Consider the following 72,089-nt stretch of genomic DNA (forward strand, 5'->3'; position numbering starts at 1 on the left):
GCATAGCCTCAGGCAACACTCCCAGATGCTCCCGCACACCCGGCCGCATTTCCTACAGCTGCTGCGTCGTAGACGACTCCAGAGGCACATCATCACACACCAGCTCAGCATTTGCCTGGTCCACTACAGTCCTCTGGCTGCTGGCGCCATCAGCACTCTCTGTCTCTGCCATCTCCTCCAGCGATTGTGACGTGTCCTCTCCACTGTGCCTTGGGACCGTGGAAAGTAAGGAAAATCAGAGGGACCGTGCTGGGCATGTCGACAGGCCCGTTAAGGTAACGGGACAGGTACCTAAGGCGTTTAAGCCATACTTGCCTTCATTAGCCGAGGAATAGAATGTAGGAGCAGGGAGGTCATGTTCCAAGTGCAGAAAATGCTGCCGAGGCCACAGCTATAGTTCTGCATGCAGTTGTGAAATGCGCTTCACGGGAGGGATGTGATTGGAGTGCAGAGAGTGCAGAGGACGCTGACCACGATGCGTGCTGGCCTGGAGAGTTGGAGTTATGAGGAGACAGAGCATAGACTGGGAATATTTGCCCTGGAGCAGTGGAGATTGAGGGGTGACATTATTGAGCTTTATAACATAAACAGAGACAATGGGTTATAAAACAACAGAGAATGCAAGAGTTCAAAGATGATCGAGACCGCATCACTTTATTGAGATTAGTTAATAAATGACATTCTCTATTACGAAACTTAGAAATTTGTTTCACATGAACTGGAAATCACTCTAACTGGAGGAATCTGAAACTAATCAAATGTTTTATTCCAATACCATCCATTTTATACAATGCAATTCCCTTGGATCTGCCCACAAATTCATGTTAAGTAGAGTTTTGTGATGGCTGGGGAAGGCCCCATTCCCACATGAATGTAACCCGATATGCCTACAAATGTGGTCTATGTCAAAAGTGATAGATTCAAATGCCAAATGAAACCCCAGTAAAGCTGGAAGTGTATGAAAAAGGCTTTATTCAATTTGTTCATACTTTACAATGGCCTGGCCTTGTGAAAGGCTGAAGCTTTGCATTGAAAAACGTTGGGGGTTAGCTCCGGAAAAACTCTGTAATCTTTTTCTGCTTAGTGTGCTGCCTTCAGACATGTACAGTACAGTCCACCATGTCATCAAGGCATCTAAACATGTTTTTGGTATTTTCGTGCTGCGGTGTGAAGTCCTGAAGCATTTCTACAGCCTTTGAGCATCAGCTGGGGAAATGGACAGGCGAGCATGTGGGTAATATATGCAGAAACCTGTTGTGAAAAGCATGAGGCAGTAATTTCAAATAACTTTTCAGAGGTAAAGAGAAAGATTTTACATTTTCTAGTGCCTTTCATGACTTCAGGATCCAAATGTGCCTCTATGGTCAATGAAGTACTTTACTTATTGGAAACACAGCAACCAATCTGCACACGCAAGCCCCCACAAACAGTAATAAGATCCTGACCAGTTAATGTTTTATTTACAGTAGACACCAAACCAGGGAGATATCCCCTGCTTTTCATTAAAATAGCACTATGGGTTAATTTACGGTGACCCAAGATTGTAGACAGGCTCCTCTCATGATTAAAATCTCATTTGAAAGACAGCACCTCTGACATTGGAGCACTCCCTCACTACTACACTGGTGTTTTGGCCTAGATTTTATGTTCGAGTCTCATGGAATTGGGCTAGAACCCATAACCTTCTAATCATAAGAGAGAGTTACCACTAAGTCATGGCTAATATCTCAATCAGAGCATGTTTTGCTGTATAGATTTACCCTTTTTGTTTGCTCCTATCTTTTCCAGAAGATTCTGACTTGATTAGTCCTACTGAAAACAGCTGTCCCCTGCTACCTCACTTGTTGGGAATATGAGCTTGCTAGTGATCATGCGCCTGCTATTAGACTCCTGAGGGAATCAATGATAAGTTGAATGGGTATGTTAGCCTGGTGCTTCTTGAATGGTACTAGGACCCCAGCTGTCATGAGCTCAGATCCCACCATGGCAAGTTGAGAAATTGAATAAAATCAGGTAATTTGTGGGATAGTACTGGAAAATAGCCATGGATGGTGCCAAATTACCATATAAAATCCAGCTGGTTCATTAATATCTTCTGGAAATGGAATCTGCCTCTATACTTGGTCTGGCCTACTTGTAACTCTAGCTATCACTCTATGTGGGGACTCTTAATGGCTTTGTGACATTTAAGGATGGGCAATAAATGTGACCTTACTGGTGTCATCTGCTTCCCATGCAACAACATTTAAAAAAATAAATTCCAATATTATCTTCATCCCACTTCCACAAACATGCACTTTATGGCAAGAAACCCCTGTATACATTAACCAAGTATGGCTGATCTTCCCTCCATAGCTCAACAAGGCCGAGACCAGTAATATTCCCCTCCCTCACACTGAGTGCAGTTAACTCAGCAGAACACAAAATCAATCCGGGATCTTTTCGTCTTAACCATTCAGTGCCAAAGCAGTAAGTATAATGAGACCAGGGGCATCCAAAAGCATAACCTAATCACCCTGACTGTTCAGCTCATGAAATGTAGGAAACTCAATTGTGTTTGTCTTTCTCACTGGCAATTTGCAATTCTTTTTTTATTCTTTCTCCTGATCTGGGCGTTGTTGGCAAGGCCAACATTTATTGTTCATCCCTAGTTACCTTTCAGAAGTGGTGGTCTCCCTCCTTCTTGAACCACTGCAGTATCGCAGGTGAAAGTTTTCCCACAGTTCTGTTAGATAGGGAATGCTAGGATTTTGCCCCCACCGACTGTGATGGAATGGCAATATGTGTCCGAGTCAGGATGGTGTTTGACTTGGAGATAATGGTTTTCCCACAGGTCTGCGGTCTTTGTCTTTTTGTGAAAATCGTGGGATTGGGAAGTGTTGCCATTTAATCCTGCGAGTTTAGTGAGCAATCTTCAGGTAGTATGCACTGCAGCCATATTGTGCTGGTGGCAGAGGAAATAGATGCTTAACCTGGTGGGTGGATTGTGTCATGAAAGTGTAATAACTCTCATAATATTGATGTGATTTATTGTAAAGTAGGTTAATTGTGGTGTTTGGATAGTGTGTGTTTGTGTGTGTTTGTGTGTGATTTAATTGAATTGGAGACAGCTCGTCTGGAAGCTTTGATTCATCAAATGGAAGCTAGGTTTGAAATGCTAAATAAGTAAACATGGCTGAAGTTTTAGAATGTGAGGTGAGGAGAATTTGCATTTTTAGATAAATCAGGGTAGTTTGAATTTCAAAGAGATGGCAGGATGTTGCACATAGCCACAGAGGCTAGGCCAAGCAGTGTGTTTATTTTTCCCAAAGGTCACTGATAATATTAGCACCATAAAAAGATTTACATTATGAGGAAAGTAAAGTACAAAAGACGTATGAGATCAATGGAGTTTGCATTAAAAGGGAGAAACATGTATAAAGGAGATTGAAGCTATGTGTCAAGGAAGGTATTGTAAGGTCTACCAGAAGTGTGAAAGCCTCCACTATTTGTGCGTTAAGCTGCTGCCTACAGAAACCGAAGCTGGGAAAAGCCACTTTGAATTCTACTGTCCAGGGTATTGTGTTAACTTGTCTGCATCTGTTTAAATCTATTTTTTTACTGTTGCCTTAACAGGGATGTAACTGGAAGCCAGATTAATTAGGGGCTTTAGGAATTATTATAGTAGTAATTTGTAGACCTATATATGTGCTTGAAATCTTTTCTTTTGTAAATAAATGTTTAATTTAGTTTTCTAAAAAAAATCTTTAAAGTCTTGGTTGACTCATTATGACTGAATTCAGGACTCGTATCTCGAACTAAATACAAATTGCGAAACTGTTCTGATAGCGAGATCAAGTTTCCCTCATGGATTTGATCCAGCACACATCATCTGCCGTGTCATAATAGTTGGCAATCAGGCAGCATGATTATTATCAGTACTGCAGTGCAAGCGTCAGGCGATATTGTGTCCTCCAATCTCGGGAGTGGAGCTTGAACCCACAACCTTCTGGCTTACTGGCATCAGGCCTATTGACTTAACCATAGCTAAAATTGAAAGTTTACTTGAGATAACGTTACAGGCAGAACTTGACTGCTGGATCCACACATTAGGAATTTGGGTCCATCCATTTGGAACAGAAAATCCTCATTATAAGCTTCAGATGTTCAAAACTCTTAAGGCAAGTGCAAATTCCTAAATTTACCCCTTGAATGTCATCCTGAGTACTTCATGAATGCAAAACACTTCAGCATTCCTCTGTGAGAGTGGGGGAGTTAGACCGATTTAAGAAGCAGAACCTCAAAAGTAATAATTTCTGGATTATTACCTGAACCACGTGCAAATTGGCATAGGAGAAATAAGATTAGAGAAATGAATGCATAGCTCAAAGGCTGATGTGGGAGAAGTGGGTTCCGGTTCATGGGGCACTGGCATCAGTATTAGTGAAAGTGGGATCTGTACCATTCAGACAGTCTACACCTGAACTGTGCTGGGGCTGGTGTCCTCGCAAGCCACAAAACTAGCGAAGTAGAGAGAGTTTTAAACTGAATATAAGGGGGAAGGGGTCAAATTTGTAAAGATGTTGTAAACCAAAGAGTTGAGACAAGGCAAGAGAAAACAGGCTGTAATAAAAACAAAAAAACTACTGCGGATGCTGGAAATCCAAAACAAAAACAGAATTACCTGGAAAAACTCAGCAGGTCTGGCAGCATCGGTGGAGAAGAAAAGAGTCGACGTTTCGAGTCCACATGACCCTTCAACAGAAATGAGTATAGTTAGGAGAGGGGTGAAATATAAGCTGGTTTAAGGTGGGGGGCGGGGGGAGAGAAGTTGAGGGTGGGGTGGTTGTAGGGACAAGCAAGCAGTGATAGGAGCAGATAATCAAAAGATGTCACAGACAAAAAGATCAAAGAGGTGTTGAAGGTGGTGATATTATCTAAGAAAAGTGCTAATTAAGAATGGATGGCAGGACACTCAAGGTACAGCTCTAGTGGGGGTGGGGTAGAATGACTGACAAGGTATTAGTTGTAGATTTAAAAATAATGGAAATAGGTGGGAAAAGAAAAATCTATATAAATTATTGAAAAAAATAAAAGGGAGGGGAAAGAAACGGGGTGGGGATGGGGGGAGGGAGTTGAAGATCTAAAGTTGTTGAATGAAAACAGGCTGTGATAGGAAGGGCAAGAGAGTACATTTCTAAGAGTAAATCAGCAGATAAGGCTAGATGCTAAAAAAACTAAATGCTCTGTATCTAAACACACGTAGCATTCAAAACAAAACAGATGAGCTGATAGCGCAAATAGAAATAAATAAGTATGATCTGATAGCCGTTACAGAGAAATGGCTACAGGATGACATAGTTTGGGACCTGAATATTGACGGGTACATGACATTTAGGAAGGTCAGGAAGTTAGCAAAAGGTGGAGGGGTGGCTCTGTTAATTAATCATGGCATTAGCACATTAGAGAGGGGTGATCAAAGTTCAGGAAACCAGGATATAGAAGCGGTTTGGGTTGAGGTGAGGAATGCTGAAGGCAATAAGTCACTTGTAGGAGTGGCGCACAGGTCCCCTAATTGTAACCACACGGTAGGACAGAGTATAAAAGAAGAGGTAATGGGAGCTTGCCAGAAAGGTTCAGCAAAAATCAGGGAGGAAATAAATACAATAACTATCACTAGAGAAAACTAGGGTAACTAATGGGGCTAAAGCCCAATAAGTGCCCTGGACCTGATGGGTTGCATCCTAGGATATTAAAGGAAGTGGCTACAGAGATAGTGGATACACTGGTAGTAATCGTCCAAGAATCCTTAGATTCTGGAAAAGTCCCAGAGGATTGGAGAACGGCCAATGTAACACCCTTATTCAAAAAGGGAGGAAGACAAAAAAACAGGTAACTATAGGCCAGTTAGCTTAACATCTGTCATTGGGAAAATGTTGGAGTTTATTATAAAGGATGTATTAGCAGAGCATTTAGGAATACATAATCTAATCAAGCAGAGTCAGCATGGCTTCATGAAGGGGAAATCATGCCTAACAAATTTATTAGAACTCTTTGAGGAAGTAACAAGCAGGAGAGATAAAGGGGAACCAGTAGATGTAATATATTTGGATTCCAAAATCATTCAATAAGGTACCATGCATACGGATATTTAATAAGGTAAGAGCCCATGGTGTTGGGGATAGTATATTAGTACGGATCGAGGATTGACTAACTAATAGAAGACAGAGAGTTGGGATAAGCGAGGGCATTTTGGGATGGCAACCTGCAAATAGTGGAGTGCCACAGGGATCAGTGCTGGGGCCTCAATTATTTACAATATATATCAATGACTTAGATGAGGGAAGTGAATGTACTACTGTCAAATTTGCAAATGACACAAAAATAGGTGGGAAGGCAAGTGGTGAGGATGACACAAAGAGTCTACAGAGGGATATAGTCAGCTTAAGTGAGTGGGCAAAAACTTGGTAGATGGAATATAATGTGGGAAAATGTGAGGTTATGTACTTTGGCAGGAAGAATAGAGGAGCTGAATGTTATTTAAATGGAGAAAGACTGTGGAAAGCTGCAGCACAGAAGGATTTGGGGGTCCTTGTGCATGAATCACAAAAAGCTAACATACAAGTTCAACAGGTATAAGGAAGGCAAATGGAATGTTGGCCTTTATTTCAAAGGGAATGGAGTATAAAAATAGGGAAGTCTTGCTAAAGCTACACAAGGCACTAATTAGACCACACCTAGAATACTGCGAACAGTTTTGGTCCCCTTATCTAAAGAAAGATATACTGGCATTGGAGGGAGTCCAGAGAAGGTTCACTAGGTTGATCCTGGGTATGGAGGGAATTTCTTATGAGGAGAGGTTGAGCAGGTTGGGCCTGTACACATTGGAGTTTAGAAGAATGAGAGGGGGCCTTACTGAAACATATAGGGCAGAATTTTCCTGTTGGCGTATGGGGGCAGGCCCCGCACATCTGCGCGTAAAATGACGCGTGATGATTCAAAGCAAATCATAAAGACCTCATCTCTGGCCAACACAAAAGTGCTAGTGATAAACCCGTGGTGTGCCTAAGGTGCCTTATGCTTACGTTTCCAGGTGTTACGTCTTGGTGCTGCCCCCTCGCTAGGAGTTTGCATCTGAGATAGCCTGCTAACTCTGCTGTCCTGTTGGACTCAATGACCTTGACGGTCGTCCTCTGGCCAGTGGAGTCTGTGCTGACCTCCCCTGGGAGGGATCTGCCAGCTCCACAGTTGACATCTCCCCAGTCATTGCAGCCTCATGGATGCTACGGTCACTGGGGGAGGGGTGGAGGAGCTGCCGCCCTCATCTGGAGCGCCCTGAGAGGTGCCCGCAGAGACAACAGGCAGCTACTGCGCCAATGTGAGGTCGCTTCGGACCTCCCTGCTCACTGTGGATGGATGGGCACCGAGCTGGGAAGCTTGGTGCCCACACCATCTCCCACACTGGCACTGACCAGCTGAGTCAATGCCAATGTGAGGGCTTGCTGGTCAGGGTGCATCCCCAGGAAGCCCTGATGGGTCTCCTGGAGGAGCGTCTCCACGAGACTCGCCACTCTCTCCATGGACGCATGGCGTTCGGACATGTGGCTCATTGAATCGGCGATCATCCGCGTAGACTCCTCCACCATGGAGACCAAGCCAACAGTTGAAAGTTTATCGGGGGGTAGTCAGGAATGTGGGGTTGAGGTTACATTCAGATCAGTGGCCTACTCCTGCTCCTAATTCGTATGTTTGTATAATGGAGTTAGCTAAAAATGATGATCATAAAATAACATTGAAATACTCAAAAGTCCTAGGTATTGTCAAGCAAGACAATGTGCACTGAAAGTCATTCTCAGTGTAACTCCTTCCTTAAGACACATGAAGCAAAATCAGTACAGGAACCACTGATTCTGTTCCAAAGAAATGGAAAACTTCTCCTTTATTTATGGGGCACTAAACTCCCAGAGAATACATGACCTTGGTCTGATAATTTATTTATCTAGAGTTACAAAGTTCATTGTTGGAACATTATATCACTCTTCAGTTTAACTGCCTCCGACACTTTCACCACTTACTCCAGTGGATTACTAGCCCATCTTTTGAATTGGAATGAAGTTTACCTGAAGATACCTTGAAAAACAGCTGATTTCCAATTTCAACTATTTTAACTCTTCTATCGTTTTGTCCCTTTCAAGTCTTGTTTTGACTGGGATTTTAAAACAAAAAGCACAATGTACAAAATGAGGACTATTATATATTTATGCTGCCTGGTTTTTGCTATAGTTGCAGGTGAGTCTCGATTTGTTATATTCTTCAGTAACATGTTTGCAAATTTGAGTTCAAGTTGTCCCGAAACCTGCCATAGATTTTCCTCCCCATTGTGCCTGGGATGCACCCAGTACCCAAACACGGGGTAGAGGGAACGGGACAGTTATAGATTGTGTCAATTCTCCTCTCATTAGGCAGGAGCTTCAAAATGCGTATGGTCCAGTAATGCCCTGGAGATGCATGCAGTGAGAATGAAGGGAGGTTCCCCTTCCACCTGAAAGGACTGGGTCTCAGGGTCTTCTAGCTATTGAGAAGATGAACAAGATAAAGTTGATACCCCAAATGTCATCACGCGCTGTTTTACACTTGAGCACCCACACTCTGACCTAAAAATTCTGTCCGTAAGCTGTCCTAAGCTGTTGTCTTTTGAAAGGACACCAGTGATCCTCCTTTGAGGACTGGCATCAAATCCCCGGATTTATATAATTAAAGCTGTTTCAGGCAGATGGGCTGCTCACCCATTCAGAGGGCCACCTGAATATCATATCAGGTGGTCAATGGACAACAACGGGGAGGCTGAAAGATAGAAAGAAGTCTGTATGCCTTTTTAAAAGTCTTCTCAATTTCTCCTGGCATCTTCAAAGATTGTGTATACACACTTCCAAGGCTTTTTGTTCTTACATTCCCCTTAAAGTTGTGCGTTGTAGTTTATATTGCCTCTCCTTGTCAGAGATTGAATAGTTTTTAAGGAAGTGCAGAGCCAGGGAAATGGGGAATGGGGTGGAGGATTAGAACACAGGTAAGGTGTATGATAGCATGAAGAGACGAAGGCCGTTTCATGGTGAAAATGGCAAAAGAAGCCCAAGTCTGGAAGTCCCATACCTGAACACGGAAGCTACCATTTACACATGGGGCAGGAATGGGCCAAGGTCTGGATTTGCGCATGCTCATAGAAATCAGCAGCTCCCTCCGTTCACGTCTGATTTTGGTGTGAGAGGTGTCTGAAGCCCGATGTGCACAGATTAGACCTGTTAGAAGCAGGGCTGAACCTTGTGGATTCGTTTGGATAGCCAGGATAACCATTTTGAGAGGTAACATACCCCTTTTGATATGGTCCCGGACTACCTTTTGGAGAGGTCAGGTGCCCTTTGGGCGAGGTCAGGTGCTTTATGGGATAATTTATTTATCTAGAGTTACAAAGTTCCCTTTTGGAACATTATATCACTCTTCAGTTTAACTGCCTCCGACACTTTCACTGCTTACTCCTGTGGATTACTAGCCAATCTTTTGAATTGGGATGAACTTTACCTGAAGGTACCTTGAAAAACAAATGACATTCGAACTTCAACTATTTTAACTCTTCTATCTTTTTGTCACTTGCAAGTCTTCTTTTGACTGGGATTTTAAAACAAAAAGCACAATGTACAAAATGAGGACTATTATATATTTATGCTGCCTGGTTTTTGCTATAGTTGCAGGTGAGTCTCGATATGTTATATTCTTCAGTAATATGTTTGCAAATTGAGTTCATGTTTCCCCGAAACTTGCCATAGATTTTCCTCCCCATTGTGCCTGGGATGCACCCAGTACCCAAACACAGGGTAGAGGGAACGGGACAGTTATAGATTGTGTCAATTCTCCTCTCATTAGGCAGGAGCCTCAAAATGCGTATGGTCCAGTAATGCCCTGGAGATGCATGCAGTGAGAATGAAGGGAGGTTCCCCTTCCACCTGAAAGGACTGGGTCTCAGGGTCTTCTAGCTATTGGGAAGATAAGCAAGATAACGTTGATACACCAAACTGTTTAGTGGATTCACCCTGGGAAACATTAGGCTCAGGCAGCATCATAATTAGTTTTCCTCTATCAGCGAGGTTAGGAATCTTGGTGTTTCAATTCTTCAGAGACAGAACCGTGAAATTCGTTAAACACTTCCACGCCCAACCCCGAAAAAGTAGGACCTTGGGCCTGAATTTCACACTCCCTTGTAAGTGGGTTTTTAGGCGGGTGGGGGGAGGAGCATGAAATTGAAGGAACGGGATCCTCTCCGGGTTCCCGCCCGCCCTGACCTCGCAGCGATTTTACACTGGGGCGGGCAAGGCCTCGGACAGGAAGCCCACCGTTGCCCCAATTGAGGCCATTAAGTGGCCAATTATTGGGCACTTAAGGGCTGTTTCCCAACCAGTCTCAATTTTGAGGCTGATGGGAGGATTTACCAGGCATGGGGGAAGCCTGATAAAGAACGGGCTTAGACTTAAGGTGGGAAGCGGGTTGGGGCATCTCCATCAGAAGCCCCTTTCTGACTGCGGGTGCTCCCCTTCCCCTTAAGGTCCAGTGGCCGCTGGACCTACCGCAAACCCCCGTACCAGCTTCTCCCCTGACACCCCAATCGCCCACTTTGCACCCCCTAGGCATTCCCTTCCCTCCTGGGACCCCTTAAACTTACCTTATCCTCTGGTCCTGGGACTTAGGCTCAGGCATATTGATGGACTTGCTCTTCAGTTCACTGTAGCTCATATCGCTGCAAGGACTGTACAGCTGCTGGCCAATCAGATTGAGTGAGGGGCTTTCAGTCAACTGAAGCTCATTCGAGTGTGAAATAGCTGCGGGGCACTCGGAGTCTGGAAGGGAGACCCGCCATCCAAAAAATTCAGGCCTTGGGGATTCTGATACACAATTATCCTGTGCCCGATGCTTCCAATACAGGCAACATGCAAAACACATTTTGAAGGCAAAATGGTCTTCAAAACGCCAAAAAACCAGCTGCTGCAAAGTTGAGTTTTTCAGCCAGAGTTTTTGGGACAGTTTGTGCCCAAAGGATTTCTGTGCTGTTAAAACACAGGCAAGTTAGAAGTATCAGAAAGCTTGAACATTCACATCTGGTGAGGAGAAGAAGACTTTGAAACAGCATGGAATTTGTTACAGCCAATTTTTACATCCAGGCAAAAAGAGTAGAAGGGCAGAAATTTTACCTCGTCACGTGGGTGCGGCGGGCGAGCCCGGGAGCGGCTGCAAAACCGACCGCCCCCCGCAATCGGGCCCCCATCACAATTCCACGCTGGCTGGCCAATTAACGGCCAGCCAGTGTGAAAGGCGCGCTCAGAGACTCAACGCTGCCGGGATGGTGAGGGGAGGGGGGCAAGCGCGGAAGTTTCAGCATGCGCGTGTGGGTGAGCTCAATGAAAGCACCCTGAAGGCACAGAGCTGAAGATTTATAACATTAAAAATAAAGTAGAAGGGAGCTGAAGATTTATAACATTAAAAATAAAGTTTTAAAAAATAAGGTAAACATGTCCCCCACATGAGCAGGGACATGTTATATAATGAGATTTGAACATTTTTATTTCATTTTTAATTAACATCGTAAACCACATCCTGCCCGAGGATGAGGTTGCCTCAAAAATCCAGAAGCCGCTTGGACTTTTCGCCCGCCCGACAACCGTCAGGTTGGACGGGTAGGGGAAACTCCGATGTTTAATAGGCCTTTTAATTTTCGGTGGGCACGCTGCCGACTCTCGTGTGCGCCTGCCGACCGAAATACCGCATGAGTATGCGATGACATCAGGACACTCACCCGATGTCATCGCGCACTATTTTACTCTCATTCGGGTCAGGTGCGTGCCCGCCCGACGACGGACAAATTCTGCCCTAAGAGTTTAAGTGCAGAAACTCCACATGAACAAATTCCTTTTCTATCTTTTCCAATGATAATTCTTTCTATTAAGTGAATTACCGCTCAATTAATCTAAAGTTTAAATGCATTGCCAAGGTCTGGATTTGCACTGTCTTGCTAAATTTGACATGTGAAGTGTGGTTTACAAGTGTTTTTGTCCTGGTTTCATCTTGACCGTAGTAGTATAGGTGTAGTAGTAACCAATACATCTTTCCCATTTCCCCAAACAAATGTTACCCTGGCATATTTACAGGGCTGATCTATATTATACAAGTCTCTGAGGAGGGCAACTTTCAAACATTGAAAATATTCAAGTATCAAGTATTGAAAAGTCAGGTACACAGTCCATTCTTTGGTGCCAGTGCAGGGCTTGGATCTTGGCGACACACTTAAGATGAGTTGAGGGGGAGAGACACAGGTTTACCCTTGCTGGGACTTGATGATTCTTGAAGGGAAGGAAATCAGCTGTTCACACGCTGAGCTGGCTGGCCTGAGAGGATGAGGAGGAGAGAGAACCTGGGACTGGGGCAAGGGTGGGTGGGTGGGTTGGGGTGAAATATCCTCAAACTGGTAATGGGTCAGAGTTTATTGGAGGGGTGAGCTGTGTGGGTGTGGAGTGAGATGAGATTCCAAAGCAAAATTCACCAGTCACTCCTTGCCCCACGAAAATAACATAGGGAAGGATTTTTAGGTCGGCCAGCCCGGGAGTGTCCAGGGAATCGACTGCCACCCGCGATCGGCCACTGGCTGCAATTTCATGTTCCCTGGTCAATTAGTGGGCAGCCAGCGTGAAGCACGCGCTGAAATGCCCAGGGCTGCCGGGGTGGGAGCGGGAGGAGGGCAAGTGCTGACGTGAGCGTGGGGCAGCTGCCTCAGGGAGCTGAAGAATTTATAACCAATAAATAAAGATTTTAAAATCCGGGAAAAAATGTCTACACATCAGAATCAGTCACCTGACACATACATGATGAAAATGATGTCCATACATTTTTATTTTATTTCTATTTAATAACGGAAACCTCATCCCACTCTTGGGTGAGGTTTCATCAAAAATGTCCGCCTGACAGATTTGCCTGTCCGATTGGACGGACCATGAAAAATCGGGGACAATTGGAACTTTAATGGGCTTAATTGCCCTCTTAATTGTTGGTGAGCGCGCTTCCGACATCGTGCGTGCCCGCTGACTGAAATATCACGCGAGCGCGTGATAACATCGGGACGCACACCCAACGTCATCACACGCTGTTTTACGCTTGAGCACCCGCACTCTGACCTAAAAATTCTGTCCGTAAGCTGTTGTCTTTTGAACGGACACCAGTGATCCTCCTTTGAGGACTGGCATCAAATCCCCGGATTTATATAATTAAAGCTGTTTCAAGCAGGTGGGCTGCTCACCCATTCAGAGGGCCACCTGACTATCATATCAGGTGGTCAATGGACAACAACGGGGAGGCTGAAAGATAGAAAGAAGTCTGTATGCCTTTTTAAAAGTCTTCTGACTTCAGCAGCGCTGAACCTTGTGGATTCGTTTGGCATGAGTTGGCATGGATCGGGCATGGAAGAGTGTGTGGGGGGGTGAGGGAGTGTGAGGGGTGAGGGCCATGTGAAGGAATGCAGCTATAAATATGAAGTTTTAAGAGAATCCAGCAATAAATTCAGAATTATAAGATTAAGAAGAGTGATTCTCCTATGAAGTAGGGATTAAAAATTAAAGGCAGAATTCATCTGCTGGACAAAGGTTCAGAAACTATAAACATGCATGGGCATAATTATATGCTCAAGGACACTAACATAGTATGACATAGGGTATGTTATATCCTCTAACACAAGACAGTTCCCCATAAAAACAGAAACTGGCCTCTACAGCATCTCAGCAAGGCATTGATAAATTGTTAGATCCCACAATCTAACAATAGATTATCTTAAGGATGACCCGAAATAACTTGTTAAATGAATCCTGGAAATTGAGTATAGTGACCACCACCCATGCTCCTCAGTATCCTGTTTGCTTGAAGGATGTTGACTAAAGCGAAGGATATTGACTAAAACAAAGCATGCTGCCCAGCATGTGTGCTCAACATGTTTCCTACTGGTTTAGCTCTTTCATGGTATAAATATTGGAACCACATGGCGTCTCTCACATGTAAAAGTATGGCTTCTGAAGTGTAGATATAATAGTTCTCCCCATAATTAACTCTGTAGCCTTCTACTCAGGGATTTAACTTAAATACTACTTTAAATATTGATGGATATCTTGAATATATCTCTGTAATATCATTAAGACCTAGATTCTCTCATACAAATAAAATTATACTTTCTTTTCCTAGAACTGTGAAAGTTAAAAAAACTATCTGGAGGATGGTAATATTCTTTGGTGGTTCCTTTCCTTCTGGCATAGTTAGATCAGTTCTTCAGACCCATTTAAGTGTCTGTGTGAGGCCTGTCATTCTCACCATTAAGTGAGAGTGATCATCCGAGGAGCACGCCTGACCCAGAATAGTCCCAAAAAGGGCCAAGGATTAAAATCCACTTCAGCTGGAGGACTGATTTATGCTTTTCTGTTTATAACCATAGGAATCAGTGAATCCAACTCAAGATGTCCCATAGTAACCAGTGAAAACACCTCAACAACTATCACAGAAACAAGCAAGACCATCTCAACACCTAACACAGAAACCAGTGAAACCACATCAACATCTGCCATAGAAATCAGCGAAACCACCTTAACACATACCACAGAAACCAGCGAAACAACCTTCACACCTATCACAGAATGCACCGAAAAAACCTCAATACATACCACAGAAAACAGTGAAATAATCTCAACACCTGCCACAGAAACCAGCGATACCACCTCAAGACATACTACAGAAGCCAGCGAAACCACCTCAGTACATGCCACAGAAACCAACGATACCAACTCAGCACCTACCACAGAAACCAGTGAAACCACCTCAACACCTACCACAGAAACCAGTGAAACCACCTCAACACCTACCACAGAAACCAGTGAAACCACCTCAACACCTAACACAGAAACCAGGGAACCCACCTCAACATCTAACACAGAAACCAGTGAAACCACAGCAACACCTACCATAGAAATCAGTGAAACCACCTTAACACCTACGACAGAAACCAGCAAAACCACCTCAACACATACCACAGAAACCAGTGAAACAACCTTCACACCTGTCACAGAATGCACCGAAAACACCTCAACACCTCCCACAGAAATCAACGAAAGCACCTCAACACCTCAAGTAGAAATCAGCGAAACCACCTCAACACCTAGCACAGAAACCAGTGAAACCACCTCAGCACCTACCACAGAAACCCGTGAAACCACATCAACACCTCCCATAGATACAAACAAAACCACCTTAACACCTACGACACAAACCAACGAAACCACCTCAACACCTACCACAGAAACCAGCGAAATAACCTCAACACCTCCCATCGAAACCAGCGAAACCACCTCAACACCTACCACAGAAACCAGCAAAACCACCTCAACACCTACCACAGAAGCCAGCGAAACCACCTCAGCACCTACCATAGGAACCAGCGAAACCACCTCAACACGGACCACAGAAACCAGCAAAACCACCTCAACACCTACCACAGAAACCAGCGAATCCGCCTCTGCACCTACCACAGGAACTAGCAAAACCACTTCAACACCGATCACAGAAACCAGCAAAACCACCTCAACACCTACCACAGGAACCAGCGAAACCACCTCAACACCTCCTACAGAAACCAGCAAAACCACCTCAACACCTACCACAGAAACCAGAAAAACCACCTCAACACCTGCCACAGAAACCAGTAAAACCACCTCAACACCTACCACAGAAACCAGCAAAACCACCTCAACACCTACCACAGAAACCAGCAAAACCAACTCAATAACTACCACAAAAGCCAGCAAAACTAGCTCAGCACCTACCATAGGAACCAGTGAAACCACATCAGCACCTAACACAGAAACCAGTGAAACCACATCAACATCTGCCATAGAAATCAGCGAAACCACCTCAACACCTACCACAGAAACCAGCGAAATAACCTCAACACCTCCCATCGAAACCAGCGAAACCACCTCAAATCCTTCCACAGAAACCAGCGAAAACATCTTGGCACCTACCACAGAAACCAGTGAGACCACCTCAACACCTACCACAGAAACCAGCGAAAACATCTTGGCACCTACCACAGAAACCAGTGAAACCACCTCAACACCTACCACAAAAACCAGTGAAACCACCTCAACACCTACCACAGAAACCAGTGAAACCACCTCAACACCTACCACAGAAACCAGTGAAACCACCTCAACACCTAACACAGAAACCAGTGAAACCACATCAACATCTGCCATAGAAATCAGCGAAACCACCTTAACACATACCACAGAAACCAGCGAAACAACCTTCACACCTATCACAGAATGCACCGAAAAAACCTCAACACATACCACAGAAAACAGTGAAATAACCTCAACACCTGCCACAGAAACCAGCGATACCACCTCAAGATATACTACAGAAGCCAGCGAAACCACCTCAGTACATGCCACAGAAACCAGCGATACCAACTCACTACCTACCACAGAAACCAGTGAAACCACCTCAACACCTACCACAGAAACCAGCAAAACCACCTCAACACATACCACAAAAACCAGCGAAACAACCTTCACACCTCTCACAGAATGCACCGAAAACACCTCAACACCTACCACAGAAACCAGCGAAATAACCTCAACACCTCCCATCAAAACCAGCGAAACCACCTCAACACCTACCACAGAAACGAGCAAAACCACCTCAACACCTACCACAGAAGCAGGCGAAACCACCTCAGCACCTACCATAGGAACCAGTGAAACCACCTCAACACGGACCACAGAAACCAGGGAACCCACCTCAACACCTACCACAGAAACCAGCAAAACCACCTCAATACCTGCCACAGAAATCAGCGAAAGCACCTCAACACCTCAAGTAGAAATCAGCGAAACCACCTCAACACCTGCCACAGGAAGCAGTGAAACCACCTCAACACCTACAACAGAAAACAGCGAAACAACCTACACACCTGTTACCGAATGCACCAAAAACACCTCAACACCTACCACAGAAAACAATGAAACCACATCAACACCTACCACAGAAACCAGCGAAATAACATCAACACCTCCCATCGAAACCAGTGAAACCACCTCAACACCTACCACAGAAACCAGTGAAACCACCTCAGCGCCCACCACAGAAACCAGTGAAACCACCTCAACACCTCAAGTAGAAATCAGTGAAACCACCTCAACACCTAGCACAGAAACCAGTGAAACCACCTCAGCACCTACCACAGAAACCCGTGAAACCACATCAACACCTCCCATAGATACAAGCAAAACCACCTTAACACCTACGACACAAACCAACGAAACCACCTCAACACCTACCACAGAAACCAGCGAAATAACCTCAACACCTCCCATCGAAACCAGCGAAACCACCTCAACACCTACCACAGAAACCAGCAAAACCACCTCAACACCTACCACAGAAGCCAGCGAAACCACCTCAGCACCTACCATAGGAACCAGCGAAACCACCTCAACACGGACCACAGAAACCAGGGAACCCACCTCAACACCTACCACAGAAACCAGCGAATCCGCCTCTGCACCTACCACAGGAACTAGCAAAACCACTTCAACACCGATCACAGAAACCAGCAAAACCACCTCAACACCTACCACAGGAACCAGCGAAGCCACCTCAACACCTCCTACAGAAACCAGCAAAACCACCTCAACACCTACCACAGAAACCAGAAAAACCACCTCAACACCTGCCACAGAAACCAGTAAAACCACCTCAACACCTACCACAGAAACCAGCAAAACCACCTCAACACCTACCACAGAAACCAGCAAAACCAACTCAATAACTACCACAAAAGCCAGCAAAACTAGCTCAGCACCTACCATAGGAACCAGTGAAACCACATCAGCACCTACCATAGAAACCAGGGAACCCACCACAACACCTATCACAGAAACAAACAAAACCATCTCAACACCTCCCACAGAAATCAGCGAAAGCACCTCAACACCTACCACAGGAATCAGTGAAACCTCCTTAATACCTACGACAGAAACCAGAAAAACCACCTCAACACCTACCACAAGAAGCAGTGAAACCACCTCAACACCTAACACAGAAACCAGTGAAACCACATCAACATCTGCCATAGAAATCAGCGAAACCACCTCAACACCTACCACAGAAACCAGCGAAATAACCTCAACACCTCCCATCGAAACCAGCGAAACCACCTCAAATCCTTCCACAGAAACCAGCGAAAACATCTTGGCACCTACCACAGAAACCAGTGAGACCACCTCAACACCTACCACAGAAACCAGCGAAAACATCTTGGCACCTACCACAGAAACCAGTGAAACCACCTCAACACCTACCACAAAAACCAGTGAAACCACCTCAACACCTACCACAGAAACCAGTGAAACCACCTCAACACCTACCACAGAAACCAGTGAAACCACCTCAACACCTAACACAGAAACCAGTGAAACCACATCAACATCTGCCATAGAAATCAGCGAAACCACCTTAACACATACCACAGAAACCAGCGAAACAACCTTCACACCTATCACAGAATGCACCGAAAAAACCTCAACACATACCACAGAAAACAGTGAAATAACCTCAACACCTGCCACAGAAACCAGCGATACCACCTCAAGATATACTACAGAAGCCAGCGAAACCACCTCAGTACATGCCACAGAAACCAGCGATACCAACTCACTACCTACCACAGAAACCAGTGAAACCACCTCAACACCTACCACAGAAACCAGCAAAACCACCTCAACACATACCACAAAAACCAGCGAAACAACCTTCACACCTCTCACAGAATGCACCGAAAACACCTCAACACCTACCACAGAAACCAGCGAAATAACCTCAACACCTCCCATCAAAACCAGCGAAACCACCTCAACACCTACCACAGAAACGAGCAAAACCACCTCAACACCTACCACAGAAGCAGGCGAAACCACCTCAGCACCTACCATAGGAACCAGTGAAACCACCTCAACACGGACCACAGAAACCAGGGAACCCACCTCAACACCTACCACAGAAACCAGCAAAACCACCTCAATACCTGCCACAGAAATCAGCGAAAGCACCTCAACACCTCAAGTAGAAATCAGCGAAACCACCTCAACACCTGCCACAGGAAGCAGTGAAACCACCTCAACACCTACAACAGAAAACAGCGAAACAACCTACACACCTGTTACCGAATGCACCAAAAACACCTCAACACCTACCACAGAAAACAATGAAACCACATCAACACCTACCACAGAAACCAGCGAAATAACATCAACACCTCCCATCGAAACCAGTGAAACCACCTCAACACCTACCACAGAAACCAGTGAAACCACCTCAGCGCCCACCACAGAAACCAGTGAAACCACCTCAACACCTCAAGTAGAAATCAGTGAAACCACCTCAACACCTAGCACAGAAACCAGTGAAACCACCTCAGCACCTACCACAGAAACCCGTGAAACCACATCAACACCTCCCATAGATACAAGCAAAACCACCTTAACACCTACGACACAAACCAACGAAACCACCTCAACACCTACCACAGAAACCAGCGAAATAACCTCAACACCTCCCATCGAAACCAGCGAAACCACCTCAGCACCTACCACAGAAACCACCGAAACCATCTCGGCACCTACTACAGAAACCAGTGAAACCACCTCAACACCTACCACAGAAACTAGCGGAAGCACCTCATCACCTACCACAGATATCAGCGAAAGCACCTCAACACCTCAAGTAGAAATCAGCGAAACCACCTCAACACCTAGCACAGAAACCAGTGAAACCACCTCAGCACCTACCACAGAAACCCGTGAAACCACATCAACACCTCCCATAGATACAAGCAAAACCACCTTAACACCTACGACACAAACCAACGAAACCACCTCAACACCTACCACAGAAACCAGCGAAATAACCTCAACACCTCCCATCGAAACCAGCAAAACCACCTCAGCACCTACCACAGAAACCACCGAAACCATCTCGGCACCTACTACAGAAACCAGTGAAACCACCTCAACACCTACCACAGAAACTAGCGGAAGCACCTCATCACCTACCACAGATATCAGCGAAAGCACCTCAACACCTCAAGTAGAAATCAGCGAAACCACCTCAACACCTGCCACAAACACCAGCGAAACCACCTCAGCACCTACCACAGGAAGCAGTGAAACAATCTCAACACATAACACAGAAGCCAGTGAAACCATATCAACACCTACCATAGATACCAGCGAAACCACCTTAACACCTATGACAGAAACCAGCAAAACCACCTCAACACCTACCACAGCAACAAATGAATCTACCTCAACACCTACCACAGAAACCAGCGAAAGCACCGCAATACCTCCAGTAGAAACCAGCAAAACCACCTCAACACCTACCACAGAAACCAGCAAAACGACCTCAGCACCTTCCACAGGAAGCAGTGAAACCATCTCAACACCTAACACAGAAACCAGTGAAACCACATCAACACCTACCATAGATATAAGCAAAACCACCTTAACACCTATGACAGAAACCAGCGAAACCACCTCAACACCTACCACAGAAATCAGCGAATCCGCCTCTGCACCTACCACAGGAACTAGCAAAACCACTTCAACACCGATCACAGAAACCAGCAAAACCACCTCAACACCTACCACAGGAACCAGCAAAACCACCTCAACACCTACCACAGGAACCAGCGAAACCACCTCAACACCTCCTACGGAAACCAGCAAAACCACCTCAACAACTACCACAAAAGCCTACACCTCCACCTCCCCTACCACAGTACCTACTACTGCAACCATTAAACAGATCAAGACAACTGCTGCCACAACTCGTCCTACAACTGTTGCACCTACCAGCAGAATTTCTACAACAACTGATGACAATGAACATGGTAACGGTATTAACTTAACTTTATTTTTGAACTGTTTGGCTCAATACAGAGTGCCCCAAAAACTTTGTTTTGCCCATGTTCTACTTTCACGTGTTTTAAATTTTTCTAATGAAGTTCAGTATTTTTAAGGGTTTGCAAAGAGTAACCTTAGACACGATACCTGATTATCACTGGAATAAGGATGGGTAACAGCACTGGTTACATCCGCCTGGTAAAAGAGGCCCAATCAGTTTTTGTGCTTCAACAGCATTTTAATGTGCATGGCAACTTGCCAATGATTAATGAACACCAACGCTCTGAGGAAGTGGTGTGGGAAATCCAAATGTAGTTCCATAAAATGGAACTGTATGCTTCAGAATAAAGTGGAAAGACAACTGAAATCGGTCAGTAGGTCTGATTTATCTTTGCTTCCTCAAAATTAATTGTAGAATTTGGTTTTCAAAAACATTTGAGCAGCTTCCAGAGTCCAGTCAGGGCAATTTCTTTGGTCATGATATCTTTTGTTCTACTCAGGAGCGCACACAGCAAATTCTCCAAATATCCAGCTCATTCTCCATTTGCAGTTTACCTCTATTATCCACATTATCCTCCATTATGCAGATTACCTCCATAAGCCATTCTTTCGTCAACAATGCAGTTTGTCTACCACTATCCAGTTTGTTCACCATTATCCAGATTGACCTCTATTATCTGTCTTGGTCTCCATTATCCATTTTACTTCCATTATCCAGTTTGTTTTATCATTATTAAGTTGTCCTCCATTATCAAGTTCCATTATCCATTTAGCCTTTCATTATCAGGTTTTGTTTCCATTATCAAGTTTAATAACCATTATCAATTTTGTCTTCCCGGGTCCAGTTTTACTACTGTCCATTTTTTCCAACAATGTCCACCTTGTCCTCCATTATCTAATCCTTCTTCCATTATCCATATCTAGCTCCATTATCAGTTTGACTGCCATTGACCATCCTGTCCTCCATTAAACAATTTTACCTCTCTTATCCAATTTTTTTTTGTTTATCCATTTTTGCTTCCATTATCCATTTGGTTCTCCATTATTCACTTTGACATCCATTTTTGTCTGAGCCTCCATTATCCATTTCATCTCCATTATGCAGTTATGTCTCCATATTCATTTTAAGCTCCATTACCAAGCGAGTCCTTATCCACAGTGAACTCCATTATCCAATTTTACCTCCATTTCCCAGTTTGAACTCCATTATGCAGATCAACCTCCATTGTCAATCTTTTCTGTCTTTATCCAATTTTGGACTTCATTGTGCAGTTTGGCCTAGATTTTCCAGTTTGTCCTCCATTATCCATCTTTCACTCCGTTATATAGTTTGACTCCAATATACAGTTTGTCCTCCATTAACAAGCTTGTCTTCCATTGTTCATTTTCCTCTCCAATATCTTTTGCTGCCTCCATTATCTAGTTTGACCTCAATTATCCACGTCTCCTCCATTTTCCAGTTTGACCTCAATAATTCAGTTTGACCTCCAATAGCCACACTTGTTCTCCAATGTCTATCCTGCCCTCCTTTAAAACTATATTGTACACCGTGTCCTCAGTTATACTGTTTGTCCTCCATTATGCAATTTAAACTTAATTATCCAGTTTGACCTCCTGCGGTTTCCCTTCCAGCATCGCGTTTGTCTGCCATTATCCATCTTGCCCTCTATTATCCAGTTTGACTCAATTTGACCTCTATTATCCAGTTTGACTCAATTTGACCTCTATTATCCAGCTTGTCCTCCATTATCTGATACCCTCCAGTGTCAAAAAGTCAGTCAAAGCCAATGTCCAAGTTCATATGTGAACAATGGCTAGTTGGTAGGGAATGATGACAGCGACCATTGAGCAAGGCCCCAATACAAATACGTTCCTACAGTAGAGGGAGACAGGGTTGGAAAATCAAAAACATTGAATGTTCTTATTTCATGAGCCTATTCAATAACCACGTATTATTTGAAATACTATTGTTATTTCTAGATCATCGTTGTAAGAATGGAGGGACTTGGGATGAAGATGACAAGGAATGTGACTGCCCTGATGACTACTACGGGGACCATTGTGAATATGTAATTGGTGAGTTTATTTTAAGACTAGTTTTACTTTTTGATGTTATTGTTTTGTGTGTTTACTCCACTTTTTTCGATACTTTTACCTAATTAAAAAGCTATCTGTATCAGTTATCACAGTATCCACTTGCGCCACCACCCCCCAACCCCAGAGCGAGAATATTCCAGATTTTAAATAACCTGGTGTAAAAAACAGCTTCCTGATTTTGCTTCTGAATTTTAAGATTTATAAAATTCATTTATAAGATGTGGGTGTCGCTGGCTAGGCCAGCATTTATTGCCCATCCCTAATTGCCCTTGTTCAGAGGGCTTTTAAGAGTCAACCACATTGCTGTGGGTCTGGAGTCACATGTAGGATGACAGATTTCCTTCCTTCAGACTTTTTATTCCAGACTTTCAATTGCATTCAAATTCCACCATCTGCCATGATTCCAACCTGAGTCCCCAGGGAATTCCCCTGTGTCTATGGAATACCAGTCCAGTGACAATGCCACGACACCAGCTGCTCCCCTCATGCTCCCTCATTCTGGATTGCCCACTAGAGGAGATAATTGTCTTTATTAATCCTCTGAAATCCTTTTGACATTAAAAAACATAAGATCACCCCTCACTATGGGTGTACATTTTCTTTTTATTCATTCAAGGCATGTGCGCTTCACTGGCTAGGCCAGCATTTATTTATTTATTTATTTTTTTTGTAAAAATATACTTTATTCATAAAAAATCTTCAATCACATTCAAAACCATTTCAAAAACAACATTACAAGGGTACAATCCAGGTTAAACTTTTACAAAATGTATCACCAGGTGCATCAGTACAAACAATATTACAATCATTTACAGCCTTTCATTTTGATCTGTACAGCCCGAGGGGCTCTAAACAGTTCCCAGTCTCTCGGTGCGCTGTGGTAAAAAGGTCTTAGACAGCGACCCTTCCCCGTTGCGCCTTTGCGGCAGCTGCCCCAAGCTTTAGTGCGTCCCTCAGCACGTAGTCCTGGACTTTGGATTGTGCCAGTCCGCAACAATCGGTCGGGGACAACTCTTTGTGCTGGAAGACCAACAAGTTTCGGGCAGACCAAAGCGCGTCTTTCACCGAGTTGATGATCCTCCAGCTGCAGTCGATGTTTGTCTCGGTGTGTGTCCCTGGGAACAGCCCGTAGAGCACAGAGTCCTGTGTCACAGAACTGCTCGGGATGAACCTCGACAGCAACCACTGCATCTCTCTCCAGACTTTCTTTGCAAAGGCACAATCCACAAGGAGGTGAACAACGGTCTCTTCCCCACCACAGCCACCTCGAGGGCAACGTGCAGAGGGGGTGAGACTCCTGGCGTGTAGGAAGGATCTGACGGGGAGGGCCTTTCTCACCACCAGCCAAGCTACGTCTTGGTGCTTGTTGGAAAGTTCTGGCGATGAGGCATTCTGCCAAATGACTTTGACAGTCTGCTCGGGGAACCATCCCACAGGGTCCACCCTCTCCTTTTCCCTCAGGGCCTCTAGGACGTTACGTGCTGACCACTGCCTGATGGACTTGTGGTCAAAGGTGTTTTTCTGCATAAATTTTTCCACCAGGGACAGGTGGTACGGCACGGTCCAACTACTTGGAGCGTTCCGCGGCAGCGTGGCCAGACCCATCCTTCGCAACACCGGGGACAGGTAGAACCTCAGCACGTAGTGACACTTGGTGTTTGCGTACTGAGGGTCTACGCACCGCTTGATGCAGCCACACACAAAGGTGGCCATCAGTATGAGGGCGATGTTGGGCACGTTTTTTCCCCCTTTATCTAGAGGCTTGTACATCGCGTCCCTGCGGACACGATCCATTTTCGACCTCCAGATAAAGCGGAAGATGGCTCGAGTGATCGCCATCGCGCAGGAGTGTGGAATGGGCCAGACCTGCGCCACGTACAGCAACAGCGAGAGTACCTCACACCTGATGACCAGGTTCTTACCCGCAATGGAGAGGGAGCGTCGCTCCCACATGCCCAGTTTCCTTTTCACCATAGCCACTCGCTCCTTCCAGTTTCTAACGCATGCCCCGGTCCCTCCGAACCATATCCCCAGCACCTTCAGGCCGTCAGCCCTGACAGTGAAGGGGACAAAGGATCGGTCAGCCCAGTTCCCAAAGAACATGGCCTCGCTCTTCCCACGATTTACCTTGGCTCCCGAGGCCAGTTCGAACTGGTCGCAGACGTGCATCAGTCTGCGCACCGACAGCAGATCCGAGCAGAAGACGGCGACGTCGTCCATGTACAGGGAGGCTTTTACCTGAGTGCCTCCACTGCCTGGGATCGTCACTCCTCTTATGCCCGGATCCTTCCTGATGGACTCGGCAAAGGGTTCTATGCAGCACACGAAAAGGACAGGCGAGAGAGGACAGCCCTGCCTGACTCCAGATTTAATCGGAAAGCTATCTGTTTCCCACCCATTGATTGAGACTGCGCTACTGATGTTAGTGTAGAGCAGTTGGATCCAATTTCGAATTCCCTCCCCAAAGCCCATTTTGGAGAGCACATCCCCCATGTAGGTGTGCGATATTCTGTCAAAGGCCTTCTCCTGATCCAAGCTGATGAGGCAGGTATCCACACCCCTGTCCTGTACATAGGCAATCGTATCCCTGAGCAGCGCCAGGCTGTCAGAGATCTTCCTGCCTGGCACAGAGCAGGTCTGGTCAGGGTGAATCACCAATTCCAGAGCGGATTTGACCCGGTTGGCGATGACCTTGGACAGAATCTTATAGTCCACATTCAACAGTGAAATGGGTCGCCAATTTCTAATTTCCTCCCTTTCCCCCTTGTGCTTGTAGATGAGGGTGATGATGCCTTTCCTCATGGATTCTGACATGCTGCCGGCCAGGAGCATACTCTCGTACACTTCTAGCAGGTCTGGGCCGATCAAGTCCCACAGAGCCGAATACAACTCCGCCGGCAGGCCGTCGCTTCCGGGGGTTTTACTCTTCTCGAAGGACTCGAGGGCCTTAGTCAGTTCGTCAGGAGTTAGCGGTTTGTCCAGGCTAGGCCAGCATTTATTGCCCATCCCTAGTTGCCCTTGAGAAGGTGGTGGTGAGTTGCCTTCTTGAACCGCTACAGTACATGTGGTGTAGGGACACCCACAGTGCAGTTAGGGTGGGAACTCCAGGATTTTGACCCAGCGACAGTGAAGGGACGGCGATATATTTCCAAGTCAGGATGGTGAATAACTTGGAGGGGAACTTCCAGGTTGATCCGTTGGTTGTGAAATCTCTTAGCTCTATCACTTGCTTCTTATGCTGTTTGGTATGCAAGTAGTTCTGTATTATAGCTTCACCATGTGCCACCTCATTTTTGGGTATGCCTGGTGCTGCTCCTGGCATGCCCTCCTGCACTCTTCATTCAACCAGGGTTGATCACCTGGATTATTAGTAATGGCAGAGCGGGGGAAACGCCAGGCAATTAAATTATACATTATGGTTCAATATGATCCTGCTGCTGTTGATTGCCCACAGCACCTCTTGGTTGCCCAGTCTTGAGCTGCTGGATCTCTTCAGAATCTATCCCATTTAGTATGGTGGTAATGCCACACATGATGGAGGGCATCCGCCATGTGAAGACAGGACTTCATCTCCACAAGGACTGCACGGTGGTCACTCCTATTGATACTGTCATGGACAGATGCATCTGAGGCAGGCAGGTTGGTGAGGATGAAGTCAAGGATGTTTTTCGCTCTTGTTGCTTCCCTTAGCACCTGCCGCAGACCCAGTCTAGCAGCTATGTCCTTTTGGACTCAGCCAGCTCTACCAGTAGCGGTGCTACACACCCATTCTTGGTGCTGGACATTGAGGTCCTCCACCCAGAGTACATTCTGTGCCCTTGCCATCCTCAATGCTTCCTCCAAATGGTGTTCAACATGGAGGAGTACTGATTCATCAGCTGAGGGAGGGCGGTACACGGTATTCAGCAGGAGGTTTCCTTGCCCATGTTTGAACTGATGCCATGAGACTTCATGGGGTCCGGAGTCAATGTTGAGGATTCCCAGGGCAACTCCCTCCTGACTATATACCACTGTGCCACCACCTCTGCTGGGTCTGTAGGTCTGTCTTGCCGGTAGGACAGGACATACCTAGGTATTGTGATGGTGGTGCCTGTGAAATTGTCTGGAAGGTATGATTCTGTAAGTATGACTATGTCAGGCTGTTGCTTGACTCGTCTGTGAGGCAGCCCTCCCAGTTTTGGCACAAGCCCCCAGATGTTAATAAGGAGGGCTTTGCAGGGTTGACAGGGCTGAGTTTGCCATTGATGGTTCCGGTGCGTTGGTTGATGCCGGGTAGTCCGTCCAGTTTCGTTCCTTTTTGTAACTTTGTAGCAGTTTGATACAACTGAGTGGCTTGCTAGGCCATTTCAGAGAGCAGTTAAGAGTCAACCACATTGCTGTGGGTCTCGGGTTACATGTCTTCCAGACCAGGTAAGGACAGCAGATTTCCTTCACTAAAGGGCATTGGTGAACCAGATGGGTTTTTACAACAACTGACAATGGTCATCATTAGATTTTATTGGATTCAAATTTCACCATCAGCCATGGTGGGATTCAAACCCGGGTTCGACAATGCCACTACGCCACCACCTCCCCTGTGTTAGCTCTTTGAACAATATAACCAATTGCCGTTCGTTGCCTGATAGCCCTACATTTTTTTTAAATGTTCAACTTTATGTCCAATACTCAAGTTACTATATAATCAATTTCAATCATCCTATTGGCCTGTGCAATCCAAACCATAACAACTCACTGCGTCAAAAAAAATTCTTATTATACACTGTGTCCTCAATTATACTGTTTGTCCTACATTATCCAATTCAACCTTAATTATCCAGTTTGACTTCCTGCGGTTTCCCTTCCAGCATCGCATTTGTCTTCCATTATCCATCTTGCCCTCTATTATCCAGTTTGACTCAATTTGACCTCCATTATTCAGCTTGTCCTCCATTATCTGATACCCTCCAGTGTCAAAAAGTCAGTCAAAGCCAATGTCCAAGTTCATATGTGAACAATGGCTAGTTGGTAGGGAATGATGACAGCGACCATTGAGCAAGGCCCCAATACAAATACGTTCCTACAGTAGAGGGAGACAGGAATTGGAAAATCAAAAACATTGAATGTTCTTATTTCATGAGCCTATTCAATAACCACGTATTATTTGAAATACTATTGTTATTTCTAGATCATCGTTGTAAGAATGGAGGGACTTGGGATGAAGATGACAAGGAATGTGACTGCCCGGATGACTACTACGGGGACCATTGTGAATTTGTAGTTGAAAACATTGAAATTGGTGAGTTTATTTTAAGACTAGTTTTACTTTCTGATGTTATCGTTTTGTGTGTTTACTCCACCTTTTTCGATACTTTTAACGAATGAAAAAGCCATCTGTATCAGTTTTCACAGTATCCACTTGACCACCCCCCCAACCCCCGAGCGAGAATATTCCAGATTTTTAATAACCTTGTGTGAAAAACAGCTTCCTGATTTTGCTTCTGAATTTTAAGATTTTTAAAATTCATTCATGGAATGTGGGTGTCGCTGGCTAGGCCAGCATTTATTGCCCATCCCTAATTGCCCTTGTTCAGAGGGCTTTTAAGAGTCAAGCACATTGCTGTGGGTCTGGAGTCACATGTAGGATGACAGATTTCCTTCCTTAAAGGAGATTGGTGAACCAGTTTGGTTTTTATGACAATCGTCAATGGTTTCATCGGCATCATCAGACTTTTTATTCCAGACTTTCAATTGCATTCAAATTCCACCATCTGCCATAATTCCAACCTGGGTCCCCACACAATTCCCCTGTGTCTATGGAATACCAGTCCAGTGACAATGCCACGACACCAGCTCCTCCCCTCATGCTCCCTCATTCTGGATTACCCACCAGAGGAGATGATTGTCTTTATTATCCTCTGAAATCCTTTTGACATTAAAAAACATAAAATCACCCCTCACTATGGGTGTACATTTTCTTTTTATTCATTCAAGGGATGTGGGCTTCCCTGGCTAGGCCAGCATTTATTGCACATCCCTAATTGCCCTTGAGAAGGTGGTGGTGAGTTGCCTTCTTGAACCGCTACAGTCCATGTGGTGTAGGGACACCCACAGTGCAGTTAGGGTGGGAAATCCAGGATTTTGACCCAGCGACAGTGAAGGAACAGCGATATATTTCCAAGTTAGGATGGTGAATAACTTGGAGGGGAACTTCCAGGTTGATCCGTTGCTTGTGAAATCGCTTAGCTCTATCACTTGCTGCTTATGCTGTTTGGCATGCAAGTAGTTCTGTATTATAGCTTCACCATGTTGCCACCTCATTTTTGGGTATGCCTGGTGCTGCTCCTGGCATGCCCTCCTGCACTCTTCATTCAACCAGGATTGATCACCTGGATTATTAGTAATGGCAGAGCGGGGGATACGCCAGGCAATTAAATTATACATTGTGGTTCAATATGATCCTGCTGCTGTTGATTGCCCACAGCACCTCTTGGTTGCCCAGTCTTGAGCTGCTGGATCTGTTCAAAATTTATCCCATTTATTATGGTGGTAATGCCACACAACATGATGGAGGGCATCCTCCATGTAAAGACAGGACTTCATCTCCACAAGGACTGCACAGTGGTCACTCCTACTGATACTGTCATGGACAGATGCATCTGAGGCAGGCAGGTTGGTGAGGATGAAGTCAAGGATGTTTTTCGCTCTTGTTGCTTCCCTTAGCACCTGCCGCAGACCCAGTCTAGCAGCTATGTCCTTTTGGACTCGGCCAGCTCTACCAGTAGCGGTGCTACACACCCATTCTTGGTGCTGGACATTGAGGTCCTCCACCCAGAGTACATTCTGTGCCCTTGCCACCCTCAATGCTTCCTCCAAATGGTGTTCAACATGGAGGAGTACTGATTCATCAGCTGTGGGAGGGCGGTACGTGGTAATCAGCAGGAGGTTTCCTTGCCCATGTTTGAACTGATGCCATGAGACTTCATGGGGTCCGGAGTCAACGTTGAGGATTCCCAGGGCAACTCCCTCCTGACTATATACCACTGTGCCACCACCTCTGCTGGGTCTGTAGGTCTGTCTTGCCGGTAGGACAGGACATACCCAGGAATGGTGATGGTGGTGCCTGTGACATTGTCTGGAAGGAATGATTCTGTGAGTATGAGTATGTCAGGCTGTTGCTTGACTCGTCTGTGAGGTTGCCCTCCCAGTTTTGGCACAAGCCCCCAGATGTTAGTATGGACGGCTTTGCAGGGTTGACAGGGTTGAGTTTGTCATTGTCGTTTCCGGTGCGTTGGTTGATGTCGGGTAGTCCGTCCAGTTTCATTCCTTTTTGTGACTTTGTAGCGGTTTGATGCAACTGAGTGGTTTGCTAGGCCATTTCAGAGAACAGTTAAGAGTCAACCACATTGCTGGGGGTATCGGGTTACAAGTCGTCCAGACCAAGTAAGGACAGCAGATTTCCTTCACTAAAGGGCATTAGTGAACCAGATGGATTTTGACAACAACTGACAATGGTCATCATTAGATTTTATTGGATTCAAATTTCACCATCAGCCATGGTGGGGTTCAAACCCGGGTTCGACAATGCCACTACGCCACAACCTCACCTGTGCTAGCTCCTTGAACAATATAACCAATCCACCGTTCATTGCCTGATAGCTCTACATTTTTAAAAAATATTCAACTTTATATCCAATGCTCAAGTTACTATATAATCAATTTCCATCATCCTATTGGCCTGTGCAATCCAAACCATAACAACTCACTGCGTCAAAAAAAATTCTCCTGAAGAATTCACTCCTCTGAGGTCAGATTTTAGCTGATGAATGATTAATGAAACTGTAATGTGATGTTTTACAGAAACTGTTGAAGCCACTGTCAATGCTGCTGTTAGGATAACGAATGAAAAATTTTCTGACAACCTGAACAACAACACAACAGAGGAGTTCAAAAGTTTTTCGCGTGACTTTAAACAACAGGTTGGGCCCCAGGACTGCACACTGCACATAATATTCCAACTGTGATCTTGTTGAACATTACTTCCTTGCTTTTACATGCATTGCCCCTATGTATACAACTTCATTTGACTTTTTAAAATCCTTTCCTTTCTAAATTCTCCCAGTCCGTTAAAAGTCTTATAATTTAGCATATACTTCCATTGACTTTTCTCTATCAACAAGATCCACTACTTCACGTTTCTCTCTTTGAATGGTGGTTGACAATTATCCATCTATCCACTAACCTGTCTAAGGACTTCATGCATGTTTGCAGTTTGCTACTAATTTGCTATTATCACACTCTAATATTATTCCTTTGTGCCTAGCTCCAAATAATTTTTTATGAAAACAAATAAACTCCCATTCAAAAACATAGTTACTTTCCACCTCTCTCAAGCCAAACTCTCTACTAATACAGCTCCATTTCGTTTAATATCATTGACCTCAATTTGCACTGAAATCTCCCATGTGGTCTTCTGAAAATCTATGGATATAACACCCAACCCATTCCCGTTATGCATACACTGTTGTTTCTTGAGAAGAAAATTAATCAATAAAAGTTAAGTAAATCAGGTCAAATCCAAGGTGTTATTCTCAACTCACTCATTCCTCTCAAATAGTCAAATGTAATATGGACTCAAAAATTACTCGCAACTGAGGTAAACTATTATGACTTGCCCCTTCCTTGAACATTGGGCTTACCTTTGCCTCCAGTTCTTTGGCATAAATCCTGCGACCAAAGGGCCCATGTCATCAGTGTAGCTGGGTGAAAATGGGCACAGATGGGATCTTCCCACTGTGGTTCCCCCAGACACTCCACCACACCATTGTTACAATGGACACAATTCGTGTGGTCCATTCCAGTCCATAATCAGGATGTTGGTAAGTCAGGTGTGTGTAATTCCTTACACTCACAGTGATTTTCCCTAAATTAAAATAAATTCCAATCCAGGCTTTTTTGATATAAAAAATAAAGATGGTTATTTACTATCACACACTTGCCCTGGATGCTTAAAACATAACATCTCAATCATTTATTCCACTCACATGATCACATATGCAAAGATTAGGTACAGATGCATTTAAAGCCGTAATTATAAAAATGTAATTTATAACTCAGTCTCTATGTCAATGCAGTTCTGATGCATTCTTAGTTAAGTTGATACTTTAATTGGAGGGAAGGTCTTTAAGAAACAAAGGGTTCTCATGAGCTGTGAAGCCTTTTGTTGACGAATAACCAGGAGATTGGTTCTCAGGTGGACTTGGAAGCTGGAGTACTTTGGCTGCATTACAAGTCTTTCTGTTATGGTTCTGCTGTTTCAGATATTTCTGGAGTTTCAGATGTTTATCTGCTGGATTTACTTTGTTCAGGTTGTATTATATTGCAGTCTCTGAAAGTTAGTTTCAATCACCTGACTGCAGGGTTAACGCTTCTGGGGTCAAGATCACTACAATACAATGGCAGTTGACAATGGTCATTCACTCTTATCTCTGCCCCAACTTGACCTCAAATATTCTCCTTTGTTCAATACGGCACTCGAAGACCCACAGTCTAGACATCCTATATTCCTCAAACCATACTGAGATGTTTAAACTTCACGGGTGGCTGCGCAGTACCCTTATTCAGGACATAATTAACTAAATATTGTCCACAGAACTCTCCACAGTCTAAATGCCCATAGTGATAATTTAAGTTGCAGCCATCTTAACAGGTTTCGTGGCCACTTTGACAAGTAAGATCTTACAGTTCATAATATCCAATTTCCTCATGCTTGTACTGAGCATGACACAATGAAGAGGAGGCGAGATTGTCGCAGTGAGACTATTGCCCTGAATTTCCACATAGATACAGATTTTTTTCGGGTTGTTGGGGGAACCGCTAATTCCTCTGACCAATTGTGAAATTCCACGACATTGTCTTGATCGTCATCTTTTAATGAAAATAAATGTACATATAGATAGAGGAACATTTACAATTCTGTCTTTTTTTTCTCTCTTTTCAAGATGAACATCATTTATAATGGCATAAAGGGATACAAAGGCGTGAGGATTATAAAAATAAGGTAACATGGTTTCAGTTTGTAGCTCACTGGGCTGCTTCAAAAGACTCCTTATCATGAACTGAACATTTTCATAAATGATCTCAGGAAAGGAAAGGAAAGAGTTGGCATTATCTTTCACCCCCTTAGAGTGTCTTAAAGCATGTTATCTCACTTTTGAAGTGGCCTAACTGTTATAACTTAGGCAGACCCAGCAGCCAATGAGCACACAGCAAGGTCCCACCAGCAACACAAAGCCTTTGGTTCAGGGATAACTATTAGACAGTACATGGTGGAGCTCTTCCCTGCTTTGCTTGCAATACTTCCACTTCAACAGGCATATGGTTTAAAACCCCATCTGAAGAACAGTTCTGACAGTGCCGTGCTCCCTCACTGGAAGTTGCGGTCAAGATTCTATGCTCAGGTCTTTGCAGTGAGGTTCAAACCCATGGCCTTCTGACTCAAAAGACAAAGAGTGCTACTCACTGAGCAAGTTTGTTCTAAGACTAAAGGTTGCATCTTCCTTCAGCATTTCACTCAAGTTTTTACCTACATACAACTCTGGTCCCACACCAAGAGGTTCACCCAATGTCTTCTAAAACAACCTAGCAAAAGTCAGTCAGTTATAAAACACATCATCAGAGAGCCCAAGGATGGGCAATGAATGTGGCATCGATCATATCCTGAGAACAAATAAATTTAGAAAACAAACACTTTCCTGATCAAGAGTTCCAGGAACATCAGTACATAGTTAACAAGGAAATACTCTGGAGCTGATTGATTGTTGTGTAGGTGGACTTTGTCAGTTTGATCCAGTGGTTTAAAATCTTTCCTCTGAATGGTGTCCTGTACTCAAGTCCCACCTGAACCTGAATTTTCATTTCCAAACCGGGACTGCAGATCCAGGGAAATTCCTGACACCATAAACCTGACTCGGGAGAAATTGGCCCAAATCCTTAGATTTTTGGTCCAGGGAGATGGGTGCAAACAAGAGTCAGCCACATCCAGAAACAGTGTGAACAGGGGTTCCAGGTGCTGAGGTGGGTTGGTTAAAAGGCCGACCTTGGTGCTCTGGGACTTTGTCCCATTTACAATAAAAACAATGAAACAGCCCTCCATCCCTCACCCCTACACACTCCCAGGCCCACTCATGAGCTTCACCTGCAGGGTCATCATACCCTCTATGCCAAACTATGCCCCTCTACCCACTCCCATGGTTCCATTTTTATTAATTCACTCATGGGATGTGGGCACCCATTGCATTGCGTTCAGAGGGCATTTAAGAGTCAACCATGTTGCTGTCAGTCTGGAGTCACATGTTGGCCAGACCAGGTTAGGACAGCAGATTTCTATCCCTAAAGGACATCAGTAAGTCAGATTGGGTTTTTATGACAATTGACAATGGTTTCATGGTCATCATTAATTCCAGATTTTTATTGAATTCAAATTCCACCATCTGCCATGGTGGGATTCGAACCCCAGTCCCCAGAGCATAACCCTGGGTTTCTGGATTATTAGTCCAGCGACAATACCACTATTGCCACTGCCTGCCCCCATATAGATACCTTCCATACCAACCTATGACCTTCTACCCACCCCATGGTCCTTTATAGCCCATATGCCAACTAAGTGTCAACCCATGACCCCCCACCCACCACCCTTTGCCCTTACACCCTCCATGCCAACTCACCCAATATCCGCCATGGAAAGAGCTCAGGAGCCATGGTGAGGTGAAATAAAATAAAATTCAAATGAAGTTGTAGAACTTCACGAGATTTTTAAAAAATCTCTCACTGATAACATTTCAATTCCTTCAAGTACTTAATCCAATATATAAACAAACATTTCCTTCAAGTACATAATCCTGATAAAAACAACCATTTCTATTCATAGCACCAACACCAATGCCAGCTAATCTCTTCATAACCACTTGGAGCTGTCAATAAAACTGTAATAATGATCAGTTGTGAAAGTAGTCAAACAGCACTGAACCTGTTAACAAGCAGTGAAATAGCAAGCACCGATATTTTTCAACTGCAGGCTAAATGGTTTCTTTCAAAAATTTACAGGGATTGGGGATTTAGATGACTTGACAGCTTGATAGTTCCAGGGAGTTTATCCACTTTTGACACACATTCATGTCAACTCTTAACAATCCCAAAGTGTACCTGACCTCTCCAAAGAACTACCCTAGGTTCAGACCTTTTCCTCAAATGTTTAAAGTTCATGGGTCACATTTTGGAAATCCCAGTAATGAAAATTGCTTCTGTTTGAAGGTAGATGCACTTTTACATGTGCAGCTACCTCCATGAACCGCCGATGTTCAAAATACATCCCAGACCCATTCCTACCCCCAACAAAAATGGTGGGTGCTGGGTTCACACGTGGGACTTCTAGAATCAGGCTCTGGCACCATTTTGGCTAAGGCCTGGAACTCTCCCGTCCTTACCAGAATTCAGGCCTTGGAACTCAGCTCCAAATCAGGATGAAACTCACGTGCAGCACGAAGGGAGAGCCAATGAGGGAGATATTAACCTAGACTGCAGCTCCCTTGACATCGACGGTCTCATTATAGCATTGAAGGAGAACCAGAGCTTCACCCTTGCCAACATTCCACTCCTTAGAGAACAAATGCAATGCTTTTCAACAGTTACCCAGCCATGTCCTTCATTGTTTGTAAGCCAGGCAGATGAAATTTCAGTGGGTTTAAAGTGTCTTCCTTTTTGCTCCATAGTAATGGCAGCATCATTGTTGATCATGATGTAGTCATCAACATAACCAATTCAGCAGAACTTTCTCCAAGCTACCTCAATGAGACGGCGAAAAAAATTGAAAACAAATTGAAAAATACAACTTGCGACAATTCAACAGGAGGTAGGAGTCAAACCTGAAGCTCAAGTATCCGAAATAACGGTCTTTAAACTCAGTGTATAAGGATCCTTTCTATCTAAACTGTGCTGTACATGCTATGGGAGTGTTTCATGGGACAGTGTAGAGGGAGCTTTGCTGTATCTAACCTGTGCTGAATCTGCCCAGAGAAAGCAGAGGCCAACGAGTCCTGCATCACTCTCTTCATCTGCAGCAAATGTAGTGGGGGCTGCAATGCCAGCTTGGGACTCCTGAGCCACACTAGGCATTGTTTAACATGGAGCTAACCACCAAGGGGCTAATAATAGTCTCACGAGAAAAAATGGCTGCTATTGGTCATCAGACCTGCCCTAGAAATATTTGATGAGACAGTATACGGGGAGCTATATATCTAACCCCATGCTGTACCTGTCCTGGGGGTTTTTGATGGGAACAGTGTATAGGGAGCTTTCCTCTGTATCTAACCCCGTGCTGTACCTGTTTTGGGAGTGTTTGATGGGGACAGTGTAGAGGGAGCTTTCCTCTGTATCTAATCCATTACTGTGTCTGCCTGGGAGTGTTTGATGGAACAGCATAGAATAAGCATTACTCTGGACAAATCCTATATCTGTAATACCTGCCTTAAGAGTGTTTAATAGCAGAATGTGTAACAGTGTTTCCCAAAATACTTTCCAATATGACCCCATTTTAACGCTTGAAAATTAACTTCAAGCACCAACAGAACCAAAACAGAAATATAACGACATAGTAACATTAAATATACATTATTAAAGTTCAGGAATTATAGCAAAAATAGTATAACTATGAAAATCTGTGATGAAAATCCTGTGCCCTCAGTGACCAGGCTGCTGTTGGTCATTAAATCAGCATCTGCCTCGATCACTGCCACTCTGAGAGGCTGCTCCAGGAAACCACTTGACATATTTTTGAAGGCGCATAGTTTCATCACAGCACAGCTGATTAGAGCCACCGCAGCCAATCAAAGTGCCCAGTGCTGGGAGTTCACCTTGTGATTGGTCACTTCCCACTGCTGGATCAATGCAAGGGGGAGAGAGATTAATGTGATTTTATTTCTCGTAACCCCGTTCACTGTTTCTGCAACCCCAATAGGGGTCGTGACCCACAGTTTGGGAACTGCTGGTGCAGAAAGGAGCTTTATTTGGTATCCTGTGCAGTACCTGAACTGGTAATGTTTAATGGGAAAATATAAAAGGGAGCTTTACACTTCTCCAACCCATGTCTGCTCTGGGAATGTCAGTGTAGAGGGAGCTCTCCTGTGTTCCATTCCCCAGCACTAATATGCTTTACCTTGAGAAGCACCAAAATCAGAAAAGAAAACTCTCAGTCCAACACAGTTAGAGTGTGGATCATCCTTTAATATTTTGTGATAAGAAGTGATTCATGTGATCTTTTATTTTAAACTGCAGGTAACTGCACTGGATTCAAATTTGACACTTCCTGTGTAATGGTTCAAGAACCAGTGATGACTGGTAAGAGGTGCATTCTTTGTACATTACTGTTTCAGTATTAATGTTGTATTCCTATTATAGGATAACATGCTCGGAATATAAATCTATATGGGCACATATTTTCAAAATATTTTTGAGAATTTAGAGGTACTGCTTCCACTGGGGAAGAATCAATAAGGAGAAAATGCAGATTTAAGAGTAATGACAAAAGAATCTGAGGGGAGAGAAGAGAATTTATTTTTTACGCTTTGACTTGTCATGATCTGAAATGCACTGCCTGAAGCAGATTCAATAATAACTTTATAAATATGAATTGTATAACTACCGGAAAAGAAAAATTTTGCAGTTATGGGAAAAGAGCTGGGCAATGGGACGAATTGAATACCTCTTTTCGAGGCCAAATAGCTTCCTTCTGCGATGTAGATTCCCATGGTTCTAAACGTGACAGGTATATACAGGATGTGAGGCGTCCATTAAATGTTTAAAATCTTGGGCGGAATTTTCCCCACGCGCTTCAGGACCCTGAGGTCAGGGTCAATTGGAGGTCACAACCCTGCACGGTGTGGAGTACAGTCACCTGGCAGTGATTTTCCAGTATGTGGCTCTCCTGCTTAGAGGAAGCAGCAGCCTGCTTTTCAGTTAAGACAGAGAGAATGAGAGAGAGGATATCCCAAGATGGATGCACCCTCTCTTCAATTTTTTTCACTTTTAATTGAAAAACAGACTAAGCATCCAGGCCCCCATTGTGGAGGGGAAACCCAGGGGAGGGCCTCAATACCCACCTGGAGCACGGGTCCCCTCTGTCTGCTACTGGGGAGTGGGGTGGGGGTGGGGGGCACCTCCAGGCCATTGGCCTAGGCCCTGATGCCTTGGGGGGCCTGGAGGCCAAATGGAAAATTCCACTTGGCTTCTGACTATATATCCCTCAACTGGTTTTTAATTCCCATTATATGGCTACCTTGCAGTCCCCCACTCCACCTCCAGGAAAATGGCCCAGGATGGGATGCTGCCAGAAAACTGGCTTGCTGTCTGCCCACCTCCGTGCTCGCCTCCATCGGAGGCTGAAAATTCTGCCCCTTTTTGTCTGCACACACTTGCTATCTACAAAACCGGACTTCCTGTTGTCACTTTTTTGCCACACTGTATAAATGTAGATGTAGGAATTGATATCAGAAACAGGTGACAGGGAGTGAGTGCAGGTGTAAGATTTTTACTGTATTAGAGATCGATAATAACTTGTATTTTTTTACCATCAACAGATCCCTGTGGTTCACGGGTTCCTGAGAATTTAAAGCAATATTATCAACTGATTTTTATCAAAAACAAGGCCATCTGTGCTTCAATCTGTCATGAAGCAAGAAACGATTCTGTGAAATGTGAGAATGGAAAGTGTGGAATGGAAAACGATGGACCCAGATGCTAGTAAGACTGAACAATTAATTAAATCTCATTCACCATGCCTTATATATCTTTATAGCCACATTGTAGTGCACTTCAGTGCAGTACTGAAGGATTGCTGCATTGCTAGAAGTTCCATCTATAGAATGCAATGTTGAACCGAGGCCCCAACTGCCCTCTCAGGTGGATTTAAAAGACTCTATTGCACTATATCCGACAGGAAGAGGAGAATGTTCTCCCGGTGTCCTGGGTTAATATTTATTCCACAACCAACACCATAAAACAGATTTTCTGCTCATCATCAAATCGCTATTTGTGGGATCTTCCGGTGCACAAATTGGCTTCTGTGTTTTCTAAATCACAACAACAAGTGCCCTTGAAAAGTTTTTCTTTGTCTGTAAATCACTTTTGGATGCCCTCAGTGAGTGAAAGGTATTCTATAATCTAAGGGTCTTTCACATTGTTGGGAAGATTCCACTGACAATTAAAAATGGCGGGTGGGGCCCGGATGCGGAATTCCAACCCCACTTCCAACAGATCACATTTTTGCTGGTAGTGGAAAGCAGACGGGAGGGTGATTCAAGCAGGCAGGAAACCCAAACTCAGCAGCCCATCTGATCTGAGTGCTGAGTTCAAACAGATCCCGTTTTGGCTGCTGCAAGGGCCTTAACCTACAGCATGGGAGTCATGAATTGATGGAGTAGATGTAAATGCTCTTGAAGGATGGATAAGATCTGATCAACTGTCATGATCTGGAGTGTTTTAAATGCTCCACTCTTTAAACTGTGAAATACTGACAGTAGCTATCAGTGATTGTTAAAAAAAACACCTCTGTTTTGATTGACAGGCTGGCTGGAAAAGCATTTGTCTGTGCAGTATTACAATTATTTGCTGACATTTCCTTAAGGGCTGTTCATTATGAATGCTTGGCTGAGCTTCAAAATCTACAATTATCTCATCAGGGAGTTCTGAGTTCACAGTTTGATTGACAGGTCAAACAGATTATTAAAGGATGAAGGATATGAACAGAAAGAAGTTTGTTTGTTTTTATAAAAGATTAACCACTTGACTGAAGTTCAAAACTTTGATGCTTTCATGAATGGAACTTTTTCACTATCGAGTCGATATAATGAGAGCTGTATTATATTTTTAGAAGTTTATTTTATCTCCACATGGCTCCTGAAGTTTGATGGATACTGAGTGAGTTGGCATTGATTTATCATAGGGTATGAGGGGCCATGGAGGGATGGATTGGGGGGCATGGGTTGGCATTGAGTTGGCATGGGAGGAATCAGGGGGCATGGTGGGTGGGGGGGTAAGAAGATGTGATAGGTGAAGGCTTGAGGGTGTAAAATCTTCTTAAACAAGTGGGATGAAGACCCAGAGAACTGAGGCAGACCTTCTAACCAGCTAGAATCAATGCCCCCCATATCATCCTACCATCTGCTTCCGAGGTTGATGGGCCCAAATCCATCCTGCACCTGGCGCTACCAGAATGAAAATCTTGCAATTCAGTGTACTTTTTTCTGAGGCAGATGCGGCAAGTTGGGAAATTTCCAGACTCAGGCTACCAACGCCGGCCCTAAGCGTTTCTTCCTGTATATCATCATATTGGCCTCTAACTGACTATTAACTGAACAGTTAGCCTGTAATTGAACAATTAGCTTCTAACTGAACCAATACAACAACAACAACTTATATTTATTTCGTGACTTTGATGTAATAGTATGTCCCAAGGTACTTCACAGGGGGATTATTAAAACAAAATATGATACCGAGCCATATAAAGAGATAAAAGCAAAATACTGCGGCTGCTGGAAATCTGAAACATAAACAAATATAGCTGGAAAAACTCAGCAGGTCTGACAGCTTCTGCGGAGAGGAACACAGTTAACGTTTCGAGTCCGAATGACTCTTCATCAGAACTAAAGAAATATAGAAATGTGGTGAAATATAAGCTGGTTGAGGGGGGTGGGACAGGTAGAGCTGGATAGAGGGGCAGTGATAGGTGGAGGCAAAGAAGAGATTGCCAAAGATGTCATAGACAAAAGGACAAAGGCTTGACATATAAAGAGGTAACTGGGAGCTAATCAAGATCAGCAAGCACACGGGCGATGGGTGGACAGTAATTGGTGCAAATTAGAATGTAGGCAGCAGAGTTCTGGATGGCCTCAAGTTTATGGAGAGTAGAGGATGGGATTCAGGCCGGGAGTGCATTAGAATAGTCTAGACTGGAGTAATTAAGGGATGAGGGCTCCAGCAGATAAGCTGGAGACAGGGGTGGAGTCGGGCAATGTTATGAATGTGGAAATAGGTGGCCTTGTTTATGGCGTGAATATGTGGTCCGAAGCTCCTCTTGGGGTCAAATGTGACACTGTTCACGGCAGCTGGTGGTGAGGTGGAGCTGGGTGTCATCAACTTGCAAGTGGAAACTGACAATGTGAATTTGGAAGGGCAGCATATAGATGTCAAATACCCAAGGTGAGAACAATTAGGCTTTAACACACCTTTACCTGGATATTTAGCGTCTAATTGATCCAGGGAAAAACAGCTATTTGACCATGGAGCCTTAAAGGGACATTCCAGGTTAAACACACAATAATATATTGTGGACTGAGTTTAATGGCAGGGTTTATTGCTTGCACCCCTGGCAGAACAGTCTGTTGCGAGCTAATCCACTTTAAAAAAAGGGTGCCTGCAGTGATAATACACTGGGGGTGCCATTAATGAAGTAATTGTGGGACTTCTGCCCCTCAGAGAAAGGAAACCCCAATCTCGAGAGCTGCCGGCCAATCTGACTGGCCAGCAGCTGAGTAGTCCAAGCAGCGCTAGAACTCTGTAGTGGCTGCTAATGGGACTACAAACAGTCCTGAGGCAAGGATCCATGATGGCCAGACTCAGAGGTAAGTCCAGGTTTCTTTTTCAGGAAGGGATGAAGGACCTTAGGTAGGGGTGGGCTGGGAGGGGAGTTGGGGTCAGGTTCTGGAAGCTGGGCTTAAGTCATAAATGGCTGTGGGGGGAGGGGTGGAGGTTAACATCTTGGGTGGGAATGCCCCAATGGCTATGGGGCAAACCCCAAAGCAGGTACCACCTTTGCTTCCCACCTTCTCACCTCAGATGAAGTAGCAGGTTGGCCTCCCTCCTTCATTGCTCCTTCCCTTGTTGCATGTATTATTGCAACGTGGGTGTAAACTGTCCCTTAACTGGCCATTCATTGGCCACTTAAAGGCCACAAAGGGTCTAAAGATGGGCAGGTTGACAGATGCCTTACCAATCCATGGTATTATAGGGGACAGTCTCAGGGGTCCGCAGGTAAGGCATCAGACAGCTACCCATCCTATTTTATGTACCCCCACCTCCATCTGAAAATACTCTGACTGGAGGGCTATAAAATTGCCCCCTTTGTGTGTGATATGGTGTGAATCTCCTCAGTACACTGATGTATCATGAAGAAGGGCTTGGGTGAGCTGCTCTTACTGATAATTTTTCTCCTCAACTTCTTCCAGCTGTGACATGAGTGATGACTACTGGTACCACGGTGATTTATGTGACATCGCCTTTCATAAGAATGGGCTGATCGCTGGTGTATCAGTGACATTGACTCTGCTTCTTCTGGGCCTTTTGACCTTAATAGTATACATGGTAAGGTTTCGTAAGGCCACAAAAGAAGACCTCAGAAAAAGGTATGGTAAAATATAACCATCTAAATCACTAAACTGTTAGCTCTGTGTCTTTGCATTTCTTGTAAATTTACATTTAATAGATCTTGAAAAACAAACTTAAATTGAATGAAGAGAATTAACAAAGACATCAAGAAAGAAATGCTTTCAGCCAAGTGCAGGAGGGTTTGCATGCACGCAGGGAATTAAATCCCCTGAAATTGACGTTGTGGTTGGATCTGATCATTATCCCTTCCTCCTGGCTTTCCCCAAGGTGGGTTCCAAGGCCAGGGGGAAGGTAATGGCATAGTGGTATCATTGCTGGTATTGTCGCTGGACTAGTAATCCAGACACCCAGTGTAGATGGTGGAATTTGAATTCAATAAAAATTTGAAATTCAAAGTCTGATGATGACCATGAAATCATTGTCAATTGTTGTTAAAAACTCATCTGGTTCACTAATGCCCTTTAGGGAAGGAGATCTGTCGTCCTTACCTGGTCTGGCCTACACGCGACTCCAGACCCACAGCAATGTGGTTGACTCTTAACTGCTCTCTGAAATGGCCTAGCAAGCCACTCAGTTGTATCAAACAGCTACAAAGTCACTAAAAGAAATGAAACCGGACGGACCACCCGGCATCGACCTAGGCACCAGAAATGACAAAGGCAAACTCAGCCCTGCCGACCCTGCAAAGTCCTCCTTACTAACATCTGGGGGTATAGTGCCAAAATTGGGAGAGCTGTCTCACAGACTTGTCAAGCAGCAGCCTGACATAGTCATCCTCACGGAATCATACCTTACAGATAATGTCCCAGACACCACCATCACCATCCCTGGGTATGTCCTGTCCCACCAGCAGGACAGACCCAGCTGAGGTGGCGGCACAGTGGTATACAGTCGGGAGGGAGTTGCCCTTTGAGTCCACAACATCGACTGCAGACCCCATGAAATCTTATGGCATCAGGTCAAACATGGACAAGGAAACCCCCTGCTAATTACCACGTACAGCCCTCCCTCAGCTGATGAATCAGAGCTCCTCCATGTTGAACACCACGTGGAGGAAGCACTGAGGGTGGCAAGGGTACAGAATGTACTCTGGTTGGGGGACTTCAATGTCCATCACCAAGAGTGGCTCATTAGCACCACTACTGATCGAGCTGGCTGAGTCCTAAAGGACATAGCTGCAAGACTAGGTCTGCGGCGGGTAGTAAGGGAACCAACAAGAGGGGTAAACATACTTGACCTCATCCTCACCCACCTGCCTGCCACGATGCATCTGTCCACGACAGTATCAGTAGGAGTGACCACCTTCATTGTGGAGACGAAATCGCGCTTTCACATTGAGGATAGCCTCCATCGTGTTGTGTGGCACTACCACGGTGCTAAATGGGATAGATTTTGAACAGATCTAGCAACTCAAGACTGGGCATCCATGAGGCATTGTGGGCCATCGGCAGCAGCAGAATTGTATACAACCACAATCTGTAACCTGGCCCAACATTTCCACCACTCTACCATTACCATCAAGCCAGGGGATCAGCCCTGGTTCAATGAAGAGTGCAGGAGGGTATACCAGGAGCAGCACCAGGCATACTTAAAAATGAGGTGTTAACATGGTGAAGCTATAACACAGGATTACTTGCGTGTCTAACAGTATAAGCAGCAAGTGATAGACAGAGATAAGTGATCCCACAACCAACAGATCAGATCTAAGCTCTGCAATCCTGCCACATCCAGTCGTGAATGTTGGTGGACAATTAAACAACTCACTGGAGGAGGAGGCTCCATAAGCATCCCCATCTTCAATGATGGAGGAGCCCAGCACATCAGTGCAAAGGATAAGGCTGAAGCATTTTCTGCAATCTTCAGCCAGAAGTGCCGAGTGGATGATCCATCTCGGCCTCCTCCGGGGGTCCCCTGCAGCACAGATGCCAGTCTTCAGCCAATTCGATTCACTCCACATGATATCAAGAAACAGCTGAAGGCATTGGATATTGCAAAGGCTATGGGCCCTGACAATATTCTGGCAATAGTACTGAAGACATGCACTCCAGAACTTGCCGCGCCCCTAGCCAAGCTGTTCCAACAGCTACAACACCGGCATCTACCCGGCTATGCGGAAAATTGCCCAGGCATGTCCTGTACACAAAAAGAAGGGTAAATCCAACCCAGCCAATTACCGCCCCATCAGTCTCCTCTCCATCATCAGTAAAGTAATGGAAGGGGTCATCAACAGTGCTGTCAAGTGGCACTTGCTTATCAATAAGCTGCTCACTGAAGCTCAGTTTCGGTTCCACCAGGGCCACTCAGCTCCAAACGACATTACAGCCTTGGTTCAAACATGGACAAAAGAGCTGAACTCCCGAGGTGAGGTCAGGTGAGAGTGACTGCCCTTGACATCAAGGTAGCATTTGACCGAGTGTGGCATCAAAGATCCCTAGCAAAACTGGAATCAATGGGAATCAGGGGGAAAACTCTCCGCTGGTTGGAATCATACCTAGCACAAAGGAAGATGGTTATGGTTGTTAGAGGTCAGTCATCTCAGCCCAGGACATCACTGCAGGAGTTCCTCAGGGTAGTGTCCTCGGCCCAACCATCTTCAGCTGCTCCATCAATGAATAAAGTCAGAAGTGGGGATGTTCACTGATGATTGCACGATGTTCAGCACTATTTGCGACTCCTCAGATACTGAAGCAGTCCATGTCCAAATGCAGGAATATCCTGGACAATATCCAGGCCTGGGCTGATAAGTGGCAAGTAAGATTCGTGCCACACGAGTGTCTGGCATTGACCATCCCCATCAAGAGAGAATCCAACCATCGCCCCTTGTTGTTCAATGGCATCACCATCACTGAATATCCCATTATCAACATCCTGTGGGCTACCATTGACTAGAAACTGAACTGGACTAGCCATATAAATACTGTGGCTACAAGAGCAGGTCAGACGCTAGGAATCGTGTGACGAGTAACCCATCTCCTGACTCCCCAAAGCCTGTCCATCATCCACAAGGCACAAGTCAAGAGTATGATGGAATACTCCCCACTTGCCAAGGAGATTGCAACTCCCACAGCACTTGACAACGTCCAGGACAAAGCAGCCCACTTGACTGGTACTGCATCCACAAACATTCACTCCCTCCACCACCGACGGACAGTAGCAGCAGTGTGTACCATCCACAAGACGCATTGCATGAATTCACCAAGGCTCCTTCGACAGCGCCTTCCAAACCCCATCTAGAAAGACAAGGGCAGTAGATAGATGGGAATACCACCACCTGGAAGTTCCCCTCCAAGTCACTCACCATCCTGACTTGGAAATATATCGCTGTTCCTTCACTGTCGCTTGGTTAAAATCCTGGAACTCCCTTCCTGACGGCACTGTGGGTGTACCTACACCACATGGACTTCAGTGGTTCAATAAGGCAGCTCACCACCTTCTCAAAGGCAACTAGGGATGGGTAATAAATGCTGGTCTAGCTAGCGAAGCCCACATCCCATGAATGAATAAAAAAAAACACTTCCGCGGTTGAATTCCACAGCCACTTCCACCCATGCCCGCTTGTTTGTAGAGACTGGCCTCTTCCTCTCATCCTTAGCAGAGCTCACCTCTCTCTACAGCCCCTCAGATCCCGCAGCAGGGCTTCCAGCTAAGAGTGAGAAACCCGGGAGCAGCCTTCCCAGGTTTCCTCTCTATTCCTGTGGTTCCGCAGCCTCAAAAATATCCAAGTGCTGGTGAGCCTTGTAACTCTTTAACTAGAAATCCTTTGACAGAGTGGATATGTCATCCTGCCAGCCCTCCCTGATTGGTCAGGGAACGCAGAAGCCAGTTGCTAATGCCATGGCTCAGGGAAACAGCCTTGGCAAATTCCACCAATTAGCGAAACAGGTCCCTGATTTAAAACTGTCCCACCGTTACGGTGGGGATTAAGTGCAGAAGAATCCACCCCGAGTCCCTGGAAACTGCCTCTGGTCCTGCTGAAATCTGAGCCAGCCAGACCAGGAGAAGCTCAGGTTACACACGCCCAAGTGCTGGGTTACAACATTGTCATGACACCTTTAGGACACTATGTACCATTCTGGTCGCCACAGTACAGAACGGATATTGCAGTTATTGAAAGGATACAGAAGAGATGTTCCAGAATGATGGATCAACTGGATTATGAGGAGCAATTACGTAGACTGGACAAAGAAAAGATTGAGAGACAATCTACATGCTATTTTTCAGATTCTAAAGATTCTAGATAATTTAAACCATGAAAAGCTGTTTCATCTTAGTCAGAACAGTAGAACCAGAGGGTATAGCCTGAGGTTGAAATGAGGGAAATTTAAAAATTAATCAGCAGAAATTTCAGTGAGCCAGTTTGCAATCTCTGGAACAGGCTCCCAAGGGAGATGGTGGAAACAGTTACTATTTATTCATTCAAATGCCAATGAGATCATTTCTATCATAAAATAATATTTTAGGATACAATATATGAGTAATTTGAGACACGACATGCTTGGGGAAAATCGGTGACCAAGGGTTCCCAAAGCTCTCCACCACTGGACCTTTCCTTGATGTTGAATGGGGAATTCTAGGATATTGGTCCAGTGACAGTGAAGGGATGGTGATCTATGTTCAATCGGGATGGTGTATGACTTTGCAGGGAACACAGAGGCCATGATGTTTCCCATGTCATTGCTGCTAATATACTTCCCAGTGGGACTGAAGTATGCTGCATATTCCATTTCCCACACCAGCCATTGTTGTGGCCTCTTGAACCAAATTGCTAAGATGATGTGAGGAGCAGAAGAACAGGGTGCCAACCCATCTGGTCAACTAATCCTCTGCAAAGTAGTTTAATTTCCCTTTTCTTCAAAGTGCAATTCTCTGATACTTGCGACTTTTAACAGGGAGGATGAAAGAAACAAAATTATATCGGAGACGTGGGAAGATGACGATTTTGAATGGCACAATCCTGAGGCAATCATTGTAGCTAACACAGAGACCACAGACTTTGACACTAATGCTGGTATTTATTATATCTTTTAACTTTATTGGGATTTTACACAAGCAAGTACTTGTAATAGAATGGCCAAGAACGTGTCAAATTTGAATCTGATGAAGCGTCATACGGACTTGAAACGTTAACTCTGTCTTCCTCTCCACAGATGCTGTCAGACCTGCTGAGTTTTTCCAGCGATTTTTGTTTTTGTTTCAGATTTCCAGTATCCGCAGTATTTTGCTTTTATCAAATTTGAACTGGTTGATATTGAAACATTGGCCATGTTGAGGGAATGGGTTTGAAAAAAAAATACTCACTGACAATAAACAGCAGCTTGGAGATTATCATTCGAGTTAATGGGTCAACAACACAAAAGTAGATTATAAACCAATCGCTCGAGCACTGAGGCCAAACTTTCGTGAAGGATTAAGTATTCTGGATTTTCATCAGAATAATGGAGCTATCATCAGCGCAGACCAGTATTAAAGAGTAATTTGGACAGCAAATCCAATATCTGCATATATACAGTTGAATGTAAAAATTAGGATGTTGTTATTTGGGTTGTCCAGCTCCTGCACAAGCTTTGCTGTAACAGTATCTTGTGGACTGACTGAGCATTCAAACACAGGTGAATTTGGGATACTTACGTGATAGATCCCCACTGAAAATACCAAAAAAGTTAGGTCTTGTCCCTTCAACTGTAAGTAATTTTTTAATGGCATGCTAAGACTTAATTATTGCCAAACACACTCTCTGACACTGAAAACTAACGTGAATAGGTATGGACTCTCATTTCTTCAGATTTTAATGATTGTTGGATGTTTTTAAAAAATAAAAAGCTAAAATAAACTTTTTTTTTACTTTTCCTACCTGCCACTTTTATCACTCCCTCCTAATCCCACCTTTCCTTCCCTCCCTTTATTTCACTTTCTGTACATGACTTTCCATTGAATGAATGATTTCTAACTTACACATCTTGATTTAGACTCTGTGGGAAGAACTTTCCCACTTATGGTGAAGCAGGTTTGGGTGCAGGCAGTGTGTTAAATTCCTTTGAAATTAAAGTCGGATTGGGATATTCCTCTCTCAGGTGTCATCTGGGCAGGATTGAAGTCAGCAGGGTACTCCTTTAGATCTGTTGGTAAAGCAATTAAATTGAAAAAATTAAATTAGAAAGCCAATTTAGATCTATTTTAATCCTCAATTCTGGATTTAACTGCCAGGGTGCCAATTTCTCAATCTGTCAGAATAGAAATGAGATAAAATCGAATTAGCAAGAGTAAAAGAAACAAAATAGAGGCAGAGGTATGATCTGGATCAGTTTTCTCATTTCTTTCTTAATTCCTTCACTTGCATTTGGACGGCTGATATTCAGCCATTCACAGCTCACCTGGAAAGATGTGCTGTTGCTTTTTTACACCCTTTACCTTTTGTTCCATTAAACCTTTTGTCATTTCAGTTCTCCTGCCCTCCAACCTATCAGAGGCCTTCCCTTTTGTTCCTCCTCCCCTTCATTCTTGCACTTTCTCAGAACCTATGACATTTCTACCTTTCTTCATTTCTGATGAAGAATCATCAATCTGAGATTTTGGGTTGGATTTTCGCTACTGAGGTGGGTAGCTCGGGTCGGGCAATTTCTCAACTCGGCAGACCCACCTGGGTATAATTTGGACAGCAAGTCTCCAATGGTGGGGTATTCGATGTGGGAGGGAGGTGGGTGCTGCAGGATGCAGTCAGGCCCGCTGCTCCAGGAAGCAGATAGGAGGCAGCCACAGGGGTGGCCGACTAAAGGCCTACCTGGGAAATCTGGGACTTTGTCCCAGCTATTTGATTATGCTTTAGGCCCTCTTTTCCTCACCTCTCACACCCCATCACCCCCACCACACACTTCACATGCACCCTCTAAGCCAACTCATATGTCAACCACCCGAAGGCTGCTTCAAGGCCAGATGCCAACTCAATGCTAATTCATGCCTCCCACCCACCCTCAATGGGTCCTCATATCCTCCATGACTACTCATGATCTTTTCATGCCTATTCACCCAGTATACAGAATGTACAGAATCAAGGAACTCTCTAGGACAATGGTATGCGTGAAGCTGCTTAAAAACAGCCATCCATAATTTGTTTTGAATTTTTAAAAACTGGTGTTCCTATAACTCTAGAAAAGTGTCAATCAAAATCCATTAAAGTATTAATAATAGGAGCTAGAAGCACTTGATGCCTCTTAACTTTGTGCGAAAATATACTGAGACATTGCCAAACGAGGACACAGGAAAAAACTTATTACAACCTCACCTAGCTGTCAATTAAACAATGTCAATACTTCTCTCCAGTTGTAAAAACAGAGTTAATTCTTCTTTTAGTCTGGGCTCTAAACCAAGCATGATGATTAATCAACCAAAAGCTGGCCCGACTCTATGATAATTGCAGGATTCACAATGAAGCGGGTCATGTCAGGAGTGCAAGATGTGTGCTTTCTACCTGCAACTTTATCCCATGCCAGTGAAAATTTGGGGCACCAGGAATGGGGGCAGGAATCCTGCAATCGGGTCCTGCCATCATTTTTAAATGGCTACGAATACCTCCAACTCTGCGAAAATCTGGCCATTTAACTCTGTTTCACTCCACAGATGCTGCCTGATCTGCTGAATATTCCAGATTTTCTGTTTTTATTTCAGATTTTCAGCATTTGCAGTATTTTGCTTTTGCAACATTTATAGAACCTTTAATTGAAATATTTAAAACAGAAGGAGAGAGTAACGTGTCCGTCCACTTTCTCTGTTTCTACTTGCCAGCTCCTTTTTTTTCTCGGTGGAGGACAGTGCGCAACTGGTAGTATAACTTGCATTGCCAGCTGCTCCTCACTCCAGAGCCTACTGTGAAACCGATGCCCAGTGGTGTATGTGGCCCCCTTAGGCATATAATTTAATTCCAGAATCGCTTCTAGTTTCTTCTATTTTGAATGAAACAAAAGACGACTGACCCTGTTTCCACAGGTTTCAGGGACCAGGATGGTTACATCAGCATACCAGTTTTGTTCACCCTGAATGTGATGGCGACAGCAAAATACAAATAGTATTCAAGAAGCTGAAAAAGCAATGAACTATTCAGTTGCTAACCTAATAGATGCTTTGACAGAGGCCTTGCAGCTGATGTTCTACTGCGCAATGCTGGAAGTGAAATACAGCAGCACATTTGGTGACGTTCCCTCATTCACTATTTTAACAAGAGAGATGAATGGATCTCATCACCAATCTTACATCTCACTGTTGCAGATCAATGATTTTTACTTACATGTTATTACCCTGTTTGGGGTACTTTACGATAAGGTCCCAGCCAACAGTTCAAGTGGCACAAAGGATCCCTTGGCACTATTCTAAGAGCTGTCTGTTCTCCCTAATGTCCTGGCAAATGTTCCTTCCTGAATCAAAATTAACAGATTAATTGGTCATTTATCACATGCTGTTTGTGGGATCATAATATGTACATGTTGACTCGTGTTTCCTACGTTGCAGCACTTTGAAAGTACTTCCCTTTTGTGATGCACTTTGGGACACACAGGATGAGAAATTTGTCATATATATATATATATAAATTTTATTCTTTCCTGATTTAATATCCTTGTATATGTTTATAATGCAGACCCAACAGGTGGAGGAGAATCGTGCGACCATTCCATCATAAATATGAGACCGGTACTAGAATCTGCCTTCTTTACTAAGGAGGTATGTGTTTGAACCATTGTTTGGCTAGGATAAAATAATGGCCAGTTAAAATACCACTGCCATACCAATGTAAGTGATCTAGAAATTGACCACTGTTAGTAACTCTTTGAGAACAGGACAGGTTATTAAGGTCAGAAAAACCAGCACAAAATTATTGGCTTTCCTTTCTCTCAAAAACTCAGGAACAAAAACTTGCATGTGCAATGATGCGTTCCAAAACTGTTCTCTTGGTTGTCAGACATCCTGTGACATTTCTCTAGCTGTGGCAGAGGATACAGTTATGTTAGGTCCAATAAGACTAGTAAGATACTAGTCTGCTCCTAGTATCACTGGGACCACATGGAGAGTTTCCATTGTACAGGATTACATGGGCATTCACAATGTTAAATGTTAACATAAAAATGTGACTGAAAAATTGTGACAACAGGAAGTGAAGTTGTAAACAGGAAATGCATGCTTACACATGGTTTTTAATATAATGCTAATTGATCTCCAGTGGTGCTGCAAACGAGAGTGCAGACCATGTATAGGCTTCAGGTGAATTGGGGTTAGAGGGCAGAGGATAAGTACACCCTGGCATACAGGTGTAATTCATTTCCCATTTTAAAGATGCACATGCTGTCCTTATTTTTATATGGCTATTATCAATTCTTATGTCCACATTTATACCTGGAACTGCCCACATAAACATCTCAGGTTTTAATAGTGCCATCCTGTCCATTGGGATTGTCTTCACATGAATCGTGCTAGGACTAGTGTTCTGGCGAGTCATATACTAATGTCATTCTTTGGGCTGTAGAGAAGGCTTTAAACTAAATAATGGGGGGAAGAGATCATGTGAGGCGAGATATGGTAAATTAAAGGCAGGAACGGACAGAGCATACAAACTTAAGAGTACGCCAGCAGATAAGAACAGAGATTGCAAAAATGGTAAAATATAGAGTTAAAGGCTCTGTATGTGAATGTGCGCAACATTTGAAATAAAATAGATGAGTTGCTGGCACAGAAATAAATATATATGATCAGACAGCCACTATGAAAGATAAAATAAATGTGGATGCTGGAAATCCAGAACAAAAACAAAAATACCTGAAAAACTCAGCAGGTCTGACAACATTGCGGAGAGGGATACAGTTGACGTTTTGAGACCATTCATCAGAACTAAGACATATAGAAATGAGATGAAATATTATGAAAATATGGTTGCAAAGTGACCAAGGCTGGGACATGAATATTCAAGGGTATTTGACATTTTGGAAAGACAGAAAGCTAGGAAAAGGTGGTGGGGTAGTTCTGTTAATTAATATGGACATTAGTACAGTAGTGAGAGAAGGTCTTAGCTTGAAAGAGCAAGATGTAGAATCTTGGTCCACTCCTCCATCACCCCCTACTCCTCAACTCCCACTTATGGCACCTCCCCATGCCCACGCAGAAGATGCAACACCTGCCCCTCACTTCCTCTCTCCTCACCGTCCAAGGGCCCAAACACTCCTTTCAAGTGAAGCAGCATTTCACTTGCATTTCCCCTAACTTAGTCTACTGCATTCGTTGCTCCCAATGCGGGCTCCTCTACATTGGAGAGACCAAACGCAAACTGGGCGACCGTTTTGCGGAACACCTGCGGTCTGTCCGCAAGAAAGACCCAAACCTCCCTGTCGCTTGCCATTTTAACACTCCACCCTGTTCTCTTGCCCACATGTCTGTCCTTGGCTTGCTGCATTGTTCCAGTGAAGCCCAACGCAAACTGGAGGAACAGCACCTCAACTTCCGACTAGGCACTTTACAGCCTTCTGGGCTGAATATTGAATTCAACAACTTTAGATCGTAAACTCCCCCTCCCCCCCATCCCCACCCCGTTTCTTCCCTCTCCCCCCTTTTTTTTCAATAATTTATGTAGATTCTTCTTTTCCCACCTTTTTCCATTATTTTTAAATCTACAACTAATACTTTGTTAGTCTGTCCACCCCACCCCCACTAGAGCTGTACCTTGAGTGTCCTGCCATCCATTCTTAATTAGCACTTTTCTTAGGTAATATCACCACCTTCAACACCTCTTTGATCCTTTTGTCTGTGACATCTTTTGATTATCTGCTCCTATCACTGCTTGCTTATCCCTACAACGACCCCACCCTCAACTTCTCTATCCCCCCACCCCCCACCTTAGACCAGCTTATATTTCACCTCTCTCCTAACTATACTTCAGTTCTGCCGAAGGGTCATGAGGACTCGAAACGCCAACTGTTTTCTTCTGCACCGATGCTGCCAGACCTGCTGAGTTTTTCCAGGTAATTCTGTTTTTGTTTTGGATTTCCAGCATCCGCAGTAGCTTTTAGCAAGATGTAGAATCAGTTTGGGTAGAGATAAAAATTAGGAAATGTAAGAGATCACTCACAAGAGTACCTCATGGGTCCCCGAATAGTAGGACAGAGTATACAGGAAGAAATAAATGGGGCATGTAAGAAAGGTACCGCAATAATCATGGGTGACTTTAATCCAGATGTAAATTGGGTGAATAAGCTTGGCAAAGGTAGCCTGGAAAATGAGTTCATACAGTGTATTCATGACAATTTCGTAGAATAATATTTTCTTGTACCAGCCAGGGAGTAGGCTATTCAAGCCTGGTAATGTGCAATAAGACAGGATTAATTAATAACCTCATTGTAAAGAAGCTTCTAGTCAATAGCAATCATAGCAGTATAGAATCTCACATTCAATTTGAAGGTGAGAAGTGAGGGTCTAAGCCTAGTATTTTAAACCTAAATAAAGGTGATTATTAGGGTCTGAAGGCAGAGTTGGCTAAAATGAACTGGGAAACTAGGTTAAAAGGCGGGACAGTAAAGACATAGTGGCAGACATTTAAAGAGATATTTAATAACTCAGCAAAAAATTGGGCAGATTTTAAAAACCAGCAAAGAATGACTACAAAAGTAATAAAGAGGGAGAAATTAGAGTATCAGAGAAAGGTAGCTAGAAATGTAAAGACAGATAGTAAGAGCTTCTGGAAGTATTTTAAAAGGATATCAGCGATGCAAGAAGGCAGCTCACCACCACCTTCTCAAGGGCAACTAGGCATGGGCAATAAAAGCTGGCCTTGTCAGCGATGCCCATATCCTATGAGTGAATTAAAGTGAGAGTTGGCCCTCTGGAGAGTGAGTCTGGGAAATTCATAATGGAAAATAATGAAATTGTGGCACTATTGAACAGGTATTTTGTGTTTATATTCACAGCAGAAGGGCTTAGAAAACTTCCCCAAGATACATGAAAATTAAGAGGTGAAAGGGAGGGAGGAACTTAAAACAATCACCATCACCAGGGAAAAGGTATGGGAAAACTCTTAGACCGAAAGGTGGACAAGTCCACAGGACCAGATGGCCTGCATCCTAGGGTCTTAAAAGAAGTGGATACAGAGATAGTAGATGCATTGGTTATAATCTGGAAGGGTCCCAGCAGTGGAAAATACCACATGGAATACCTTTATTCAAAAAAGGAGGGATACAGAAAGCAGGAAAGTACAGGCTAGTTAGCCTAACATCTGTCATAGGGAAATTACTCGAATCCATTACTAAGGAACATTTAGCAGGCACTTAAATCATAATAGGATTAGGTGTAGGGGTTAACATATTAGCATGATTAAAGGACTGGTTAGCTGAAAGGAAGCAGAGATTAGGGGAAAGTGGTTCTTTTTGGGTTGGCCAGCTGTGAGTATTGGAGTGGGTATAGGGGTATAGGGCCGGCCTGAAACCATAAGATAAGCCCTTCGTTCCTGGAATGAGTCAGATGAACGTTCTCTGAACTGCTTCCAATGCAATTATATCCTTTTTCAAATAAGGAGACCAAAACTGTACACAGTGTTCCAGTACAAAAACAGAATTACCTGGAAAAACTCAGCAGGTCTGGCAGCATCGGCGGAGAAGAAATCAGTTAACGTTTCGAGCCTTCATGGCCCTTCGGCAGAACTGAAGCATAGTTAGAAGAAGGGAGATATATAAACTGGTTTAAGGTGGGTGGGGGGGGGGGTGGTGGGTGGGAGGAGAGAGACATTGAGGGTGTGGTGATTGTGGAGATGAGCAGATAATCAAAAGATGTCACAGACAAAAGGGTCAAAGAGGTGTTGAAGTTGGTGATATTTGTCTAAGAAAAGTGCTAATTAAGAATGGAAGACAGGATATTCAAAGTACAGCTCTAGTGGGGGTGGGGTGGAAAGACTAACGAGGTTTTAGTTTTAGATTTAAAAATAATGGAAATAGGTGGGGAAAGAAGAATCTATATAAATTATTGAAAAAAAAGGCGGGGGGGGGTGGGGGGGAGAAACGGGGTGGGGATGGGGGGAGGGAGTTTAAGATCTAAAGTTGTTGAATTCAATATTCAGCCCGGAAGACTGTAAAGTGCCTAGTCGGAAGATGAGGTGCTGTTCCTCCAGTTTGCGTTGAGCTTCACTGGAACAATGCAGCAAGCCAAGGACAGACATGTGGGCAAGAGAACAGGGTGGAGTGTTAAAATGGCAAGCGACAGGGAGGTTTGGGTCTTTCTTGCGGACAGACCGCAGGTGTTCCGCAAAACGGTCGCCCAGTTTGCGTTTGGTCTCTCCAATGTAGAGGAGACCGCATTGGGAGCAACGAATGCAGTAGACTAAGTTAGGGGAAATGCAAGTGAAATGCTGCTTCACTTGAAAGGAGTGTTTGGGCCCTTGGACGGTGAGGAGAGAGGAAGTGAAGGGGCAGGTGTTGCACCTTCTGCGTGGGCATGGGGAGGTGCCATAAGTGGGGGTTGAGGAGTAGGGGGTGGTGGAGGAGTGGACCAGGGTGTCCCGGAGGGAACGATCCCTACGGAATGCCGTCGGGGGGGTGAAGGGAAGATGTGTTTGGTGGTGGCATCATGCTGGAGTTGGCGGAAATGGCGGAGGATGATCCTTTGAATGCGGAGGCTGGTGGGGTGATAAGTGAGGACAAGGGGGACCCTATCATGTTTCTGAGAAGGAGGAGAAGGCGTGAGGGAGGATGCGCGGGATATGGGCCGGACACGGTTGAGGGCCCTGTCAACGACCGTGGATGGAAAACCTCGGTTAAGGAAGAAGGAGGACATGTCAGAGGAGCTGTTTTTGAAGGTAGCGTCATCAGAACAGTGTTCCAGTTGTGGTCTCACCAAGGCCCTGTGGGATCAGTGCTGGGGCCTCAGCTATTTACAATTTATATCAATGACCTGTAAAGGGACTGAACATATGGCAGCTAAATTTGCCGATGACACCAAGATATGTAAGAAAGTAAGTTGTCAAGAAGGGGTAAAGAGTCCATAAAGGGCATAAATAGGTTCAGTGAGTGGGTAAAAAATTGGCAGATGTGGAACTGTGTGGGAAAATGTGAACTTGTCCACTTTGGTAGGAAGAATAGAAAAGCAGTACACTATTTAAATAGGGAGAGATTGCAGAACTCAGTGGCACAGAGGGATCTGGGTGTCCTGCAACATGAATCACAAAAAGTTAGCATGATGGTACAGCAAGTGATTAGGAAGGCAAATGGAATGTTGGTGTTTGTTGCAAGGGGAATGGAATATAAAAATAGGGAAGTTTTACTGCAGCTGTACAGGGCCTTGGTGAGACTACACCTGGAACACTGTGTATAGTTTTGGTCTCCTTATTTGAAAAAGGATATAATTGCATTGGAAGCAGTTCAGAGAACGTTCATCTGACTCATTCCAGGAACGAAGGGCTTATCTTATGGTTTCAGGCCGGCCCTATACCCACTGAAGTTTAGAGGAATGAGACGTAACCTTATTAAAACGTATAAGATCCTAAGGAGACTTGATAGGATGGAACTCCCTAGAATCCTGGAACTCCCCTCCTAACAGCATTGTAGGTATACTGACACCGCATGGCTTGCAGCGATGCAAGAAGGTTCTCACGACCACCATCTCAAGGAAATTAGGAATGGGCAATAAATGGCTGGCCTAGCCAATGATGCCCACTTCCCATGAAAAAATAAAGAAAGAGCATACTGGGGACATGTCCCCATTTCTGGGGAGGACTAGAACCTGGGTACACAGTTTAAAAATAAGTGGTCTCCCTTTTAAGACAGAGGTGAAGAGAATTGTTTTTTCCCTCAGGAGGTGATTAGTCTGCGGAATTCTCTTCCCCAGAAATCAGTGGAGGCGGTGTCATTGAATTTATTGAAGGCTGAGATGGATAGATTTTTGATAGAGAAGGGGCAGAATCTTGCCCTTGGATGGCGGGCGGGCCCCACCAGCTCGGCGGCTGGCGGACAGCCGACCCCCATCCCCGAAACGGGGCCCGCCGCCATTTGAGTGGGCGGGTCAATTAAGGCAAAAGAGCACACTGCTCCCTGAGGCAAACTCCTGTCTCAGGGAGAATAGTGACAGGTAAGAAAACTCAAAAAATAGAAAAATTAAAAAATTATTCACATGTCCCCCTCATGTGACAATGTCACACGAGATGGGACATATTAATAAAAAGTAAACTTTATTAGACTTTTTAAAAACAAACATGAAACCTCATCCCGCCAGTGGATGAGGTTTCATGCTTTATCAGAAGCTTGCTGGGTCTCCTGGCCTGCCCGCCAGCCTTAAGGTTGGATTGGCAGATCTTTAATTATCTTAATTCGCCTGTCAATGGCCTCAATTGGCCATTGACAGGTCAGCAGGCGGACAACTAATTTCGCTGTCCGCCTGCCTTCCTAAAAATTTAAAGGGACCGGGATGACGGCGGGGGTTCCTCCAAACGTCATCCCACGTCACTTCCCGTCGGCGAGTGGGCCCCGCCCCCAAATCGCCAACGGGAAAATTCAGGAAAGGGAGCAAGGGTTATAGGGGACAGACAGGAAGTGAAGTTGAGACCACAATCTAATTCAGATCAGCCATGATCTTATTGAGTGGCAAAGCAGGCTTGAAGGGCTGAATGGATTACTCCTGCTCCTAAGTCCGCTGTTTCTATGCCTGTGCTAGTCCTGCAGCACCTTCACTAGAGGAAGAGAGTAATTTCAGAATGAAAAGTTTGCACGTCCAGTTCCCATTATAAATATGGACACATGATCTTGTAGATGACAGGAACTGCATGTCAGTATAAGATTTTTCATTTAGAGAGAAATAAAAGATTTAACTCTTTCTTTTGCAGGTGAAAATCCAGAGGCCACAGATTAATACGTATGATTACATTTCTCAATTATAATACATTCATGTTGCCTACTTTTGTTTATTATTGATATGTACATTTTTCATTTTGTCTTGTAAATTGTATTTTGGTGTAATACCATGAGGAGGCTCTACCATTAAAGTAATGAATTATTTCTTTGAGAATCTTAGGTGTGTGTCTTTTCACAATTTAAACAATTAGAGGACTGGGTAGCAACAAGTTCATCAAACAAAAACACACAAGAGTGAGATGAACTAAGTTGGAAGGAAGTTTGTCCAGCATAGACTTGATGGGTCAAGAGGCCTGTTTCTGTGCCATAAAGTTCTATATCATTCTGTGTAAAAGTGCCCCCTTTAAAAGGGACACAACTAATGAAAATTAAATCATAAAAAGGGAAACTTATAGCTTAAATAATAATATTTTGCTCATGTCCAACAAACACTCCAATCCCTGTGGTGTTCACTGATCGTGGGTGGTCTCAAGTGTACCATATGGTGGTGGGAGGGGGGAACCATGAAATCCTTCTCCAGAGCCATCCAGGGCGGCTCGATGGTGGGCCTTGTGAACAGATAGCTTCAGTTGTGGCACCTCTGTGGCTCTGTCGCAGGGTCACGTAAACGGGTAAATATCCATCTCTTCAAGGGATAACCCTTGTCCCTAGAATCCATCCAAAAGCTTTGAGGGGTGGAATGAAGAACTATGGCATCCTGAACTTCCATGGCAGCTGTCAGGAAAGCAAGCACCCACATGGCAGAAAGCTCTTGTTGTAGTCGCAGACCAATTGAACGTTGAGGGAGCGGAAGGCCTTCCTGTTGATGAATCTCACTGGGCAGTCACTTGGTGCCTTGATGGTCACATGGGTGCAGTCAGTCTGACCTCAGTGGTGGGGAAACTATTGGAAGTAATTCTGAGGGACAGAATTAATCTACACTTGGAGAGGCAGGAATTAATCAAGGACAGTCAACATCGTTTTGTTAAGGGGTCACGTCAGTCCAATTTGATTGAATTTTTCGAAGAGGTGACCAGGTGTGTAAATGAGGGCAATGCATTTGACGTAGTCCACTTGGACTTCAGCAAGGCTTTTGATAAGGTCCCACATGGGAGACTGATAATGAAGGTAAGAACCCATGGGATCCAAGGCAATTTGGCAAATTGGATCCAGAATTGGCTAAGTGGCGGGAAGCAAAGGGTGATGGTTGAGGGGTGTTTTTGTGACTAGATACCTGTGTCCAGCGGGGTTCCACAGGGATCGGTGTTGGGTCCCTTGCTGTATATATAAACGAGTTAGACTTGAATGTAGGAGGGTTGATCAGTAAGTTCGCGGATGACATGAAAAGTGGTGGGGTGGTAAATAGTGAGGAGGATAGCCTTAGATTACAGGAGGATATAGACGGGCTGGTCAGATGGGCTGATCAGAGGCAAATGGAATTTAATCCAGATAAGTGTGAGACGATGCACTTAGGCAGGACAAACAAGGCACGGGAATACACAATGAATGGTAGGACCCTAGGAAGTTCCGAGGGTCAGAGAGACCTTGGTATGCATGTCCATCGGTTCCTTAAGGTAGCGGGACAGGTAGATAAAGTGGTTAAGAAGGCAGATGGGATACTTGCCTTTATTAGATGAGGCATAGAATATAAGAGCAGGTAGGTTATGCTGGAACTATATAAAACGCTGGTTAGGCCACAGCTAGAGTATTGCATGCAGTTCTGAAGGAAGGCATTATAGGAAGGATGTGATTGCACCAGAGAGAGTGCAGAGTAGATTTACCAGGATGTTGCCTGGGCTGGAGAGTTTTAGTTATGAGGAGAGATTGGATAGACTGGGCTTATTTTCCCTGGAGCAGAGGAGATTGAGGGGGGACATGATTGAGGTGCATAAAATTATGAGGGTCATAGATAGGGTAGACAGGAAGGAACTTTTCCCTTTGGTGGCGGGATTAATAATCAGGGGGCATAGATTTAAGGTAAGGGGCAGGAGGTTTAGAGGGGATGTGAGGTGAATTTTTTCACCCAGAGGGTGGTGGGAATCTGGAACTCACTGCCTGAAAGGGTGGTAGAGGCAGAAACCTTCATAACATTTAAGAAGTATTTGGATATGCACTTGCAATGCCATGGCATGCAAGGCGATGGGCCCAGTGCTGGAAAATGGGATTAGAACAGTTAGGTACTTGTTTGACCGGCGCAGACTCGATGGGCCGAAGGGCCTTTTTCTGTGCTGTAGACCTCTATGACTCTGACCCTATGATGATGCCCTGTACCAGGGGAGAATGCATCAATGGAGAGAAAACATACTGCCATCTGTGCCTGTGGGGCACCATCTGTCTGATGCCTGATATCCAGCTTTCTCACATAAGCATCAGTGAGCTGCGAGATGCAGTGGTGCACAGCCATTGCAAGGCGCCACCAAAGTCCCCACCTAATCCTCGGAAGGAGCCAGGAGCGAAGAAGTTCAAGGGCACAGTGGTTTTTACAGCGACTGCCTGGACTTGGTGAGCAGCGCTGCAAGTTAGGAAGTCTTCCAGGATGAGGGCACTAAGCTCAGTGACCATCGTCCTGGATAGATGAAGGCTGTGCAGCACTGGTTTTCCGATGTCCAGGTAGCTCGGACTTTGGCGGTTTGGAATCTGCTGTGCCCTTGTGCCTCTCCTCTGCCTTCCTCAGGCCTGAGGCTCTGCCCTTGTTGCTGAGGATGTTGTTTCTCATTGCAACTAGATCCAAGATTTGAGAATCATGCTCCCATTATGCGCTGTCTTTCTTGCTCTCGGCTCAACTTCAAATAACGTCTGAAAGCCTAAACCCTTTGCCTATGCCCTTACGATTCGAGGAGAATCATAACCCTCTGCACTTACCGAATGCTTACAGACCACTCTCCCTGAAACCTGTGCACACCCAATGGCTGAATACCCTCTCAGCTGATGGTGCAGCTATGACTGGCTCTCTGCTGTATTTCCACCTCCAAGCACCTGGTCTGCCTCTGATCCAGAGTGCAACCTGTGCACCCCACTAAATCCTAAACTGGCCATCAACGAGCTGACAATGCATTTGTTAAGAACAATAATTGGCCTTAATTCCATATTGGGAAGGCTTCTGGGTCCCACCTTTGCCTGCCCTGAGGAAAATCACTGTGGCAGAAACGCTGGCAGGAAACCAGTACGCCAGCCAGTGACTGTAGTTTTAGAGCCCAGCTGCCTCCATTGCCTTCCCCACCAGGACCTTAAACTCCTGCCAATTAGTTCAAATCACATCACATCAGCTGGGGAATGTAAATTCACTTAATTAAATAAACCTGGAATAAAATGTTAAGATCAGCGATAGTGGCAAGGAAACTAGTTCACTAATGTCCTTTACAGAAGAAAATCTACTGTCCTTACCTGATCTGTGTCTGACTCCAGACTCACAGCTATGGGGCTTACTCTTACCTACCCTCTGAAATGGCCTCACAAGCCACTCAGCTGTCAAGCAGGTGGCTCACTACCATCTTCTCAACAGCAATTACGGATGGGCAATAAACGCTGGCCTTGCCAGTGATGGCCACAAAATATTCTCATCTGATGCTGAAACTGTTTTCCATGCCTTTTTACCTCCATACTTGATTTTACAAATGCTCTCCTGGCTGGCTTCCATCCTCCATAAACTTAAACTGATCCAAATTTTGAACCAATATCCTAACTTACATCAAGTCACCTATCATCCCTGTACTAAATGACCTACATTGGCCCCCATTCTGGCAATGCCTCGATTTGAACATACTTATCCTTGTTTTCAACTCCATGGCACCATCCCTCCACTTATGTAACCTCCTCCAGTGCTAGAACTCTTCTGGGTTTCTGTACCACTCTATTCTGGTCTTTGGCATGCCATCTCTCCACCATTGGCAGCCATGCCTTTAGCTGCCTGGCCTCTTGGCTCTAGAATTCCCTCTCCAAATATCTCTGCCGCTCACTCCTCCTTTAAGACAATGCATAAAACCTTCCTCTTTGACTAACCATTTAATCACCAGGGGCTGAATCTTCCGGTCAGCGTGCGGGGGTGGGTCCGACACAGTAACTGATAAAATAATGCGCGCTGACGTCAGCCATGCATGCGTCATCTTGATGTTTCATTCCGTGGGCGCACACCAGAGTCAGCTGTGTGCCCGCCAAAATATCAATGGCCTATGAAGGCCATTAAGAAAGTAATTAAAGTATTTTAGAACACTGCCCATCCAAACTTAAGGTTGGCGGGCAGGCTTAAAGCCCAAGCGGCCTTCGCGTTCTTCAGGAAACCTCATCCATGGGCAGGATGAGGTTTCTTGAAGCTTTTATAAAACAATTAAATAAATTTCCAACTTCACAAACATGTCCCAACTCATGTGACATAAATCTTAACATCATGTATTAAAGTTTTTTATTATCCATTCAATCTCCCTGAGGCAGCCTTCGCATGTGCAAAGGAGCACAGGCCCCGACTCTCCCTCCTCCCCCCCGTCGCACAGGTCACGCTGAGCTCTACCGGCCTCGCGTTACGCTGGGCGGGCCTCAATTGGACCGCCCGCATAAAATGGCGGCGCGCAGCTGATCACGGGCGGCGATCAGCTCCTCGCCGGCCCCTGCCCAGCCCACCCGCCATCAGAAAAATTCTCCCCTGGTCGTAATGCCCTCCTTTGTGATTCGGTATCAAATTTTATTTTTGAGACACAGTCCAGTGATAAAGGCATGACTAAATACAGAAAGGCTCCAGCAGAGGAAGATAGCAAAATGTGTATCAGAATGTATCCAGGCATAGAGCAAGATCATTCACTCTAACTCTCTATGCCGAACAGGAACAGTGCATGCACACTCCATAAACCCTGGTAGCAGCCCTTCAAACTAGAACAGAGTGGGAGGTTTCATGCAGGAAGGAACCATTTGGGACACTGCAGAACGTTAACATTCCTTTATTAATATTTTTCTGTGGAGATGTTCATATTTAAATATCCACAGGCAATTGCTCTTAACTATTGGCAATTCCCAGTCACACCAATAGATGACATTCCAATCGGAATTTCAAGTTTAATGTAAGATGTTCGCAGTAATGCTGTCACACCAGGATCGGTCACACTAGGAGTGGGCGGCCCAGATCGATAAAGCCAGGATCTGTCACTTCAGGATCAGTTCACACCAGGATACTGTCACCTCAGGATCCTGTTGACCTGCTAGGCCTCTTGTATGGAGCTCCCTCTGCTTGTACAGGTTAGTACAACCTGAATTTTAAAACTGTAAATTCCTGGTTAAATATACATCTGTACTTCTTTAAATTGTGTATTTAATTCATTGTTTCTGGATGATTTTTATTTAATATTACCTTCTTGACCTCCACATGCCTCTAGGAGCCTTAACTCTGGCCCTTGTCCTAAGCAGCTCTTCCTCCCGGACAATGCTGACTCTTTGCCCTACTCTTCTCACTTGGCATTCTCTCTCTTCAATCGATGATTTTAGTTGCTGCTGGTGTATCCATCTGTCCAATATTAGATTCCCTGAAACCCGTTTGTCCTTCACTTTTTTACAGACCTCCCAGTTGTCTGTACTGACGATTTAGTTTTTAAAATTTTTACTTTGGACATAGCCTCCTCTTCTGCTCTTGTTCTCCTCCGGGGTCTTTCAACACCATCTCGCTCCTGCTGCTTCCCCTTGTTTGGTCCTACCAGTCATTTACATTTTTTTAAAGTGCCAGTTGCTTCTGGGGCATTAATTAACGTCTCTCCAGCCTCGGCCTCCTGACCTTCGCTCACTGCCAGCTACTTAAGTTGCTTTATCCACTCCCACCATGATGCCTCCTTTCTTCCCTGCACTCCCAAGTGTAATTTCACGGTAACATTTTCCAAACATTCTACCCCTCTCTCCCACATTGTCATTCTAGTACTGTTGTCCATTTCTTCCAACTTCACATGGGAATTCCACTGCCCACACTGTGGTTCCAGGTACTTTCACCCTCCAGCTCTGTCTCTCTACCATACAGGCAATTTAATCAATTCTCATCTTTCTTTCCTCAGGCACCTGCTTCCATGAGCTTGATGTTCCTCTGACCATCCGTTCAATGTCCATTTGGCTTCTGTCTGCAATTACAGCAGAATTTTCTCTCTCAGCACTGCATACCCCCGGTACAGTGCTCAGCTTGACCCATGTCACCTTTACAACATCAGTGGTGCAATTTACAGTTGGCAAGAACAGGAGTCAATGTGGCATAAATCAGCCGGTTGTTTGAGAACCAGGGAGCCACAGGAGAGGAGTTAAGTAAGAACCACAGGAGATTCCATAAGATCACAAGAAATAGGGAAAGGAGTAGGCCATTTGGCCCCTTGAGCCTGCTACACCCTTCAATAAGATGTGGCTGATCTGTTCATGGCCTTAACTCCATTTTGCTGCCTGCCCCCCATAAGCCTTGATTACATTCAATGACCCAGGCTCCACTGCTCTCTGGGGACAAGAATTCCAAAGATTAACGACCCTCTAAGAGAATAAATTTGTTCTTATCTCTGTCTTAAACGGTAGACCCCATATTTTTGGATTGTGCCCCCTAGTTCTAGATTCCCCTCAGCATAAATCCTGTTAAGCCTCCATAGAATCATGTAAGTTTAAACAAGATCACCTCTCTCTTCTCAAGTTCTCCTCCATATCCATCATAGGCCTATACTGCAGTTCCTTCATCATTACTGGGCCAATATTCTGAGATTACCTGTCTATCACCATTGAGGAAGCACCTCCACAGATCTGCAGCAGGTCAAAGAAAAGACCCAGCATCACCATCTCATGGCAAACAGGGACACACAATAAATGCCAGCGTTGGTCATGTCCTGAAAACAAATAATTTAAAACAATACTCAAGTATAAGTCAACCCACATACAAGATGTCCTCCTCAAATTTCACATGTAAAATAAGGACTAATAATAAAAGATATTCTATCCATAAAAATTCTTTCTTAGGGCTATAACAGCTTGCATTTATATAGCGTCTTTAACAAAGAGAAACATCCCAAGGTACTTCACAGGAAAATTATGTGGTTAAATTATTATGTACTTAAATTATTAAGGAGTAAAAGGAGGAGAGAGAGGCAGTGAGGTTTAAGGAAGGAATTCCAGAGGTTAGGGCCCAGGCAGCTGAAGGCTGCCAAAGGTGGGGTGAAGGAAATCAAGATGGACGAGAGGCCAGAATTGGAGGAAAGCAGAGTTTTCAGAGGATTGGATAGCTGGAGGAGGTGAAAGGCATGGGGAGAGGTGAGGTCATGGAAGAATTTTCACTCAAAATTACAAATTGCATTAATATCAAGATCCACTGAATCGCCAAGGAAATGGATTATACAACGCATAAGCTATTTCTCCAGGAATTTATCAGATCTCTCCGAGAGTTATGGTGGATGATTGGGAGCTATTCCCTAACCTTGACCCAGTGGAAATTCAACCCCATGCTCTTTGTTGCTGAGCCATATTGAATCAACCATATGTAACTCACAATTATATAAACAAATCCAAGTCATGACTTCAGGACATTCACAGTGATTATGTATGATTACTGCACATCTGCTTTACTCTTACTTAACAATTGGAAGACCCCTGAAATTAATATTGTGAATTAGTTAAAGAGGCAATTAGACATAGTTTTGGGGGGATGGAGATTACCAGGTTGTAGAGCCCAACGCGTTGGTGATATTGTTTTAAGAGTATTGTGGGATCATTATATCCTGCCTAGTTCATACTGGGCCATCTACATGTATTTCTTGAATGTATAACTAGAGAGAACAGGTTACAAAACAATTGTGCAGAGAGTACAAGACTTTAGTGCTTAATGTGATTAGTTAATTAATGACATTCGCTCATTTTCTGTTATAAAACTTAGAAATTTGTTTCACATGAACTGGAAATTACACTTTGGAAGAATCTGAAACTAATCAAATGATTTAATCCAATGACATCTATTTTATATAATACATTTTCCTTGGTACATATTTATTGATCATGTGGGTAACTTATGCATAAAGGGAACATCGATTGTGCGCGAGGTTGTTTATTGTGTTCCGTGGTACATTCATTATTGCTGCAGGGCTGCACACCTGTGCAGCTTAGAGGAAACGTTTACGGGCAGTGCAGGATATATTAGCAAGGTGATGATACTGTTATCCACTAACGGACTTTGTTCAACAGTTAATTGCACCGCGAATGTTGAAGACAATTTCAAGGACTATTATACAGCTGAAAGTACACCCTCAGGATGGGTCTGTGTGTCGAGGTCTCACAAAGAAAGTAAAGATGCTTTAAAGTGCATATATGGAAAATGCAAACTCTCAAGGAAAGGCCCCAAGTGCTTGTAAGATTCAGTTGATATTATTGTATTTGATTCATAGCAGTTAATTTAGCGAGGTCTAGGGTTGCCAACCCCATAGAATTGTCTTGGCATCTCCAGATTTAAGGATTAATCTCCTGGACAATGCCACGAGCAAACCAAGAAGAAAAATCATTGCAGTATTAAAAAGAACTGTGTGCTTTTTCTTATTTTCATTGAACACTTTCGTTTATTAGTTTTAAAATGCTGGAATACAGGAATAAAGCTGTTTGGGTGGGGAGGTTGGATGTCATATGGTGAAACCTCCAGGACTATGTCCAACTAACGTTGGCAACCCTGGTAACACCCAAAATTCCATCAGAAGGGAATGTGGGCTACAGAATTGGGAAAGCCCTACACCTTACAGCCCAGGTGTGGGACCTCAAAAAATTTACCTCATAGTTTTTTATTTGCTGCTGTTGATGCATTGATCTCTGTTTGGTAATTGCCTTTCATGACACTTCTGGCTAAAATGATGATCAGCTTGGGAAAGCCAAAACTTAAAGAGGAGTCATGGGTTGGTACTGAACTGTCACTTCTCTTGGCCAAGGATTGGTTCTAGCAAAGACTGAGAAGCTTTTTTTCATTGAAACTCAGGATGAAGGTGCTGCTATCAAGTCCTCCCAAGGACTTTTTATCCACCCGTAGTACCCTGTTTGATGCACTTACTGCCTATCGTTATTTTCCCTGAGTGGATGGTGATACAAATGAGTTGCTTGCAAAGCCACTTCAGACGATAGTTAAGATGTCAATGTCAATCACATTGACATGGAACTGGATTCTCAAATAGGTCAGACATACCCAACATGCAATGCAATCAAACTGAAATTGGCAATCACACTTAGAGGGACCAAAATGGCAGATTGATGAAATGGAGAAATGTCACACAAGCCATAGTGGTTACTTATCTGAGGCTGGAGATTAACAAAATTGAGGAAGCATTCTACAACAAATTTTACTCTGCATCTTAGTCATGATATCCATGGCTTGGAAGTGTTTGATGAGGCAGTGCAGATGGTACTTCACTCTGTGCCTAACCCATGTTGTACCTGCCCTGGGAGTGTTTGGAGACAGTGTTGAGAGAACTTTACTCTCGATCTGTATTTTCGTTCAGTAACTTCAATGAGCCTGACCATTTATTTTTGGTTTCAGTTGTGACACGTTGAAGGATTACTGGTACATTGGAGGAAACTGCCAATTTCCAGTCCACGTATTGAAGCTGATCCTGGTGATGGTAGTGGTGGCCCTGATAATCATAGTCGTGCCGATAGTGTTGATTTTATGTTGCAAAAGATACCAGCACATGGATAAGTAATGCCCAACAAAAAGGTCCTTTGGTCACCTCTTCTAATGTCTCCTTCTTTGGCTTAGCATCCATGGACTAATAACCCAGAGAACCTGAGTTTAAATCTCACCGTGCCAGTTTGAGAATTGGAATTCTGTTTAAAAAAATATGAAAATAAACAGCTGGTTACAGTGACCATATGGAGTTTTGTTGGGTGGTTGCAAAACCCAGCTGATCCGTTAATGCTCCAGGGAAGGAAATCTGCCATTCTAACCCTGTCTGATCTTTGAGACTTCAATCCCACATCAATGTGGGTTGTCTCTTAGCTGCCCTCAGGCCTTGTCAGCGAAGCCTGCTTAATAATAAACAAATAAGAAGTAAAATTGAGTGTGATTCCTGCTCCCCTGTCCAGTATTCCTCTGAGAATTGGACCCAAGAGATCCTTCAAGGGACAAATCTGATCAGTATCACCCTGAGTCTGTGCATCCACTAACACAGGGCAAAACTTTTGTAATCTAACAAGGAGAAGAGAGGAAAACAGATAACAGCTTGGTGGGAGGAGGAGGATTGGGACTGGCCTGCGAATTTCCATGGTAAGACTCAATGCCTTTCGTGCTGTGTGATTGATAAACTGTTGGGATGTGCCTGAAGTTAGATTGGCACAGCCAGTGAGGAGAGTCTGAGAAACTGTCTCCTAAGTGACAGAGAAAGGTAATTGATTTAAGCTTTGCTTAACAATCGATTTTGGACAATCAAAAGTTAACAGAAACTTTTCCCCAATGAACTGATGAACTGAAAGCAGCAAAGATATCTGGGCGTTGGGATCCTACTTCACTTGGGGTCTGGGTGTTGGGATGCTGTGGGACTCAGACATGCTGGGTGCTGGGATCTGAGATGCTGCGGGACTCAGATCCTGGCTACTGGGATCCTGTATCACTCGGATTCTAGGTGCTGGGATGCTGTTGAATCGGTGTATGGGAGGTGGGAAGGCTGGTTCCCGCATCTCTCAGGGGAGGCCTGGCTACAGAACCTTCTCAGTGCTGTGGACCTGAAGCAGGTGTAGACCTTTCAATGATAAGGAGATTACAATATCTTTTTACAGCTATGTTCAAATTTTCAGGTCTTTCCGGGGACAAGGAATTGGAAAACTTCTTGCCCAGAATGGAGGCCGTGAACTCATCTTTTGGGGTAAGACTTCATTCGATAATCTGAATGTTAGGATTCCATTGGACAGAAATGGAGCAGGAATCTGTCCATGGTTTCATTAATATGGTCATGTTGAGCTGCGGGTCCATATGGGGCTGGAGTGGCAGCTCCATACTTACAGGTCAGGGTGGGGATTGGTTGGGCAGCAAGATTGTTCTGCTTAGAGGCTGACCAACAAACTATAATGAGTGAAGGTTGTGACACAGTTGGGTGGTTTTGGGGGGTGGGGTGCAAAATGGTATGGTGGTCGGCAATGGCTCCCAGTTTTAATATGAATTCATTGTGAGAATTCTTGTTCCGCTCAGCCCCCTACTCAGGTGGGCTGCAGCCCCAGCTCATTTCAGAGGCATTTGATCAAATATAATAAGAAAGAGGAACAGGTGTAGACCATACAGCCCGTAAAGCCTCCTCTGCCATTCAATGTAATCATGGCTGTTCCTTGGCTTCAACTCCACTTTTCCACCCGCTCCCCACATTCCTTGATTCCCTGAGAGATCAAGGGCTGAACTTTACCAGGGGGGATGTACTGCGCACCACCCACCCCCCCTCCCCAGAAGAAAAGTCAGTCCTGCATAACCAACTTTAAAAAAAGGCCACCCCGCAGCCGTAATGCACACTGGGCAGCCTAAGCTGAGGGTTGAATGTCCACCCCTCAGGGGAAGGCAAGTCTAGCAGCCCAGCATCCCCAGCACTAAGTGGCAGGCGCTTCTACCTAAAAGAAGAGGGCATGGCCACAAGTCCAGGGTTTTGAACTGGGAGGGATCAGGTAGTCTAGGGAAGGATGTGAGGAGGGTGAGGGTTAGGTTTTGAAGGCCGGGGGAATAAGATCATAGGGGGGAATAATATGGACACGGTTCAGCCCCCCAAAGGAGACTGTTAATTTCATTAATCATATATGGAGGAAAGGATGAATCTGAAGCCTGTCCTTTTTCCTTAAGCCTGGTTTATTCCCATGACCCCAGAGTAAAGGCACAGATTCCTCTTGTTCCCCCCAACACCCCATGTGAACTGGTTTTTATACCCTTGCAATGATTTCCTAATCTTTCACCAATTGGGGGCAGCTGCTCTTATTTACCAACTTAAAGCATGTACTCTATTGCAGCCCCTCCCCCAGACTTTGTCGCAAAAATCCAGAGAATGTTAGTCGACTTCTTCTGGGACAAAAGATTGCACTGGGTCGCTGCTGAGGTTCTGAGTCTCCCGCTTAGGGAGGGCGGTCAGGCGCTGGTGTGCCTACGCACACAGGTGGCGACTTTCCGTCTTCAGACCCTGCAGCGATACCTTTACGTCGAGCCTCCTCCAAGATGGTGTGCCCTGGCGGCGTGTTTCTTCCGCCAGGTGCACGGCCTGAATTATGACGTGCAGCTCCTGTTTATAGAGCAGAGGGGCCTCGGTGGCTCCTTACAGGCGTTGTCCGTCTTTTACCAGGACCTGATCAAAGTCTGGAACGTGGTCGCCTCGCGACGCAGCTCTCCCCCGTCAGGAGTAGCGGCTATCGTCAGAGAGCCGCTGCTCAGGAATCCGCCCCTCCGTCCCTTTCAGTGGCTGGTGGAGAGGAGGGCTGTGGCTGCTGGGGTGACCAGGATCGGGGACGTGCTGGGTGGCGGAGGACTGGGCTGGATGCTCCCGCAGGAGTTGGCGCGTTGCGCGTCAGTGAGTGTCCAGGTCGCAGCCAATGCCATCCAAGACCTAAGGATGGTCGTGCTCGGACCCAAAGTCATTTTAGGTCTCGAGGTGGCCCAGGTGCGCGGTGCTCTTCCGTCTGAACGTTCCCCTGTTCGGACGGAATTCCACATTGGCCCCAAGCCCCGAACCCTCCCTCGGGTGCCGGTGCCCCGCAATAATATGAGCCGCCTCGGGGACATGCCCTCCGTGCCATTTGGCACGGCGCGGAGGGGTTTTCTGTACGGACTGCTGCTGCACACCTTCCATTTTCTCGCCCTCGTCCGCCACCCGGACACGCCCTGGCGTGCCTTGTTGCCGTCCGGCGGCGGAGGCCCCCGATGGGAGGCCCTCTACGGAGGTGTCCTCCCGCTTTCTATCGGGGACCTGGGTTGGAGGGTGTTGCACGCAGCAGTCCCCTACGACCGTAGAATGTGTAGGTTCACGGACTCCCAAGACACCTGCTCTTTTTGCGGTCTTGTGGAGTCCGTGGACCACGTTTATATAGGGTGTTATAGGCTGCACTCCCTTTTTAGTTATTTAAAAAACCTTCTGTTGCTGTTTTGTTTGCACTTCAGTCCCACGCTCCTGATCTACGGACACCCGGTGCGGAAGGGGGTCGGGAAGGAGGAGGACCTCCTCGTGAACCTGCTCCTGGGCCTGGCCAGGTTGGCCATTAACAGGTCCAGGCAGCGGGCGATCGAGGGGGGAGTCCCGCCCGATTGTTTGTCCCTCTTCCGCGGCTACGTTTGCGGCCGGGTGTTCCTGGAGAGGGAGCACGCGGTGTCTGCCGGCACCATCGAGGCCTTCTGTGCCCGGTGGGCACCATGGGGACTGGGGTGTTTTGTTGACCCCTTTAATCACATTTTGGTTTAATGTTTGTAAGTTTCCTTTAAACTTTGTCCTTGGTTTTACAGCTGACCTGAATTAGGGGCTATGCTTGATTTATCCCTTGTTATTGTTAATTTAGTTAATTGTTTTGACTCGAAAAGAGTTACTCTATTGCAGCACAATTCCAACACTAACAGGGATAACTCCCTTCCTTCCCACCAAAGCTGGTGAAAAAAATGACCTCGTCTGTCTTCCGCTAACTAATGTATTATGGCAGCGAAGGCGGATCCAGGGCCTTAGGTGGGCAATAATTGGCCACAAGACCCTCAATAGGCCTAAGGGTAGTCGGGTATCTTACCCACCACCATGACTGCCCCCACGCCCACCCCACTCCA

At 44.8% G+C, this 72,089-nt stretch overlaps 1 protein-coding gene across 1 annotated transcript; it reads left to right on the forward strand.

Annotated features, from left to right (window-relative positions):
• Window positions 1-9,063: 9,063 nt before the first annotated feature.
• LOC144671705 (uncharacterized) lies at window positions 9,064-58,536 on the forward strand. The gene is made up of 13 exons (XM_078533719.1): window positions 9,064-9,235; window positions 16,109-21,001; window positions 22,995-23,090; window positions 28,276-28,386; window positions 30,948-31,066; window positions 33,089-33,147; window positions 35,858-35,997; window positions 37,419-37,481; window positions 38,720-38,882; window positions 42,365-42,541; window positions 47,414-47,532; window positions 51,151-51,233; window positions 58,357-58,536. The coding sequence occupies exons 1-13, from the start codon at window positions 9,064-9,066 to the stop codon at window positions 58,408-58,410; spliced, it is 6,249 nt and encodes a 2,082-aa protein (XP_078389845.1). The 3' UTR covers window positions 58,411-58,536.
• The last annotated feature ends 13,553 nt before the right edge of the window (window positions 58,537-72,089 follow it).

This window comes from Cetorhinus maximus, chromosome 34 (genome assembly GCF_964194155.1).
Source record: "Cetorhinus maximus chromosome 34, sCetMax3.hap1.1, whole genome shotgun sequence".
Classification (NCBI taxonomy): Eukaryota; Metazoa; Chordata; class Chondrichthyes; order Lamniformes; family Cetorhinidae; genus Cetorhinus; species Cetorhinus maximus.

Excerpts from the sequence above, each read along its gene's own strand:
- LOC144671705 (XM_078533719.1), top strand. The coding sequence starts at position 9,064 with ATGAAGAGACGAAGGCCGTTTCATGGTGAAAATGGCAAAAGAAGCCCA. Across the intron at positions 47,533-51,150 it reads AGACTTTGACACTAATGCTG|ACCCAACAGGTGGAGGAGAA; the intron begins GTATTTATTATA and ends TTTATAATGCAG. Across the intron at positions 51,234-58,356 it reads CTGCCTTCTTTACTAAGGAG|GTGAAAATCCAGAGGCCACA; the intron begins GTATGTGTTTGA and ends TTTCTTTTGCAG.